Here is a 69,138-nt window from a genome sequence, read left to right as displayed (position 1 = left end):
GGGAAAACCCCAGTTTGGACGAAAGTAAAATGTTTCGATGCAAAATCAAAATCGAAAGCTACGCAGTAATGAACCGTACAATTGACGAAGAAAATGACGAACACGAGATAAATCCAAAAGACGCGGCCAGATCGGAGAGTTTTGGATGAGAAAAAATCCCTCCCCTTCCGCTTTGCCTGTCCTCTAGTGCGATCCTTTCGCAAAAAAAATAATGAAACACCCAAAACGCCAGTTACATTGCTCAGACACCGCTGTGAGTTGTTCTACTTCTGTCAAATTTGAAGCGGACGAGGGTTGCGCAATATGTTACTTTTCTCCCTAACCGTTGCCCCGGGACACGTGGAGCTGAGAGCAAGATGAAAGAAAACGTGTGTTACGCTTGCGACGGTTGCTACGGGGTACCGGCTTAAAGCAGTGATCCCGAAGTGGTATGGTTTTAAGATTATTCGAACGAACAGGTGAACAAATGTGAAAACCCCTTATTTTTGTAGATTTCAAACAGAGCCAATGGAAGTAGGAAGAGTAAAAGAGTAAGAGTTAAAGCAAGGAAGAAAAATTAGACAAAAATTACTCCATCACTTATTTACTGAAGAAGGAAAAAAATAAAAGAAAAACGCGAATAAATTACGCAAGATAGAGGTTTGTCCTTTAAAAAGCACATTAGCACATAATAATTTCACTACCACGTGTCGTTCCTAAACGGCTTACCGGCAAAAAAAAAACACACACACACATAAGCTCACTGTTTACCTCAGATGTCATTCGTTTACCGATGTACCTACCTTTCGCGAACGTTACATCCAACTGACAACTTCGACAGCGCAAAAGCCGACGATTACTCCATCATACAGGACCATCGCTCGGTGTCGGAAGCGCAGAGACACATTAAGGCCAACCCGGGTCTTATGATGCGGGCGTGCGGACCAGACCACACGACAGCACTACTGTAGTGGAGCAAAGCGTCTAGCTCACCGTCCCGCAAATCTCTTGATTGATGGCATCCCCCAAATGCGATCCTTTCTCTTTCGGAGCGCCAGCGAGTTAATGGGCGCTTCTGGAGTGAGGCGGTGTACGAAATTGTAGCAGAATCTGCGGGCCCGTCACCCGGCGTGCTCTCACTTTTCGGAAGTGGAACAGTGGAAGCCGATGTTAGTACCCCCACATCCACCCCTCCGGGAGGTGTAAGTGCATTGTGGCGTTCCAGTGGAGCATGGCGATCGCCATCGCATCTTGCGGAGTAGGAGAAGGAGCACAATAAGAAACTAAAAAAAAAACCAGTGTCACCCATTAAGTAATCCCGGTGCGCAGGGAGGGTTGTGGAGACACGATGACGTAACACGCGCCATTCCCTTTCGGACCAACGTCATCCGCAATTTGAGCAGACCAAATTAGATTAAAGATTTGGTGCGCACACAACAATGAAGTACTTTCCTCGGGAGGCTCCGGAGGGAAGTGCGGCCGGCCGGTTAGCTCGGCTCGGCTGCCTCGTGCTTTGCTCGATCCTCCGGCCATCGCTTCCCCTGGCATCGGGTTTTCCTGAGCTCCGAAGTCCCGGCGAGGGGCAGAGAAAAAATACCTCCGCACTCGAAGAAGTTTAATCGGCGTGCAAACGCTTTCCATCGGCGTCCCAGCACCTAAGCACCTGCAGCAACCGTTGGATAATCGCAATCGGTGGTTGGGGAAATTCGAATTGTTGCCTATTACCCCTGGCGGGAACTGCATCGTGGAGTTGGAGCTGCATGGTGTTACCTGGTGTTTGGGTTGGGTTTTTTCTCCCCCTGCTGGTTTTCCTCCCTTCGCACGATCTCGTTGGAGAAATGGCACGTGTTGGATGGAAGAAATTCGACACCTGTGCGACGAATTCGCATTCGGATCTGGCGCCACGGATCTGGGTAGGGGTAGGTTACCGATGGGGTTTGGGCTTTCCGTTCGGCAGCCTCCATCGTCCAGCGGTGGCGGCTATAAAACGATCCATTTCTTCGGAAGGAAGCATCAGTGATCTTTCGACAGCTCCACGGCAACCACAGGCAACGAAACCACAAACCATGAAGGTGAGTCAGAGCGTGCCTTTAGAAGAGGTGAAGAACTAGAACTCGATGAAGTTCTTGTAGCATCGTGCTGGAAACAGTGGATAATGTTTCTTTTCCCTCCGAAAACGAAGGTATTCATTATTGTCGCAGTGAGCATCGCCAGTATGGCTGGGACCACGTTAGGGTCAGGGCAGCAAGCCACCAACGCCTCCGACAGCAAGAAGACGGTGGACAAGAGAAGCCTCTGGCAGCTGGGAACCTACTACAGCGGATTTGGAGACAGCTTGGCACGATCGGACGATGGACATGGAGCGTTGTTTGCTGCCGAACAGCAACAGCATCAGCCGCATCAGCAGCAGCACTTCGGTGGTGGTTGGCATCAGGAGTACCAGCCTGTGGTGCAACAGCAGCACCACCACCAGTGGGCCCAGGTACAATCGGTGCCGGAACACGAACCCAAGGCCCACCCGGTGCACGAGTGGCAAGCGGACCAGGGTACCGGGCTTCATGGACAGGAGCAGCATCACTTCCTAGCCGATCACGTCCCTGCGCAGCACCACTTCGGAGGATCCTTCGAGCAGCCGAAGGTGGAGCAACCGGCATCCTTCGACTGGCATCATCAGCAGCTTCTTCACCAGGCTGGCGGATCCTCCCAGGAGTGGCAGCATGACGATGGCAAGGAATCTGACGGAGGCCACGGTGGTCATGGGGATTGGGCTCCGATTGCCGGCGCCGGTGGTAGCTCCGATCTGCACAAGGAGCACACGGTGAAGTCCATCTCGAGCGAGACGAAGGAACACCAGCACCAGGAGTGGGCACCGGCCGAAGGCAAGGAGCACCACGAGGAGCATCACCACACCAAGATCATCAAGGTGCCTTACCCGGTGCACATCGAGAAACCGTACCCCGTGTACATCGAGAAACCGTTCATCGTGGAAAAGCCAGTGCCACTGAAGCTGTACATTAAGAAGAAGCACCACTAAGAAGCACCAGAAGTTTCTCTAAGTTAGTGTTAAGGCATACTCTCGAAGACTTTGTATAAAATAAATACACTAGTGTAACACAGTTTAATTTCCAGCTGTATTATTACAAGAATGTCACTCCAGTGATACCGTAACAGTTTCAGATAGTTTCCAAGGGATCTCTATCTATCCAAGGGATCTCTATCTTACGCAGACTGTGCAGTGATTTGAACGATTGAATTTCCCTATCGAATTGATTACATCGATCGTCGATCGATCCCATGTTGCTGAACAAACAGATGTTCACAAGTGTTTGATGATTTTAATCTAAAGATAAGTTTGCTTAGGAATTTCAACTAAATATCTAAATAAACCCGGTTACGATTGACCCTTTGGGAATTTCTTATATGTTTCAAATTGGTAGCATTTGTTCTCTTTTCTGGTCTTCTCCATGAGACCTTCAGTACCCTTTCTATGAAAAGTTTTACATATTTACTACAATTAGTGCACAAAAAACAGCATGTTATTTATTTTTGTAAATAGTTTTATAAAAATGTTCGTCGTTCTGTTCGTCGAGTACAAAACAAGTGTAAAGGAAACCATTTCTAAATTATCCGAATCGACATCCTGGAGTATGCCAGTCCCTGGTAATTGTTTAGGTAATCATACCAATACATTGACGTTGAATCAGTTTTGTTCAAGTATAAGCCGTTCAAGTTAACATGACTACAGTAATTAAACCACCACGCTCCTTTTCGCATGATAGCACAGCTCCCATAGCTATTGTTGTCATTATCACGATCTACAGTTGAAAATTGCATACCCTTATCAATGACCAGCGAGTCTCCCGCAGTACCTTTATACGCTCCTACATTTTTAATAACGTATTGCTCGTATTCATTGCCAATCGAGAAGTTTCCATAATGAGCATACCTAAAAGTACCATTGAAGTCCTTGATTTCAACCAACAACTCATAAGGTTTGCGTGATGTTAGCTGATGGATCCGTTCTAATCCAAGCCAGTGCTCTCGATCTACGCTTCCGAATCCTTTTTGGTACCCCGTCCAGCTTCGATAGAAGTCGAGGGATCCGTCGTAGCGATACTGAATCACCAACCATCCGCCGCCGAAGCTATTCTGCTCACAAAACGCATCGAAAGGAGATTCGTTGTCACTCAGCTGGATCGAATAGACACCTGATACGTTTGCCGGTGCCTCCTTGCACGATTTGAATGGTCCGGTGGTCCGCGAGATTGATGAGCTTTCCTGTACGTACCACAGCGGACTCTGCTTAAACTTAGTTGTATTTGCACTGAGGTGTGTGATTTCAGCTCCGTTAAGTTGTGACCAGCATCCCGATCATGCCGATGGATCTCCCACTGAATGCCGTCGATCGAGTTCTCGAGTTTCGTCAGCTTTTCCTTCACCTCTTCGTCACTCTCCTTCAATCCGAGCTCGATCTCGTACAACTTGTACTGAAGAAAGTCCAGCTTGGCCATCATCACTTCGAATCCATATCCAGCGACCGAGTTATCAGTGGAATTCGCCATCGAAGTAGCTGAACTTGCAGAGTAATGCCAAAACAACACAACACCACAAAGTAAGTTGAAAATGCGAACGTTGATAATCATAGTTGGTAGCCGAAACTATCCCTTGTAAGATTGTAGAAGTCTACACTAAAACTGTTAGTAGTTCCATGATTTTCTGCCGTTTTTATATGAAAGAATGCAGGGATGAAAAACTTGCTAAAATAGCACTTTAAACATTTTGGTGGAAACAATTTTTGTTTGAAATGGTTGATTAATTATTCCTGAATTAGATGAATATTCATTGTAATATAAATCGAAGCAAATCACTGTTTTCTCGCGTCCTTAGATTTTAAATGAAGTAACTAAATTTACGAAACTTTGAATTGGAAGGTTCTTCTCCCCTGACTTAAGCATGAACGAGCATAAAACATCGGACAAAGTAGAGACGATAATGATACCGACATCCGCGCAGCTGCATTTAGTTGTGATAACACTACCAACATTGTTCTGCTGTACTAAATTTAGTGTTGTTGGTGTTTGCTGATGTTCGTGTGTCATTGAATGTGTCGGCTGTGGGTCAGGTTTACAGCTTCTTTAATCGCCCAGGATTTCCCATTTCTTCCCAGTTGGTCAGTGGAATCTAAGAAACAATCCTTTCACGATAAAAGCCAACAGCTTCCACTATTTTTGTTGCGTTTCCGCTGTTATCTACAACGACACTTTACTAACGGCTTATGTATCGTATGTCGTAGGCGCTTCAAACGGAAATATTAGACTGAAATCATAAAAAAAAATGGTCTACCAATGCTTTAAAGGTGAAATTAACAATTATAAAGCAATATTAAAAGTGTACCAAAAAAGTTTACTGGAAAAATTATGTTTGATCTCGCTCGCTGTCCGTTTCCAAAAGTGAAAATGTAAGTGACCAATAATATCGACGGTTTCTTAGGTTTTCTGCCCGTGCCTAAGCTCAGGCCCCCGCAGCCACTTACTTCGCTCTTAGGTAAATTCGGGGGAATAGCAATCAATGTTAACAAACCATACACTGGTTTGAATAAAATTAATTTTAAATTTATTTAATAAATTACTGTACCTACTTTACAGTATTGTGGGCGCAAAACTTTTTTAAAACTAAACAAAACATAGCTTAGGAGAATTCATAATGATTTTTATAAATTTTATAAAGTCACTGTTAAACAAAATTTCCGGTCAAGTATAGCTTGAAAAATAAAACAAATCCACATAAAATACTAATTAGAACAAACATATAACGCCAATGCTTTAATCCAGCATTTTTAAACCTAATTTTTGCAGCAAACAAGGACCACAGAAACCTTTCCCAAAAACACCATAAAGAATGTGCTTTAACCTCGCATACTTCCTTTACATTACATTAACGATTCGGTTGAGCGGAGAGCAAACGCAAACACTGCAGTGCAAATAAATACCGGAAAATAAAGTCCGGAAGCGTTCACACCGAAACCGAAACCGATATCGGACATCCCTATTGTCGCCAACGAGCCGGTTTATGTCCGGCGCGGGGAAGAGTAACGACGGCAACAAAAAAACCTGAAATTGCCGTCCCACAACCCCGCCCGTCTATCCCGCCGAAAGTGTAAAGAAACGAACAACGGCCACATCCGACGCCGGAGAACCAACATCGATCTGGGCAATTCGGGTGCAAGCATCCGGAAGGGCCGAGCCAGTCGTGCGTGCGATTTCACTGCTTGCTCTCGTCAATATCGGCGACGTCCGTTTTTTTTTGTTGCCAAAATCGGCCTTAAGAAAAAAACAGAAAAATAAACGGACAATGCTCATTCTACCCGTAGAATCCGGCCCCAGTTAAGCCCAAGAACCAAACGGAAACGCCAACGGAAGGAAAAGAAATCCAGAAAACAAACGTTGAAAACGTTCTTCCCATAGGAAGGAAGGAAAAACTCGAGGCGTCCGTAGGCTGGTAAAAAGATGAAAACTCATAAACGGAACAGGAAAGACCGGCCGAGCTGTAGGCAGAAATAAAAAAAATAGGGAAAAGCTTCCAACCGCACGCGCCATCGGAGCTCCCTTTTTCCAGCTTGTTTGTTCCTTTGTTACAGATAATTGAATATTCTTGGTCCGACCTTTTGTCCAGCGCTTTCGCTCCGAACGATCCATGCTTCGAGCCGTTCCGATGCTCCATTCCGTCAAACCATTGCTTAAACCGTTTTTCCGGAAAGTTTTTCATTGCGAGCGTTCGCCGATGGCGAGATGTGTTCTGCTAACGGAACATTGGTCTGAAGTGTCCACCTTCACCACCCTGGACACACATTGCAGGGCGAACATCGACGACCACTTCTGGGTTGTGGACAGATTCGGTTGAGCCTTAAGGAATCAATCACCATCATCAAGGTCGAAGGTCGCTCCAGGGAGGGTGTCGCCCTGCGTTGCCACACCGTTCCACCGGAGGCCAATAATTTTCATTTCAACGCACAAATTTAATCACCCATCGAAACGGCAAATGCTCGTTATTTTTCGATGCCAACGACGTTACACACCTCCCACTTGCGCTCCGTTACGATAATGTTCCCCCAAACCCTTGGCATCGATCCTCCGTCGCGGACCGCGTGGCAACCATCGGAAGCTGTCACGTTGCAAGGCGGCTTCGCGCGGCACGCCCTCACAAGAAGTATCCCATCACAGAAGCAAATATCCACTACTATTGCGTGTGGCATTTCAAAGAATGACAAATCAGTGTGGTCTTCGGTCGTGAAGCATAATTATGCTCCGCAACAGGAGCAACACGGCCAGCCCAGCTATACAGTAGCTGTGCCGTGAAGTGTCGTGGAGGCGGAACGGCGCTTTACAGTATAATTAAATTAATAAGAGTGTTCGTGTTTCACCGGTACCAATTGACCCGTGTTTGAAAACGTCGTGCGTCCTTCGATCATATGCAGATTGGTATAACACCCAGGATTCTGAGAAGAAACTCTGTCACAAACGGAGAGCATTTGAAACGAATCCGAATCGCTCGAATGGTTGAAAGATTATTTGTGGGTGTTAATGGAATGGAATTAAATATGATATCTGACCGGTGATGTTTGCTACAAAATGGTAAGTTTCACAGGTGATTTATTAATATTTACAGCTAACGAAATTCATAAAAATTATCTGAAATTCTTCAGACTAATAATTCAAAGGAATAGCAATTTATTTTTCATATTGTGAAAAATATGTTATTATTATCCCGAATTTCTGGAGTGATTGATTATCATTTCTGTTTATTTAAAGATAATAATTTAGATCCGCTGGTCCACGACAGCCGAGCGGTAGCGCCGGTTAGAACAATCAGCCCATGAGTGCCGGGGCTTACCACCTCGACGGCGTGGGTTCAACTCCCAACCGAGACCGGAGAGAGGACTGACCTCCCCTGTACGAGAGGACTGACTATTCACGTTCACATAGGGTAAAAAGTCTCGTTAGCCTTTAACGGGGCAGGCATGACCAACAAGGTCGTTACGCCAAGAAGAAGAAGAATTAATATTTCGTAGATGCACTTCAACATAAATCTTTAAAAAAGTTACAGGCATAACATTCTTGATTGTTAGTCCTTTTACATGTGTTAGAAACACTTTTGCTTGTGTTATCGTATAGTTCTCTTCTCCTTATATCTCTTATAACAATATATCTTATTCAACATCGATTTTCTCCAAGGTTCATTTAAAAACAAATGTTTCAATGAGTTAATGAATTAACAAAAACAATTCTACCATATTGTGTGTTAATGTTGTAATCAGTAAAGCAGCCGAATAATTTCGTGTCTCATTGTTTTACGTTGTGAATTTCAAATGGTTAAAACATTCGAATTTAACAGAATATTTGATGCATCACTATTAAAAGTCATTTTATTCATATTCAGAATCGATTTTCTTCAATTCTCTTGGTTTAAATCAGATAAAACGTTAAATTAAATTGTATTTGCTGCCTCCCAACAATCAATTTACGACGGGATAAATTCATACAAAGTTGAAGCTGAAAAATCTACAAGAAATAGAAAAAGCAACAATATGATTGGGCCTGTGAAAGTTTAATTTGGCTTATTTTCAAACAATTATCCTTATCGAAACAAAGACAATTCGAACGAATTAAATATCATTCAAGGTGCAGAACATGTTTATGAAACTTGTTTTCTGGCTGCTGTTTCATTAGAACTTATCTGAAAAATGTTTCATTGATTGTAGCAAAATGATAATCCGAAAAAAATCACCCATTCGCCGGCTAATGACTTAATTCCGTTAAAACTTGAACAACATGCGTGTAAAGCAACGAGAGAACTGGTGATGGCGATCACGGAATCCCATTGCAGAGCTTTCATCGAATGTTTATTTCATTGCCGAGCATGCGTTTAAACTTAAGTGGACATCCGACTGTAGCCCACGTTTGGTCCGAGACATGGTCGAAACGGCCGAGGCAATAGGCCGTCGAATCGTGCGACCCAATCCGTTGGTACCACTCCGGTCGCCCACCATTAGGCAAAGTAGAACACATGCGACAAACGAAAACGAAGATTAAGACGATATCACGCAAGGCGGGCGTTGCCCGGGCTCATCTTCCTCGCCCGGCGTCCTCATCGGGAGGGAGGCCGAATGGTTAACCAATTAAAAAATGCCAATCCGGCAGCCGCACGCAATCCGTGTACGCCGAGCACCGATGCAATGCACACTGGGAGAGGGAGGCGTAGAATTGCAAATTGCTCAATTTACGGCCAAAGTGACCTTCCCTGTAGCCTGTCTTAATCGTCGGCGAGCATCAAATTAAGTCACGGAAGGCACCGGTCCCGGGTTTCGGTGGACCGTTAAAGCCCACCCCGGCTCGAGCACGGGGTGAGTGATCGAGAAAATTGGATCACAAACATTGTGCGGAGGCGCTGTTTGTCGATCGACCCGCCAGATCGGCCGCATTGGATTGATCGATAAATTTCACCCTGCTTGACCGCAGGGGTTGGCCGTTGGACTTACCGGCGTGGTCACGGGTCCACCAGCAGGGGTCGCCAAGGTGCTTTGTCCTGCTGACCCAGTGCCAGCAGACCACGGTCTGGCATAAATCAAAACCGCTCCCACAGGTGCGACCCGCTCGTCGTCCGAGATCGTCACTTTTCATTTCGACCCGTCCGTGCCGCGATTTCTACCGAGTCATTCCGATTGGTGGCCACGAGGCCATCCTCTCGCACACGTCTCGGCACGTCTTGACCTCGCGCCAGGAGAGGGCCCCGAAATGTAAATCTAATAACAATAAACCCGAGCGCAGTCCCGGGCGTGCTGTCTTTGGAAATTATAATTAACTTTTGAATCATAAATTTCACGATCGCCCGCCCGCTCGGAGGCCGCTTTGCCACGGCGACCGCCATCCCCATCACTCACTCTGACGCGCCGTGTTGACCCATTTCTCAGCCGCAAACGAGGATGAGGAAGTGCCGGGTCGGGAACCGGCAACCATGACAGTCAAATCAAACATGACCGGAGGGGGCGAAGGAGATGCCGCTCGTTATATGGTGCGATTGTTTTATCCGCTTGCAGGCGCAAACTTTTCTCCCGCACTCCAGCGTGAGGTCCGTGAGGAAGCTTCGATTGACGCTTTGGCAGCCGCGTGGTGGGATTGAAATAAAAATTCGATTATCGAACTCACCTGCCCGCGGCGTTAGGATGTGAGGTGGCGCAGGTGAGCAGGCACCCACCGACACAAACTTACCCTGGCAGGCAATTAACCGGATGGCCATTTCCCAGCACAGGTGTCCGAATGTTCCGATGCACAACAGCCACTGCAAATCAATCAAACCCCCTTTGGCTAGAGACAGAGAAAAACCGAAAAACAAAACGAAGAAATGTCTCACGACGGCAAACCGACGTGTGACAAGTACTGTCGCCTTGGTTTCCGGTGCGCCTCGCGCTAATTGAGACTGCCATTTTGGGGACACTGGTGTTTCGAATGGAGCCGTGAACTGATGGCGACCACCATCGGAGGGTAGGTTTGACACGCAGTCCGAAATTGCTGCCTGCTTTTCGTGTCCACCGATAGGGCAATTAGAGAATGCGTTTTTTTCTTCGGAAAGGAAGCGCACCCATGCACGTGTCGGATGCTAAAGAAAAAGAAAGTAAGACAGCAGTCATGCTTCTATAACAAATCAACTGGCTATCTTGTTCGGGCACTTGTCCGTGTATTGAAACAAACAGTTTAAACTTAACAAGGAATGTTTTCATTTCAAGTTAAACATTTTCTTTAGCAAAAAATCACAGTCAGTGATTTAACGGTGCATGGACTGAGCATCCGCGAGGGGTCCCGAGCTCGCAAGGGGCCCGAACCTTCAAGAACTTTATTAAGAGATTTACACTTAAATTTGAGTTTGCGTTTAAGTAAGATTTAAAATTAAACGAAAATTTAATAGAACACATCAATCTTATCAATGGTAATAAATAAATCAGAATGGGGTAAGTCTTACAATAAAGGGAAACTTATCTCAGTCCAGTACAATAATAGGTTCTATAGAAATTAATGCAAAAACTTGCTGTATCGTATAAAAAGTAATGAAAGGATGGTCCTACAGATCAGAGATACAGAAGAACCATGTTTTATAGTTAATCCATAGGAAACTACAATACAACAAGAATTAGGAATCCATAGGAATACAACAAGAATTATTAGACAAAATTGATAAAATCAAACTTCGAAGAGTCCGCCAGAAAACTTGTTGATTGTAGGATAAAAGTAATTGCTAACATTGATTTAGTTGTAAAGCATATAAAAACGAGGGGGGGGGGGGATAATACGTGCCTGAAAATTCTTTGTAAATAATGCAAAATTGTATTTGAAGCTAAAAAGCCAAATCAATTTCTTGGAATGGGAACTGTGTTTTAAAAAACTCAATTATCGAACGGAAAAGTATTAATCTCTATTAAGCGTAAGTTTACCAAATATTGTCCAGGTAAGATCATTCCTGCCGTTTCCCCATATCTTTCCTATAAACCCTCTTTCCAGAATTTCAACAGCTTCAATATACAAATCGATACATATTCCATTTCTTTTTAAGTATTTCATATGGTATATTTTATATCGTTCTCTGCTACAAGCCTATTAGGGCAAAGCAACAAAATGAACGACATTTTATTAAAAAAAAACATTGTATAAAAATACGTGCTGCGAATTTGAGCTTTCATTAAAATTTCCGAGTAAAATGTGATTGTTACCATTGGATCATAAATTATGCGGACGTCTTTATTTGTACAGAATATTTCCTCCAAAGCTAGGTCGCACAATGTTTAATTTATGTATCAAATCTGACCAAATTCCCTGTACCAACATCTCTCCCTTTCCACCGCCCTCTCCGACGAGTCATCTATCCCAATCCATCAAGCAAATCACTCTGAATACAAATTTTTCCCACCAATCGCCACCATCCTGCTGTACATAAGGCTAAATCCTGCAAACAAACACACACACATACACACCCATGTTTCGGTAAGATATGCATCTTCTATCGAGGGCTTTTTGATTGATATGGCTCGAGAAAACCGATTCGACCAACCCCAAACTCGCCCTGCTTTCCGCACCATCAACCAAAAGGAGCTACTCTTTCGGTTCGGTGCAGAATCGAAAAGATGAAATATCTATATCATTATTGCGCAACCTCTTCCGCCCGTCATTTAAGATCCAATGTGCAAGCACAAGAAGATGCCGGAAGAATCTTTATCTCAGCTGGGTGGGGTTGAAAAAAACACTGACCCATGGTTCGGCTGGAAAGAAGCTGCCGGAAATGCTGCCAGCTGCTGCCGATAAGGGCTGGTGAAAAATTGACTTGAACTCATTTTTATCGCAACCTTTAACCAGTCATTGCTCACCTACCGGCTGCTTGGCTGACTTTGTTTCCTCAGGGGTTTTTTTTTTTTTTACTACCACCTACACCTTAAACCTTATGGAGTTTCCCAATGGACGTCCTTTACCGTACTTCATGTGGGTCGAGATCCTACACATAATCGAACCACGTCGTACGATCGAGCCACAGTCTATTGGCAAGTGGGATTTTCTTATTCGACTGCTTTTTTTCTGTAATGGTGTTAGCTCAAGCACCGCAGTACAAAATGCTCTTATTTATCATCCATCGACCAGTGGCCGTAAAAGATCTCGAGATCGAGCACCGGGCTGCCGTAATCGACCCAAGCGGAGCAGGCCAAATTTTTGCCACTGGTGGAAAGTGGGAAAACTTCCGGACACAACCAATTTATCATAACGAGCACGCTGCCCACACTTATGAATATGTGGCCAGCAAAGTGTGTGTGCGAGTGCGGTAAAGTACGACCCGGCATGGCCCGGATCGGGCAGGGGAGGATGGAAACCGTGAAAAGCACAGGAGGATGTGTGAAAATTGAAACGCAAACGCTTCCACCGCCCAGCACGGAACGGGAAAGAACGGAACACGTCCCGGGAATAGAACGGGCCGGGAAGAAAATATAAAGCGCTGCCAATTTGAAACATATGGTAAGCCAGTGTGGATCGTCCTTTACAGAACCGGAAGTGGGCGCCCGAGAGCAGGAGAAAGTGTGTGTGTGTGTGTGTGGCTTCCGGTTCTGACGCGACCGGCCGAACTGCGGGAACGTGCATTCATTTATTTAGCTGCCTAACCGATACGGTGGAACCATTTCTCTTTGGTGAAACTTTTATTTTTGCGTTTTCCCTTTTTTTCTCATACTTTATCTACTATTGCTACGCGCTTCGCTTGCTACTCTTGAACACATTATTTTACCACTTTGTAGTAAATTGTAAAAAGAAGAAGAGTTCCACGAAACATTTATTTTGTAATTCGAGCAAATAAAATTCGATAAATATTGAATGGAGTTGAATGCGAAAATCATTCTTATATCGACAAAACTGTAACATAATTTGTAAAGATATCGTACTTCATTTTGGAGACTCAATAATATGTAATGGATGATATTTACGAAAACGTTTAACTTAATTATATCCAGTACTAACCTTTTTGCCCTACAAAGGGTTGTTAACTGATTAAAAACAGCGATATTTTGTTCCGAATTTAGAGATATTATAGTAAAAATTATGATAAATAGTATACCTGGATATACTTTGGCAACAACCTGTTTTTAGCAAACCAAGTCAAATAAACAGGTGTGTTGTTTAACGACACGTTATACACACGAAAAACATCAAGTATATTTGACATAGGAGTGTGTAACGAAGTGATATTTTTGTAACAGATCATCCAATACGTATTGAAAAAAACAACTAATTAAGCTTCATCTTCATTTGCACATAAAGTGTTGTTCTAGAAGCAACATCAAAGCTTATCCTATTTGAAAAAATATATTAATTAAAAAAATCAATCTAACCTGGCTCTTGTGCTACGTTTTATTTGCCAATGCAATACAAAAGAAAATTTAAAAAATGCTTGTCAATTTAGTCTAGTTCTATCAATTGCTAAATAAAGAAAAAGAGCACAAACATCAGACTCGTTAACATTCCGGACATTTTCCCAGCACCGTCCATTACAAGGGGTCATAAAAATATGTGTATACAAAAATCTCCCTCGATCTATCGATTCAATCGATTATAAAAACCCTCACAACGTACGGTCGTATGTTGACTATTTTTATATTAATCGCTTTTATTCCATTAGCGGTGTGTATGCAACAAAAAGTAATCGCACACAGCAAACTAACAATTGAGGGTATTATGATCCAGTTCCGCGTTATTGCTCGAAAGTTTCCGCATATTTGCTCGAATAGCAACCTGGGTATTTATACAAGTATTTCAAGGTATATAAATATATAGTTTTTAACAAGTTTCGAGCACTTTGATTTTTAATCCATTTTCAAAACGATCGAGTTATTGGTGTGTTTTATACTATGGCTAAATGGCTAAATAAATCAAAGTGACTTGTCTAAACACAACGTTGATATGAAAAGTGCATCCTGAATTATCATGTTCTTGGTAAATACCAAGATCCATAGAACCCACATATGCTTCGGACACATACGGTCTATAGAGATCCATCGACCAGGAGGTGCTTGAAACTGCTCGACGATAACGACGCGCGTCGTTTCGTATCCGCGCATCGTCTCGACACGCAGGTGGCGTCGTTTTGGATCGTCGAGACGCCCAGCCATTTTTTCGCTTTTTTCAAAGTGTTGTTTACCTTTTGTATGGGCCAGCGTCGAGAAGTTTATCGTTTCCGCGCTCCCAATCATAATACCCTCAAATATCCGGCTCGGGAAAACAAATCCGGCCGCACACAAAACAAAAGCGGAAATTTGAGACCCTCTGCTTTCCCGATGGGTGCAGGCTGCACCGTGGGTTTAACAAATAAATCCCTTTACAAAATGGCCAATCAACATCGACCGGAGAGCGAACGGGCGTGCAACTGCACCAATACAACGATGGGTTGAGTTTTTCCGGTCTGTAGTTTTCCATTGGTTTTTTTTTTTAATTCGTCCACCGATAAACTAAAACCCGATGCATCCCGCGTAGACATTCTGCGTTCAATTATTGGCCGGATCGCGAGCGCACTTGACCATCCAGCGACCATTAGATCCAGCGTATGCTGATTCCAAGTCAATCCTGGCCACCCGCCAGCAGTTTCCCTGAATTCAGGATTCCGTGATGGGTTCGTTTTTTTGGGCTCCATTTTCTTTCCGATAGCCTTTTCCAGGCAATCAAATCTCGCAGCCTCAAGGCTCCGTGTGGGAAACAACAATGAACAAAATTTGTGAGCGAACCCTTCGCTCTTATCGGGCAGGAAAGTTGATGCGCATGAGAATGCTGGTGGACGCACGTATCAACGGGCAAAAAAAAAAAACTGGCACCACATCCTCTGAACTGAACCGGGAAATCATTCGTGCAATGCCAGAAGGATGTTAACGTGCGGTGGTAAAAACTCGCGAAAAACTTTCATCCATCGCCATGGAGCTACGCTAGCCTCGGTGCCCGGCCCGGTGTTCACGGCCCGATGGATGCCTTAATCCTTTAGCGGTAATCAAGCAGTTCGCGTGCATCGTCATGGATGAGGATGTCCCACACTAGGCATTTTTATCTCTTCCATTCCTATTCCCATTCCCAGAAACTTCTCGCCAACCGTCAGATTCGAATATGGAGATACGCGCGTGCACTCAAATGGAATATTAGATTAAATTATTAACACAATACCATTCGACATCTGTATGCATGTACAGGGAATGGTGAACCCTTCGGTTTGTGCGATGGCATCGGATCCTTCCTGGATGGGTTTGGTTTTTTTTTTTTTGTTCCGAAGGTTTTTCATCCACTGATCGAAGAAGGGCCAGCGTCATCATTTATATGAAAAATTTCGTTACTAAAAGTTAAATATTCAAGATCACTTCAAGTACGTCGTTAAATATTCAAGATCACTGTTAACTTACACTAAAATCAGTGAAGAAAACGAAAAATCTTTTTAAAATACACTAGACGTGTTGACTTCAATAACGATTTAATGGAAATTTGACAAATATATCAATTTATTATTGTTACAAAATTGAATACTTTCAACGGTTTTCTGTTTCAAAATCGGAAAAAAGAATATTCAAACTTTGTTTGAATTTGGTAATACTGTTATCGCAGCGTAAAGTTTGACCACACACCTACCCACTATTTGGTAGAAGGACTGTTGATTCAATCCACTCGGAAAAGTTACTCGGATACTGTAAACTACGCCGTCGAACAATCATATGAAAAATAAACACATATACCCACACACCCATTCGCATACTCATACACAATTGCAATCCTTACCACCAAACGATGCGATAACTTTGTTGTGACACGCGAAGCGAAAACCACCCCTTTGCAATGAAATAAAAGCTGCCCATTGTTTTAATCAATTTATTGTTTTAGCTTCAGTCCGTTGGTTGGGGCTTGAGAGTTTTTTCAACCTTTTTCCCCTTGGTGCTACAGATCTCGGTGACCTTGGGGTAGAGTGATTGTGGTGGAGTGATGAACATTTTTCCATCCTGCCATGCAATGCGATACGGTCGACGAGTAAATGATGGATGAAAATCGCTCAAACCATCCCAGCCGGTTGCATTTGTAGTATATTTTTTAAACGCAGGCTATCGCCAAGCAGGCGGTTAAAACCGTTTAAATAAAACATCAATCCAATGCCATGATCCAGACACACCCTTTCCACCAGGATACATGATGCATGATAAAATTAAAAAAAACAGATGCAAACCAACTCTGCAGCACAAATGGCTGGCCCGACACATTCGTCACCCAAAAAAGAAGAAATCCACCATGGTCATCATTTCGTTTCGTTTTACGCGACCCACACCGACACATTGTCGAAATTTGTACTTTACTGACATTTATCACCCTCATTTGCCAATCGTTTCATAATGGCACGTATTGATTTCAAAGCGATTTGTAATGTAAAAAATTCCTACTATTAAACGTTTTCTGCCACATTGGTGAAATTGTCGTAAGTTTAATTCAGATTCACAAATCATGTTTCAAGAATCGAATATATATATTATACGATTCTTTGGATTGATAGATAATACTTTTAAAAAAACCATGTGTTTTTTTTTAATATTAATTGATATTACAATTATTTGTGCTCACATGATATGACGGATTTGGATTCGGATTCGGAGATCCGGATCTAAGAACGGATTTGAATCGAAAGGTTCGACGTCTGCAGGGATTTGATTTTCCCAACACTAATAAGATGTGATCAGCTGTTTAACTGCTCGAATGCACTCGTGTACTTTTCGCGCACTACTCGAATGGCTTCCCGGTGAAAATACTATGGCTGTGTAACTGTCATTCGCTTACAAACAACGTGTTTGCATGTTTGTTTTGATTCGCCGGCCAAATAAGTTGCACGATCCATCCGGTGTTTGTATATCGTATCGTAGTGAATGTTAAATTGAGCACAAAACTATGGTTAAACGTCGTTTTCCGTTCAAGAATGGCAAAGGCCAGCCCCGAAGCCAGGCTATGAAGAAAAAAATTAAAAAGGAACAAACCAGTCGTCCCCCACCCTCACGGTTTAAGAAGAACCTCAAGCATTTGGAACGTGGTCAGGAAGCAGTGGAGGCTCAAAAACGCCAGATCGAAGCAGAAAGGAAGTATCGGAGCGTATCTACCAGGGCAGAGGAGATTTTTTCCAGCGATTCCGATGGCGAAGAGGAGTCTGACGCCATCGGTACGCTGGAAGATCTTGCTGAAACTTTCAATCAAGGCGGCAATAAGGTGAACAGCGACTACAGCGAAAGTGACGAGGACGATTCCGAGGTGGAAGAAGAGGATGGTGAAGACGAACAAACGGATGTGGAAAACAGTGACGTCGACGACGCTCAAAGTGACGATGGCGAGTTTTATAGTGATGCTGACGCAGCACCAACAGATACAGAAGAGGAACCGAACAGCGATGTTGAAAACGGTGGAGTAAGTGGTACAGAAGACAACGGAGAAAGCGTCACTGAAGATAGTGGAGAGAGCGACGATGATGATGCCCCACCGGACGAAAACGATAGCGCAATATCTTCCGAGGAAGAAGATCAAAGTCCTGCGAAAACTACCGATCCTTACATGAAGCATACAGCCTTCAACATAAGTCCTTCAATGTTGGAATCATTGGCAGCGGAACCGCCAGTCGTAGAGCGCAAAGTAATGCCATTTGGTACTTTAGGAAATGTACACGTTGAACTGCCGAAGTGTGTTAAAACGGTGGCCGAAACAAAACACATTTTACAGAAAGAAATGTACGCTAAACCAGGTGAATATCCAGTTCTGCCGAAAGAAGAATCCACCAATTGGTCAGCGCTTCATGTAAAAGACAAAATCGCTCGTAACATCCCGGAAGAAATTGATTCGATGCAGCGGGAAATGTTTGCCGCCATCAACAACTATCAGGATTTATTTTATGCGAGACGAAGTTTTGAAAATGCTGATAAATTACGCTTCGTGTACTGCCTTCATAGCCTGAATCATATTGTAAAAGCGGTGACCAAAATTCAGCACCACAACATAAAACTGGCTGCGTCGAGCCAGGTTAGCAAAAAAGCTAAAGGGCGTAAGAAAAATGTACCCGTTGTCGCTCCAGAACCTACCATGGAGTATCGGGACCAAGGATTCGTGCGGCCGAAGGTGCTCATCATTGTGCCGTTTCGAGAGTCGGCGCTACAAATCGTCAACCTACTGAAACAGCTGTTTGCCGGCGATGACCCGAAAGCCGTGATAAACTACAAGAGATTTGCTGAGGAGTATGGAGGTGGAAACACGTTACAGTTTCCTCAGATCAACCGAAAACCAGAGGATTACGAGCAAACGTTTACCGGAAACATTGACGATAATTTCCGTATTGGCATTTCTTTCAACCGATCATCCATGAAACTCTACACGCGGTACTATTCGTCTGATTTAATCTTGGCTTCTCCACTCGGTCTACGAATGACCATTGGCGCGAAGGGAGAGGAACATCGGGATTATGATTTCCTCTCCAGCATCGAACTGCTCATCATCGATCAGGCAGAAATATGTCTTGCTCAAAACTGGGATCATGTGTTGCATGTTATGGAACACCTGCATCATCAACCGCAGAGCGCAGAGCATACAGAATTTTCTAGGGTTCGTGAATGGTTCCTGAACGGCTGGTCTAAGTTTTATCGACAGACAATTCTGCTCTCCTCGGTTGAGCTGCCCGAGTTCCGGTGGCTGTTTAACAAGCACTTTAAAAATTATCGTGGAAAAATCCGTTCCATCAATCACGTGCCTACGGGAAGCATCAAGCATGTGGTCGTTAAAGTTCCTCAAAGTTTCCAGCGCATTGAGACGACAACGTTAGAGTCCCAGAGCAATGCCCGATTTGCACACTTTGTGAACGTCATTCTACCACAGGCCAGAAATGTCACCATGGCACGCTGCCTCATTTACGTGCCAAGCTATTTCGATTTCGTGCGCTTGCGTAACTACTTCAAGAAGGAAGAGATAAGTTTCACCCAGATCTGCGAGTACACGACCGACGCAAAGATCGCTCGTGCCCGGGACATGTTCTACCATGGAAGCAAACATTTCCTGCTCTATTCCGAGCGGTCACATTTTTATCGACGCCATCGAATAAAGGGTATCCGGCATTTGGTTATGTATGGGCCACCGGTGTTCCCCAATTTCTACCCAGAGATGGTAAATCTCATGGCAAATGAGAACCAGAACCGAAAGGACGGTGTCGACCCGAGTACGATGACCGTTACTGTGCTGTACACTATGTTTGATTCGTACTATTTATCAGAAATTTTGGGAACACAGCGAGCGAGCTCCATCATACAAGCTCCAAGATCGGTTTATCGCTTTACGACCGATCACAAATGAATACATCGTCCAATAAAGTGTAAATTGTTAACGATTACATTAATCAATATATAATTGTTATTTCTCGATACTTTAAATTACAATTCTTACTTCCTTTGCGTAATTTTTAAATAAAACACGTTGCGTTTCCGTTTGGACCTGCACTATTTACACGTGTTGCACTCATTCAACCAAATGTTGCTTATTAACACTTTGTTGACGGGCGTTTTTTCCCCAAAACTAGCTGCTGTCACCGGGGCCAGCCGCTCCGGTAACGAACGACCGATCGAAACGGATACGACGAAACGAACCAAAAACCCGTATGCTCGACTATGCAATGGTATGCGTGCAACGTACATGTCCGTCTTTCCGTCCTCAACGTTGAGTCAAAAACAGACGAAGATCTTCGTCTCCCGTCAACAAGGTGTTAAAGAGCTACCTCCAGCTCCACGCGTATGAGTAATCATTTAGAAGAGAGAAGAGATGATCTTCGCTCTCGACCCAACACTACTTTGCTTACATTATTTTGACAGCTGACAACTCACAACATTCAGTCGAAACAGAGGAACGTCAAGTTTCGTGGCGGCACGACTACAGATTTTATAAATTCTTTTCCCATTGCTAAACGCATTTATCATAGTTGGAAGTAAGTTATCAGTGTTCGTAGGAGTGTAGTAAATCAAACGATTAGTTAATTTTCCGGATTATATAACCAGCACCATGGGCGATCAATACAACGATCAGTACTGGATGAACCAGAACAGTCAGCCGCAGGAAGCGTACGATGGCTTCACCGACAAATCGCAGATACTGGACTTCCAAACGTTCGACCAAAACAACAGTTTCTACTCGAGCAACATGTATCCGGCGTCGCAATATCCTGACCCTGGCCAAGGTGCTCCGTTCGGCGCGATGCAACAGCAATCCTCCTTCCATCAGGGTCCATCGATCTTCACTCCGACGATGATGTCCACACACTATGGTGAATCGATGCACGGTGCCGACGGTGTACCCAACAGTGGCATGGATGTCGATCCTACCGAGTTCGACGAACCACCACTGCTGGAGGAGCTGGAAATTGATCCAAAACGAATCATGGAAAAATCACTCGCTGTGTTGAACCCATTCAAGGCGTCCGCAGCACTTGTCGACGTTACAGAAACAGATCTGGCTGGGCCAATAACGTTCTGTCTCACACTTGCCGCTTGCCTGTCTGTATCGGGCAGCCGGGCCCAGTTTGGATATATCTACGGACTGTCGCTCATTTCCGTGATGGTTATGTTCTGCCTAATTTCTCTGATGTGCAATGTGGCCGATTCGAAAGTGACGGTCTCGGCCGTCGCTAGCGTACTAGGCTACAGTATGCTCCCAATCGTTGGCCTATCGATCGTGGGCGTATTTGTGACGTTGAACAATGCATACGGCATGGCGATTGCCGGCGCAGCGATTTTTCTCGCGACGATGAGCTCTAGCAAGATGTTCTGTCTAATGACGGGTGATCCACATCAGCGGTATTTGATAGCATACCCGAGTGCACTACTGTACGCAATATTTTCTTTGTTAGTGCTTTTCTAAAAGCAGTTTTCGACACGCCGGGCTGAATGTAAATTATTAAACATCGATTACAGTTTAGCGTTGAGCGAAAAAACATTACGTGAAATTAGTAGTCGTGAAGGAAATTTTCTAAAAATCCTGTTGCCACAGTCAATGTAAATCCACTGAGCAGTTGGAACCATCCTTGTGGAACTCCTACGACACTACAAATCATACCGAATTATTTGAAGTGAATTTAATAAGGATGAAGGTATTGCGAATCATTTAAAATATTCCTTTATTTGATGTATCGAATACTGCATGCCATCTGCAATGCACGAGTAACATTTTTTAAATTTAAAATATCCTGGAAATGAAACATTGTAACACCTAACTTAATTGAGAATGATCCTTCCTGCAAATAAAAATGTTTATATGTATACATAATTCTCGAACATAACTTGTTCATTATTTTCCATTACTATGGACAATTGCATAATCTTTTTAAATTTCTATTCAAGCTAATATTTTAACTAACACGTTAAAATTGTTTTTACAACTGAAACAAACATGTGATCGTAGTATTTACCAGTAAATACTCGCCATGCCGTCAGCCAATCAGGGCAATAATTTTAAACGGCTTACTTAACACCAATCTAACTAGCTAGGGAAAAAGTCGTTGGTAAAAAAACCCTTCCTCCTTTTTCAAATTGTGTAATAACGTTTTCCTGTAACCATAATTTGTGGCACAATGTTTAACCATAAATGATACCACACTGTTCGCGGGCGACTGATGTGCTCCAAAGTATCTCGAATATTACCCTCAAAACGGGAATAGACTAGAGGCTTTCTCCTCCAGTATTTTCTTGGGCCCTCTTCAACACCTCCACCCACATGAAAACAGCGCCTTGGCAATTATCACAGTTTCCCGTTGACCAATGTGTCACGTTCTAGGTGAGTATAAGAAAACATCTGGGGAAACCATGTTGAAAGTGTAGGGATGAAAAAATGTGTCTATTTAGGTAGGTTCAACTAGATCTATTTGTTAGACCTTTTAATTCAAGATATTTTCGTTACTTTTATTTTTTATAACTTCATTTTTTTAACCCCGCTCAATGAGTTGGTTTTATTCCAATTTTTAAGTTTTAATGCAATTCGAGAACAATTTAGAAGATTCTTCTTCTTCTTGGCGTAACGACCTTGTTGGCCATGCCTGCCCCGTTAAGGGCTTACGAGACTTTTTACCCTATGTGTACGTGGATAGTAAGTCCTCTCGTACAGGGGAGGGTCCAGTCTCGGTTGGGATTCGAACCCCCGCCGTCGAAGTGGTGAGCCCTGGCGTTCATAGGTCGATTTTTCAAACCGACCCTGCCGCACGGCTGTCGCGGACCCTCACGGCTGTCGGAGAAGATTCTTCTTCTTCTTGGCGTAACGACCACTTGGTCATGCCTGCCCCGTTAAGGGCTTACGAGACTTGTTTCCCTGTTGTACGTGGATAGTCAGTCCTCTCGTACAGGGGAGTGTCCGGTCTCGGTTGGGATTCGAACCCACGCCGTCGAGGTGGTGAAGCCCCGGCGCTCATGGGCCGATTTTCTTACCGGCGCTACCGCTCGGCTGTCGCGGACCCCGGAGAAGATTATTCTTCTTTTAATAAGTCCTATAAGTCCATTTGCTTGCTATATGAAACTCTACTAGTAGTCGTAACAACTAAGAGGCCTCTTTACAATTATGCGATGATTAATATGTTGCCAGACCGGAAACCCCGGTCGCAGGAAAGTTGCAACGCCGTGTAGACCTGCGGTTACATCAAACGGATATGGTCGGTTGCAAACAGGCATATTTAAAATATGAAACTCAACCCTATTTAATCTAAGAATTTGTTTGGTGTGAAGTTTAATCCAAAAAGAGGCAAAAAAAATTAAGAAATCTTTCCAGGAGCTATATGAAATTTTAGCTGACATAGTTTTATAACTTTTATGTAATTGATTTCCAAGTTGTTTTTTGTTATTCTGAAGAACATTCGTTTTGTGTACCTTTTAGCTGAAAAATCATAATAAACGTGTACTTGTTGTACTTCTGCATTGTTACATCATTACAAAAAATAATCTAACAGCCTTATTGCATCATGTTTGCGCTACGAATGACGATTTCGCTGTGTGTACTGCCAGAACTTAAAAAAAAACGTTTCAATGTGCCCCAAACTGTGTCATAACCGACACCTACCGCGCTTGGAGTTACAATTAAGTTATAAGCCCGACATGATGAGAGTTGCTCTTTCATACATCGTTTTACCATGACGATAGACAGAATAGTTTATTTCTCTACGAGCCGTGTTGAAATTCTTTGCATCGCACTTTTGGTTTTTCAAATACTTTTGTCAAATGTGAAATCATTCGACCTACCCTCGTTGGACCAGAGGGAAATTTACTCCGTCGAACAATTATCGAATGCTTGGAGGCACAACATTGGAGCATATAATTGTTCTCTGCAACCATTGTCGGAATGGCGCCCTATCGGCGAGGATGTTACCATTTGGTGTTTTAACAGGTGAGGATCATATGTCTTAACCGCCAGGCGTTTGGGAACACTGATTGTTTTATCTTGTTTTTTAAAGAAAATCTGAAAAGTTTCGTTACACCCTCAATGATCTTGGACATTTTGGGGAAATCCTCGAGCATAACCGATCCACGGTCCTGTTCATACATGGTTGGTTGCAAGACAGATCTCAGTTTGCCAAGGAGGTTGCCCAGCTTTCGCTGGCAATGACGAATAACAACTACTGTTTAATCGATTTCGAGCCACTAACAAACATCGAACTGGAACCATTTATGGAAGAGGTTTCACCCAGGATTGCAACCTATGTAGCTGGGTTTGTTCAAAGCCTAAGCGCCATTGGTATTCCGCCGCGAATGGTCTCGCTGGTGGGTGAAGGTGTGACGGCACATCTGGCGGGCCATGTTGGAGCTATCCTGGAAGGACACCTAGGCACAATTATTGGATTGGATCCGATGGGACCATTTTTTACCACCGGACCGAAGCAGCAAACGAAACGTTGCACCCTCGACAGATCCGATGCCCGGTGGGTGCAGGTTTGGTACACGTCGCTTGGTCAGCTAGGGTCAAGCACACCGTTGGGACATCAGAACATTTACATCAACGGAGGACTCCATCCGCAGCCCTACTGTGCCTGTTTTACCAGAACATTTGGTGTCAACAATCTCTGTAAGTCACGGTAGCATTGTGTTGAACAACCCGACCCGATAATTCTATTCGTTTCTCTTTGTAGTAACGGAACTGTGCAGTCACTATTTTGCGGTAAAAGTGTTTAAAGCTACCTTCGACCCATCTACCGCTCTCATGGCCACCAGGTGCCGGAACTACAAGGAATTTTTAGCGGGGCTTTGTGACATAAGGAAGGCACCACGTGTTACCGGTGATGGAACTGACGCTGGTAACTTCTACATCGAAACATCCTGCCAAACACCTTTCCTGTTGAATCCTTCAGCCATGTAAGAACCATAGGACGTTCTAGTCACTATCATGTGTTTGTGCAAATCATCCCGTCACCGTTAGGAGTGCACCTAATATAATGTTATATATGTAGTTTTTTAAGTGCTGCGAAGGTTATGTGGTTTTAATTATTTTCTATGTTCTGTGTTTAAACAAAGGTAAAAAAATCGATTGTTTTGAGTATTTGTACGAGTAAGGAAGCGATTTATTTCTTAGTCTTCTCAAAGTACAATTTACTATAAAATTTTCCTACGTAAAAACATTGAAAAAAACCATAAAGTGATGACCGTCCTGGTTCAACTATTTTCCATTCTGGTTTTATCCCTTAAGAGATGGAGGGTAAAGACAAAAAACCACGTGACGGAACACGTTATGTGTATTTAAGTAGAATATGCGATGATCAGGTTTTTTATGTGGCACGACATCCTCAGAGGGACAAGGGCTCTCTCAAAAGAGAGTTACTGTGACCGAAAGACGGTAATATTATAGATCGGTGGTAAGCCATTATAGATCAGTGGTGCAGTAGTCCCAAATAGACCGAACCCTCCCCTGTACGAGAGGCATGACCGTAAGACGGCTATTACCATCATGACTTCCAAACGTCGTCTACATAAACGGTCAATTTAAAACCATACGCCTAGAATTTTCACCCGGTTGCTCTTATATTTGACAACAGAACATCGTAAACAGAATGTTTATTAACACAACAAAGAAGGAAGGCCGTATTCCATTGAATTAACTAATAATTTGTAAAAATACGTTCGAGAAAGCAAACTAGGACGCTGTCGTACCCAGAGGATTTTCCGTGTGTTGGGAAAGGTATGCCAATATAAGCTCACAGGACTTCACTATACACTTTTCCAACTTTTCTAACGTTTTCCATTTAAGCACGTAATTTCGACTACACAAACCAAGTCATGCTAAACCGATAAAAGAATGGAGTATTACTGCATAGAGAGTGATGAAGAAAAGTTTGACGTTGCTAGTGAGCACGATAGTACGGAGGATCCACTCATAAATGATAACACTCTTGATACTTCTGCAAATGCCGCTATATCGAGACGAACATCGATGAGACAACAAACATCTAGTAAAATGCGAGCCAAAGGTGTAGCCAAAAAGACGATAAAAAGTGCCCAATCTATTTCATCCGTCGCCGGAAACACATCGCAGAACATAATATTACTTCTACGGTGCAATTATTGCTCCCTGTTATACCAGAATGAAACAATCTTGATGAAACATGAGAAGCAGTGTCAGCAGATGTTTGAGAGAAGAAATTCTGTCAACAGGATACTGGCAACAGATTTGGAAGATTGGCGAAGACGGCTACCACAAGTTACCGTCGGTGTTGTTACGAATAAGGAAAAAGTTACAACAAGCTGCTCTGAAGATATTTCTCTGACAACGCAACCCTCTCAGTCGAAGTTCACATGTGCTACACCAGTAGTTTCCAAGGTGACGAGCTTGACTAAACTCGAAGCACCTCGTTCAGCTGCAGTTTCAACATCTGAGCCCGATCCATTGGCTATTGATACTTATCCAGTCCAGCCTACTTCAAATTCCATAATTTCCACCACACCAGTTGCTAAGAAGACAGTGATAAGTTTAGCTGAGCTTGATGCTCCCTCTTCACCTGAAATTTCATCTTGCAACTCGCCCGATCCCTTGGTTTTTGATACGGTTCCCGTTCAAGCCTCATCGTATTCCATTCCCAGTGTTTCAGTTCCTTCTGCATCGGTTCCACTAGTAATTTCCTCCCCTGTGTCATGCCCTGCATCATCCCTTCCGCCAGATGTGGTAGCCAATGTCGCCTATCGTCTCGCACGTATTGAAAATGAAATAACCATGTTAAGTCGGGAGAATTGCAAGCTACGCGAGTCGTTGCAAATGTCCATCGACCGGCCGATAACGACGGAAGAGAATTGGGAAAAGATTAATACGCATAGTCAGCTTGAGGAATTCGAAGCAAAACTTGGCACAGATACTTTGTTTGCCGGTCGCATGTTTGCTAGGCTTAAGAGAGAGACGGCAAACTGCAAGCCACGTGCTACTATTGCGCGTTCATTGGATTTCCTCATAAGTCGTCAACTATTGACAAGATGTAGCTGGACCGGTGCTAAGAAACAGGTACAGAAAATCCCATTTCGCAGTTTAACACGTATCCAAACGTTGTTGCAGCGAGTGGTTGGTCGACAAGTGCCGACCGATGTGGTTAAAGAAATGGTGAGGAAAACATTGAGTCTTGCCAGGCAGAGGTTACAGCAAAATCCGGAGCTGAGAGGATCTTGCCATCAAAAGACGGGAGGTCGAAGTCCGAATAATACCGGTATGTAGTTGACAAACTGGTTAAAATTCATTATTCATTAAACACAATCAGTTATTTTAATGGTTCTACGATGTACAGATATTAATCAGCAAAATTCTGTCAGATTGAGAAAGTTTTGATAATTTAATCGAATGCGTGTAAAACATTTGTAAAATTTCATCGTGATTGTCTCATTGCTTACTATTTCACAGCTTTGAAGAGGATCAGGCAAACTAAATCGGATACCGGCGCATTATTAATGATGGTAAATATTTTAAAATTGTCTCCAAGCAATTTTTTTTTGTGATGATACATTTCATTTATCTTTAAAAATTACAGGCTGAACAAGAGAGCACATTCGTATAATGACTGCTAGGAATGGTAATTAAATGCCTGGAAGGCTGGATACTGGAGGCGCGATAGGAACTAAAATAAATGGAAATTTGGTAATAAGTTTGAAGTCGTCGAAAAGGAATAAACAACTCATTTGTACATAATTACAAGTTTGTAAGATTAATGCAATAGTAGATAGCGGGTCGGCCCACGAACGCCTGGGAATCGGCCCACGAAGGCGGTCGTTACGCCAAGAAAAAGGAGAACGAGTAAGTTATCCGATAACACGTTCCTACGTCACCCGTTTAAAATGGATTGATATAAACGTGTAAAACAATCCAACTTCTGCAAATCATTTTTTACCGATGCGAACCTTCGCAGAAAAGGCTCGAAATGAGAGCTAGAGATTGGTCCATGTTGGCAGTATTTTAGCAAAGCGTACCCAAGGAGAACCTTGCTGCACTTTCCTACGAAAGGTGTACATGCCTACCAAAAAGAACCTTGCCAAGTGTATTTTTGGTAGGCATGGACTCCTCATAACCTACCAATATTTTTTTTTTTGGGAGGCTTCTTCTTCTTCTTCGGTTTTGCGAGCTAGATTGTATCCTCCTGTGACAGGTCACCCTTTCACATTCAGAGGCTTACTTGCTCTTTGAAAGCTTTGACAGTAGAGTCATATCGCTTGGTTGTGTATATTGTGTCTGTCTATGTTTATACAAGCTATTGGAAAGATTCAGCGCTCGCCCGTTTGAATTGTGCTCTGTTTGAGTAGTGTTCCGAAAAAGGTTTCATGCATCCTGCATTAGATTTTTATGTTATTACTATCCATGAAGTTGATTATTCCTTTTATAGTTTCTCCGGACTTATCCTTCCAGTGTCTTGCCAGTCTATCGAATGTGCAGTATTTGTTATTTGCTCTTTCTGATTCATATTTTTTGCAGTAGAAAATCAGATGTTCCGCTGTTTCTGGGGTTTGGCAGATGGCGCAATTCCCTTCAGGTATGATGTTCATTTTTGCTAGCCAGTAATTTGAAGTATCCCCGGTTGACAGAAATTCAAATTTTCTGCTGCTGTCATGTACTTCCAGCAAGAGTCCCAGCAACCTCCCAGCAAGTCAAAATTTGACGGATCGCCCATGTATTGCCGCACACATTTGCATTGGTTTGCTTGGTGGTGTGGGTGAGACTAGCTCGCGTGTAGGTGTGTGTGTGTATGGTATATTCTACGAATGTGATATTTTCTTCTACCCGCAGAATGCTGCGGTGAAATCAAAACATTTGCTTTTTGAGAATTAAGTCATCGGATGTTTATTATTCGGATATTTGCAATCACACTGTTTTCTGACTTACCAGTGTAGAGATCCGGCCTCTGCAGTGGGCTTGTCGTCCCAGAAAGATCCAATTCTTAACTGCATATGCAATCCAGTTCATGCGCCATTCGACGCATTCTTTAGCTTTGCTTTTCATTCCTAAAAGTAAAAAAAAGTTAGAATGTTACTGATTTAAAGTACCTAGATTTCCATCATTTTCATAAGTTTATTAGTTTGTTCTTACCTCAGCAGTATTAATGGCACGATCATAACACTTGATGCTCAATGCACTTGCGCCTGCACTCTGAGATTGCTATGACCAGAATGCGCAAATACATGATGCTGTGGTCGCTCCATCAAGAAACACACTCACATATCTCAAATACTATTCGTACGTAAGGACGTGCGTATACGCGTATAACGACACAGTAAGCATTTGGCGATAGTTTGGTGTTGCATGGTTGCAAAGGATAGAATATACATAGGACGCATTCGCACCTTTTCTCTCCCTAAGAAAACGACCAACGCACACATTCTCATTTCTAATCATAGAGTTAAGGGGGGGAGAAGTACAAATTTTTGGATGCGGGGACCCAAAATCAGGGTGAACTGACATTTGTCGTCAACCGGGTCATGTCCTGCCAAGATACGGTTTGATATTTTGATTTCGTGTGCTGTAAGTGGTAGGCCGTGGTACCATGGCTTGATGTCGAAATCTGGTTGAAATCTTTCGAATTTTTTCCCTTTGTTTGCACAGGTTGTTCTGTACCAGTCTTTGGCTTTTTGTATCATGTGTATTTTGGCGATATGTGTAGCATCCTCGTAGCTGTACTTGTTTGTTATTTTGTTAGGAGCTGTTATTCCTTCTTTGGCTAGTGTGTCTGCCTTTTCATTCCCGGCAATCCCTATATGGCTCGGGATCCATCTTATCTGCGCTTCAATCTGCTCACATTTTTTGAGAATACTGTGGCATCTATCTTGAAGGTATAGTTCCTCTTTGGCATTTAGTAATATTTGGCATGCTGTTTTGCTGTCCGTGTATATGGTTGGTCTCCAGATGTTTTGTGTTATTGCTAGTTCCAGCGATTTTTCTATTGCGATCAATTCGATTGTTGAAATTGGGGCCTCGTTTTCTATGTTGAAAGCGTAGTGTTGGTTTGTTCGATTTGGGCTTTTCATGAAGATTCCAATGCCGCTCCCTTCTGTTGACTTGCTACCATCTGTGTAGATTGTCGTGTGATTTTTTTCTGCGCTGGTTGTTTCTTCCAATATTATTCTTTTCATTAGTTCTTGTTGTAAATGGTCGCCTTTCTTTAATCCTTCTATTTCGTTCCGAATGGGTGTGCTTTTTTCTAAATCATTTGAAACGATCCCGGCTAGGTTGTTAATGATGTTGATGTGCTCTCTGTACACTTTTCCTATGAATAGCGTCTTCCGATTTGTGTTTAGATCAGTGTCCCTTAGTTGTTTTGCGATCAGTTTGGAGTGCATCATGTTTTTAAAAATTTCTTTGGCGGTTATGAAATGTGCTCTAATCTCTGTTGGAGTTTCGCCCGTCAAGGCCATTAGTGTATTTATGGGCGTAGATTTGGTACAGCCAGATACTCTCCTGAGGGACTGGTTTATGACTCGGGTTATAATTTCTTTTTGTTTTTTCGTGCAATTGTTGTAATATGATGCCCCATGGTCTAGGGTCCCTCTGATTATTGCCTTATGTACTGTTATGGTTTTCTTTGGGTTTAAATGGTTTTTGTTATTTGCTATCAGTTTTAGGGCGTGGAGTCTTTTTTGTGCTTTGTTGGTGATTTCTTGTACGTGTTTTTGAAAGTTAAGCTTTCCGTCAATCCAGGCTCCTAGGTATTTTATGGCTGTTACTTTTTCGATTTGCTTGTCTTGTATGTTTATGTTTAGGCTTTGGTTTTTGCTTTTTGGTCCGAATAGCATATATTTAGTTTTTTCAGCGTTAATACTCAGCTCCAGGTGTTCGATTTCCTCGATAAAGGTGTTTGTTATTTGTTGTAGTTTTCCTTGTAGGTCTGATAAGTTGTCTCCCGTTTCGATGATGCAGAAATCGTCGGCATATTGGATTAGGTTTATTTTCCCGTTTTTGTTTATTTTTTTGTGTAGCTGTTTTGTATATATGTTAAAAAGTGCTGGGGAGAGTACGTCTCCCTGAGGAAGTCCGTCGGATATTAGTTTGTTAATCTTTTTCTCGCAGACCGTTATAGTTATGGTTCTATTGTTTAGTAGTGCAGCTACCCATCTGGTGAGTTCCATTGGCATTCCGTTGACTTCCATGATCTCTATGAGTTTGTCAGTACATACATTGTTATATGCGTTAGTTAGATCGATAAACATTATACCCGTTAGTTTGCGGCGTGATTTGTTCTTCGCGATTTCTGTTGTAATGTAGTTCACAGCTTGATTGATTGATTTGTGTTTTTGGAACCCCATTGATGTTTCTGGTATAATGTTGTTTTGTGCACATGTGTTGTTAAGCATTTCTAAAGCTGCTGTGTTAATCACTTTGGTAATTGTCGGGATCAGCGATATTGGTCTGTAGTTAGTCGGGTTACTGGGGTCTTTGCCAGGTTTAGGTATTGCTACAACTTTAATGTTTTTTAGCTTCTTTTTAAGGACACCTCTTTTCCACATGTGGTTTGCCTCTTTTATCAGTATTTCTTGAGCTTTGTTGTTTAGGCTTCGCAACATTCCATATGTAATTTTATCTTCACCTGGTGCTGTGTTTTTCTTCCTGTTTAAAATGGTTAGCCACTTTTTTTTGTTGAGAATATTTTCTGCAATTATTCCTTGATATGGGTGCTTGTTCCCCTTGCGGTTTTTTTTGAAGTGCGTATTTAGAAATGTCTTGGCAGCTTCTGGGTCGTTGTGGATTATGTTATCCTCTGTTTTTTTTAGTGTAACTCCTTCCAGGTTTCGTATCATGTTCCATAGCTTTTTGGTCGTTGTGTCTGCGTCGATTTTGCCAATAGCTTCTTCATATTTGGAAGTTTTATATTTCTTTTTCTCTATTTGGAATTTTGCTGCGGCTCTTTTTGCTGATATTTCGTTTTCTAGTGTTTTATTGTTGCTCAGGATTCTTCTTGCTTTGTTCTTATCGTTCCAGGCCTTTTCTGTGTGCACATTCCACCAGATCTTTGGTTTGTGTTTCGTTTTGTACTTGCATTGTTTAAGAATATTGTTTAGTTTGTTGAAAATTAAACCAGCGGTCGCGTTTTGTTGCGGTGAGAAGTTTCCAATTTCTTTATATAGTTTGCTTTGGTTAATACGTATTTTTTCCTGGGCAATTTGTATTTCGTTAAGCTCCGTAAAAATGGTTTTGTGGCACGATGAGCCCATGTGGTGGTCGCTGACCCTCCTCGTGCTTTGCCATATTAGATCCTCGGTGATGATGGTTAAATCTATTGCTGTGTTTCTCCTAGCTATGTCGGTTGATATATGTGTGGCCTCGTAGTTATGTAGGATATGGAAGTTTGTGTCATTAATTTTTTCCATTAAGGTTTTGCCTTTCCTATCATCCCAAGGGTTTCCCCACGCCGTGTGGTGACAGTTGAGGTCCGCTGTTATTATTGTCTTTCTCTGATTGTCTTGCATTATTATGTCTAGTAATTTCTCGAAGTTGTGTATTGTTGTTGAAGGTGCCGCATAGACTGAGTATATTTTTAATTTCGGTTTGATAGTTTCAATGATTGTATACTGTATTTCGTGGCAAATATCAGTGACCGTTTTTGTGACGAACCTTATCCCCTTTTTAACGCATATACATGTACCTCCGTATCCGTCCTCGCGGTGTGTGTAAACAAGGTTATAATTTGGTATCGATGGTTTTCTTTTCTCTTCACTTGTCCATGTCTCCATGATGCATGCGATTGATATGTCCTGTGCTGATAAAATGCGTTGAAGCTCGTCCTTGTTTTTGGGCAGGCTGGTTATATTACTTTGGAGGATGGTAAACCTTCCCATGTTGCTTCGGTATTTTGCTTACAGAGTTTTTTTGCACAAAAAACGCTGAAGCTAACCGAAAACCGAGGTTCGTCGCTCTTTCCCGTGCCTTCTAGAGTCCTTTAATTGATTAAAGGGTCTGAGGCCCTTTGGTTGTGTTGCTTATGCGTTTTTTTTATTGGTGTTTTGTGGTGTTTGGGGTTCGCGTCTGGGCCTTTTGCTGTTTTGTTCGGTTGTTACCACTGTTGTGTCTTATGTTACATTAAAAAGTATTTTATTATCTATAAATTAACGATTAGACAATTACACTTTAAAACGGGTTGCGCGTGAAGGATGGACAAATACGGTACGGACGAATACGGTACGGACGAGGCAGCTCCCGGGAGACGATACGCGTCCTCTCGCTAGGACGGTCGGGAAGCGAAGCGGCCATCCTGTTGTTCACCTCGTCCGCTATCGGATACCGATAGCGGCGAGTGGAAGGATGGCTGCGTGCGTTGCAGCTTCCAGTGGATGATGAAGCTGCGTCTCCACAACATCTCCCCCTTTTATTTCCGATAATCGTTAAGCCAACGAGGAAGTCTTCTTTGCCTAGAAGACTTTCGTGGCACCGTTAGCGGCTGAGTCGAAACACTCGGAGCTGCTTCCGAAGGTCCGCATGACGGCTGACGTAGTGGCGCTTGCGAGACAGCTGTGGATGGTGCAGGCGGCGGAATCGGATCCGCCGGGTCAGGAGCCGCCGGGCCGATGAAGGAACTGCTCGGTATCTGTTCCGTAGGCGCTCCCCAGTCGCCCATCACTATGTCGTAGGGCAGATGAGGGGACGTTGCTTGCTGACCCAACTGCGACGGGCTACGAAGGTTTCGCTTTCGTAGCTGATTTACGTGCCGCCTAATGGTACGCCCATTTTCCGTTGCTACCTCGTACAGCACACGTCCACATCTTCGAATAATGGTCCCCGGAATCCATGTTGAGTTTCCTGAGAAGTATTTTGCCAGAACCTTATCACCTTCGTGGAAACTTCTACGACTTTCGCTCTGCTGTGACTGATGAGCCGTCGGCGGCCGCAGTAAGTCGAGCGCAACCCTCGGCTGTCGACTGAACATAACTTCGGCGGGCGCCTTCCTTTGGTCCAGGAGCGGGTGAGGAGTCGTTCTGTAGGTCTGCAGAAAATTGTCCAGCGCCTCGTCTGATGAGGATCCATCCATTTGACCCTTCTTCAAAGCCCTTTTGAAGGTGTCGACGAATCGCTCAGCCTGACCATTCGACTGAGGATGGAAAGGTGGCGATGTGACTTGCTGGATGCCGTTTCGGCTGCAGAATTCCTGAAACGATTCACTGGTGAATTGCGGTCCGTTATCACTCACCAACGTTGATGGCATCCCAAAACGAGCGAAAAGACTACGCAGTATTGCTATCGTTGCTGAAGACGTCGTGCTCGAGGTTTTGATGATCTCCGGCCATTTGGACAGCGCGTCCACTACCACCAGATACCAAAAACCTTCTATTGGACCGGCATAGTCCACGTGCACTCTGGACCAGGGACCTGATGGTTGTGGCCATGGAATGGGGTCCACCCGTGGAGGAGCCTTGGATGCCGCTGCGCATGGCTCACAGGATGCAACGTAATCCACGATGTCGTCGTCTATAGATGGCCAGTAAAGGAAGCTCCGTGCGATCGCCTTCATGCGTTGAATGCCGGGATGACCATGATGAAGTTGCTCCAAGCATCGCGTGCGCAGGGTTTCAGGGATGACCAATCTCTCCCCGAACAAAAGGCAACCTTCCACCGTTGATAATGCATCCTTCCTGTCACTGTATCGCCTTATTTCTGCACCAAACGATACTTTTGCAGGCCATCCATCTCGAACGTACGAGTAAACTTGTTGTAGTACTGGATCACTTTTGGTGCTACGCTCAACATCACTGAAAGCAAGTGGAAATGAGCTGACGGGATTTACGGCTACAGACTTTGAATCGTTTTGTAAGTCGATGCTTGCTATAATATTTTCTGCTTCTGGCTTTGCGTGATCCTCCGGTCGTTTTTGCCGGAAAACAGGTAGACTGTTTTCTTTAATCTGCCGCGCAATGCGTGCATTAGTGCACTTTCCTGGCCCGCGAAATACCTCCGGAAACTTGGGCTCTACATTCGCAACGATTTGCGGAATCGTGGCTAGCTGCCCACAAAACGCATCTAAAGGCATCGAACCTAATTCGAATGCGTCTATCAAATCGGCTCCGAAAAGTTCCAGTTCAGCTTCTGAAACGCGAATTGTAGCCTTTTTTGTATTTTCACCGATTCTAACCGTTGCTTCGAATTCGCCTGTTAGTTTTAGGTTCGACCCGGATGCTGTTTTTGCCTTTACGCTGGCGTTTGTTAGAGGCGGGCTGCCAACGCGTTCCCAGAGGCTATGGCCAATTAATGTTATATCTGAACCCGTGTCCAGCTGGAGCTTTAGGTTGGTTCCGTTTATAATAACATTAATGTACTTACGGCATGAGGCCACGGTACATACGCTGACCGTTACGGCTCTCGTCACTGGCCGGTTTTCTCGATATCTTGTTCGCCGGGTGCCGCTGCTTTTGTGGGAACAGAAACCTTCCCGATGCCCGATCTTTCCGCATGATCTGCATTTTTGTGTCTTGTACGGGCAGTCTCTGGTCCAATGTAGTTCGCCGCATAACCAACATGGCCTGCTTGGAGTACTTTGCAGTGAAGAACGGTGATGCTGAAAGCTTTTCGATTTTGTAGTATCATTTGCTTCGTGCAACATTTGTACTTGCCGTTCGTGTCCCTGAATGAGGGCACTGTCTCCTTTTAGGTTGGTTATGCGTCGGCACTCTGCGGTGAGCTGGTCCAAGGTTACTTCAGGGTGATCCTCTATGCGCGCTAGTAACCTTGTCCGGATCTCAGCGTCTTTCTCGTCCTTAAGTCCGCACACGAGGATGAGGCATTTGAATTGCTCTTCATTCATTGCCGGTAACTCGAAATCAACACACGCTCTGTTGACCCGGCAAGCGTAAGCCACTAGGTCCTCTGTTCGCCTTTTTTCCGTCTGGAGGCACCTATATCGCTTGCTGAGGGTCGATTCCGCCTTCCCGAACAGGGCTTTCAGCTTTGCCGTCGTCTGCTCGAAGGTGAGTTCCCGTGGGGCAAGTGGCAGAATAAAACTCACGTAACGAGCATGCTCGGCGGTGCCCAGCTTGCGCACCAGTAACCGCACTTTTGCCGAATCGTCCAACCTGGACGCATCAAGACTGAAGAGATCGTCGTAGCGGGAAAACCACGCTTCGAACGTGATGCCATTTTCGACGTCGAAACGGAACTCGCTGATGTTTCCCGCCAGGGAATCTACGATTAACTCTGGGTTACTCACGGGCTGCTGCTGGGGCGGTGTGTGTTGTTTTAGGGCTTGCATCATAAACTGCTGCTGCTGCTGCATTTGCTGAGACATCGTTTGCAGCATCTGGTAGAGGAATGCGTTTTCCGGGCTCGTGAAAGATGGTGCTGGGACTCCATTTTGCGCGCTTGGAGTCGTCGATGGCGCCGGGTTGAAATTTAACGATGGCGCCGGTGCTTCGCTTCGGGGCGCTTGCCAGGGCGCCTGCGGGTTACTCGAGGTCATCGGATGTTGCAATCCTCCTACGCCGGATTGTCCGAAGGATGACCTCCGCTGCTCCTCGTCGGGCAAAGCGTTCGTTTCCATGCCGCTCAATCTGCGTCGTTTTGCACTCGGTGGCGGAATTTTTGTAGATAGGATTCCACCACTTTTCACACGCACGACACGCGATATAAATTAAAATCCCATCCTCGTCGCCACTGTTGTGTCTTATGTTACATTAAAAAGTATTTTATTATCTATAAATTAACGATTAGACAATTACACTTTAAAACGGGTTGCGCGTGAAGGATGGACAAATACGGTACGGACGAATACGGTACGGACGAGGCAGCTCCCGGGAGACGATACGCGTCCTCTCGCTAGGACGGTCGGGAAGCGAAGCGGCCATCCTGTTGTTCACCTCGTCCGCTATCGGATACCGATAGCGGCGAGTGGAAGGATGGCTGCGTGCGTTGCAGCTTCCAGTGGATGATGAAGCTGCGTCTCCACAACAACCACCTCAATTTCCCTACATTCTGTTGGGAAATATACTATTTTCTGTGGGCTGCTAGCTGTGTTATTTTGCGTAATAGTTTCTTGGTTTGTTGTGGTGTTGAGGTTTTCCGTGTTAGTGTTTTTCTTTACGCTTTTTGTTGAGGTTGTTTTTGGTACTGTAAAAATGGTTGGTTTTTGTACGATAGTGGTGCTGGTTGGTACTGTTTGTTTTGTAGCCTGTTGTGGTTTCAGCCTAGCGGCGTTTGCATAACTTAGGCTTTCCATGTTCTCCATACGGTTCTGCGAACAAGATTTGAACCTGTGTATGGGTAAGCCACAGAACCGACATTCAGTCTGCCCTTTATAAGCCACAAAAGCTTTGGTCCCCATGTACCCCAGTTTCTCGATTGTTGATGGTACCGGTTTTGTCATTATCATCCGAACGAAAATGGTTCCTGTTTCTGCCGTCCGGAATTTATATTTTTGGTTTCCCCAGGCTGGTTTAGTGATTTCGAGAACCCTACCGTATCCTTTTAGGGTTTCCTTAATTTTTTCTTCAGTCACTTCGCTCGAGACGTCTTCTAGTTTTAGTGTTGTGGATCCATCAGCTAAAGAGACTTCTACCGGATAGGTTTTTTCTCCCACCATTATTGTGGCGTCGGTCCCCATTGCAACGGCGCCGATCGCGGTCTCCATTTTGTTAACCGTTATCATGGCCCATGGTTCCTGTCTTAGGAGGTGAAGAGTTAAAACTTCCTCCTCCTTAAGTTTTAGGGTTTTCTCCACGAAGTCGTGTACTTCCTCGGGGGGTGGCCTCGGCATGCCTTTAAAATCACATTTAATTATAAAGGTGGATTTCTCCATCTTCTTCTGTGATCCTCGATATAGAAACGGCCCGTCCGGTTGATTGTGATTTTTCTAGCTTTTTAGGTCTAGAATCAGCCTTATACCGGGCTCACTCGGATGTTGATAGTAGGTGGATGGGTCGTTTTGAGGTGTTTTCACGTATTAAAAAACTGCCACTTTAAACGTTTAGAAAAATCAAGAAAAAAAGGTTCGTGTAGGAAAGGTAAAAAAAACTGCTAAGTCACTGTCACTCGGTTCGTTGCTTGGCGCCGAACTGTTTTTGGGAGGCACCGCAGTGGAAAGAGGTACTGGCTGTCAAACCTTTATTTGTTTACAGTTTACTGTTGACTGTGCAAGTCTGGCCAACTAACAGCGAGTTAAGAATAACGCTTTCTACATTTCTAATAGATGGTCGTATAGGTGAGGGTTAGGTATTCAGAAAGGCTTGCAACTAATTTTCACCGGGTAGTACATCTATCTGACAGCTTGAACGTCCCCAGGACATTTGTAAACACAACAAAGAGTGAAGTTCGTGTTCAATTAAAAGTTCTTGGATAAAATTCACTGAAAAATTATATCGCAAAGTGAACGTACTCGCAGTTGGAAAAGGTAAGGTAGAACGATCTTACAGAAGCCCACAAGCATTCTTACGATTTGCCCTTGTGTTATTAAGCGAAACGATTTCGATACTGGTTGCGATTTTGTTTGGCCCTTTTACCCAAAATCTAAATCTATGAAAAGATAAAGTACCTGTTTTTGGCAATTGATTGAAGTTGTGGCGTTTAGACCTGACCCTGATCCTTTTTATAGAAAAGATATCTTATTCGCGGTAAAACGGAAGCAAGTAAATAATCGGAATTATCATTAGCTGAAAAGCAAGCCTAAGATCTGCGAAAGCGTCTGCTCCAGTCCCATCAATAGGAGTAAGAATAGTGGATGGTGGGAACGAATAGATGATGCTACTCTGTCTACCCAACAGCGCCCAAGTATATTTAAACTCGAGGCTCTCCAGACACTCGAACTTATTTTTATACGGTTGCAGACTAATCAAATTCCATTCCCAGTAGTGTTGGGTTGTTCCGACTTAGATTCATAAATCGGCAAAGGTTCCTGAAGATTCCCCAAAGATTCGGCAATGATAATTCACATTCTAAAAAAGCTTTTACTTTCTATTGTATAATAGAGAAAACATTTATTTTTATTCAATGAACCTGATGTATTCGTTTATTTTTCTTCATAAGATTTGCAACACATCGAGCATAGCATTTCAAACTGAGGACATTATTTAGCTGACGCTAAAGCAAAATCGGTTCTAAACAAGTAATCGTTACTACGCCAATATAAAACAAATGGACTCGGACGATGATGCGGGAGCAAAGCGATCAGGACGCGGCCGTGGCCGCACTCGGGGTACTCGAGGACGAGGACGTGGTCGTGGTCGTGGACGAGGTAAAAAAGCCGCACGCGTGATATCATCCGATCAGGAGGAAGATATGCCCTCGCCCAAATCGTCACCAGCAAACGCCAGCGACGATGAAATTACGGAGAAATTACCGTCACAAACGAACAGTAAACAGCAAGATGCACTAAATGAATCACTTAACGAGCTATCATCACAGCATTTAAAGCCCCCGGTTTCTTCCGAACTGGACCTACAACCGCTCTCTATTAGCAGTCACACAGCACCAATCAGTGCACCGCTAATAATCGACATGGAGGCGGACATCTCCCAACTTGAAGCACCGACCTTCACAACCATCTCGCGTGGCCCACCGGAACCAATGCTACGACTGAACTGGAACCATAAAGTTAATCTGATTGGAGAAAAGGTGTTAAATCCTATGATCTACTGTTGTGACCAGTGTGACAAGCCTATCTTAATTTATGGTCGTATGATCCCATGTAAACACGTATTTTGCCTCAGTTGCGCACGATCTGATACCTTGAAGGTTTGCCCGCGCTGTAAGGAAAAAGTGGTCCGCGTCGAACAGACTGGCCTTGGGACGGTATTCATGTGCACGCACGGTGGTACTCGCTACGGTAGCACTGGATGCCGACGAACGTATCTATCACAACGCGACCTGCAAGCTCATATCAACCATCGGCATGTTACCAACACGCCAGTTCCTATGCAACCCCCGGCCTCAATCCTTCAGCAACCTCAGACAGCCTCGCTTCCGGGGCAACCAATTGAGTTATCGCCTATAACCAAACCAATTGTGGATAAAAGTGCCAGCTGGTGGTAACATATTTCATTTGGTTTATTCTGGTTACCTTAAGCATTTGGGATTAGTCGTAGTAGATCACAACCATAAGAAAGCCAAAAGGAATGGTTATCGAAAATTTAAAAGGTTTGATATTGTGGACCCGTTGGAAGCTTTTTTAAAAAAATTCGAATAGGGTTAATAAGAATAATTTCTCAAAGTGGGTACAGCATGCTGATAAAGACCTATACAAGAATTAATGTATTCATCCCAGAGCCTTAAACAAAATTGGTACAAGAGTATAAATGAATTATCGAGCATGCAATTCCCTTAAACAATTCCCGAATTCGATGCTATTTTTGCCAACACTTTGACGACCATAGAAAAGCTTCTTAAAAATGATCAATAATGCATATTTCTTCTAAATTCAATCAATTCATTAACAGCTAAATTAGTTATTTTTGTTTTACTTTTTCGGAACATGAAAAAACGCTATCAGCAAATAGCATAGTGGAGTATGATGATTGATAGATCTATGATGCAAATAAATTGGTAAAATTTACCTCCAGGTCAAAAAAATAAAAAGGATTTTTAATTTATTTAGTTGCTTTCTCATTGAATATTTGTCCAATTTATCTTTTTATTTATTTAGATGTGAAAGATTTCCTCCAGATATGCCACTGAATTTACTGATGAACCTGAACATTTCATCTCAATATTATCGAAAATGGTAAAAAGCCATTTGCAATACAGGCTGGCCCCGGTTTTCGTCACCAAACGGGACTTTGACAGCGACGAAATCCGGGGCTAGCGGACTAAATTTCTTACGTTTATAATACCTACTCAAGACTTGACTGACACAAAACGAACGTTGGTTGTGTACATTCTTCTCGTCTCAATTTTCAGTGGTTGATATGAAGGTCTTCTTGAAACTATAACAAAGTTTGTGTATTTAATCATCAAACCAATGGCCATCAACCGTTTTATATTCCGTTTTACTTCTTTGGTTTCCATGCCGTGTAGGTTTACAATAATACATTCAGTGCTTCAGTAGGAAGATATTTTTAATTGAGAAAAGTAGTCTGAAGTAGGGGGGGTCCGCGACAGCCGAGCGGTAGCGCCGGTTAGAAAATCGGCCCATGAGCGCCGGGGCTCACCACCTCGACGGCGTGGGTTCGAATCCCAACTGAGACCGGACCCTCCCCTGTACGAGAGGACTGACTATCCACGTACAACAGGGAAACAAGTTTCGTAAGCCCTTAACGGGCAGGCATGACCAAGAGGTCGTTACGCCAAGAAGAAGAAGAAGTCTGAAGTAAAAAACCTGCACTACTCGTTTATGAGTCCATGTTCAGATCTTCTGTCATACAAAATTCATTGAATCATATGAGTAAAGAACAAAGCACGCTACTATAAACCAACTTCGAACGATTTGTCAAACGACGAAAACCGAGGCTGACGGAAACCGGGTCTTCTTCAAAGAAATAGGTTCAAATTATCTGTATTAATATATTCACTGCGTTGCGTTAAACTTCCGAACAATGATCCGAACATTTCCTCTACCTCAGCTGTGTCGTCTGCTGTTGCCAAACCTTCTTACAAGTTGTTGTTTTCTTCACTGTGATGAATTTTTTCACCCTTTTCGTTCATTGTATCGATTGAGTGTTTTAAAAAAACTCTGATCTATGATGCTACGATAGTCGGCTGCACGGAATAAACAACCAAATATTTACGATTCGTATCGTGCCTGTTTTGCTGTGACAGAAATACAATGCAAGGAAGAAAAACAAGAACCGTCAAAACCAAAAATCGCACGAAATGCACTTAAATCCCGCTTGACAGTATGTAACTACACGGACACAAGCAGAAACCAAGTGCAGTAAAACCATTCAAACTCCTCAACCCTGCATCGTAAATTGAAGGATTCGGTCTTTTAAGCCAAACCTTGCAGATTGGGGATCGTTTCATGGTGTGCTGCGACCTCTTTTTGATTGATCTTGGGCGGAAGATGACATAGCTTTTACCCGACCTACCTTTGCATCGATCTTGGTTTTAAAATATCAAGCTTATTATTTCCACCGGGTAGCATCCTATTAAACAACAATCTTCTTGGAACGTAAATAAATCCTATATGTATCAACAAAACATAAAGCAGCGATCTTTTAAAATTACTATTTGTGTCGAAAAACGTGGCGAAGAATGTAAAATACGACCGTTGAACCTAGCGAACCTATTTTAGCTTGAAAAAGGTAAGGTACCATATGTGCTGAGAATCCTGCAAGCAAGGTGAAACTTATATTTCACCAAGAAATTTCGTTTGTAGATTGTCTTGCGGTCAAACAATGGAAAAGTCGCGCGTCAAGATTGAGCTTGCGGAAGAAAACTATGGCAATCAGGATCCACTCGCAAAAGAAAACACCATTGGAACTACTCCAAATACCGATATTTTGATGAGTACACCGTCGATAAGGCAGGTTTGCTCATGGATAAGTGATGGTACTAGTGGAAATATGTGCGTTGATGAAATTTTTATAGAAGAAATCAAAATAGAACCTTCTGACGAATTAGATAAAAGTTGGGAACCATCCAGTAAGAAGATATCCATAACTGATCCCGATAAGGTGGTAGAAAGTGGCCAGACGGTATCATTAATCGGTACAGCACCGCACAACCAACATGAAAAAAGAAGCGCACAGGATTCGCGTTGCAAGTTTTGCTCTATTCTATTCTTCAGCGAGAAAATACTGGCGAAACATCAAAAGAAGTGCCAGCAGTTATTCGAGCAAACGTATTCAGTAGCTAATTTGGAAGATCTGCAAAAAGGAATGCGACACTCCACGTTGCCTGTCGCTGCGAGTGACCAAATTAGCACCAGCATCCGTTCAGATGATGTCGAATCTTCTAAACTGCAATCGCATCATGCAACGCCCGAATATACCGCTTCAGTGATTAAGGTTAAGAGCTTAGTCAAGCACGAAGCACATTCTTCATCTTCAATTGCAATCCCTGATTCTGATCCCTTGGCTGGTGATATAGCTCCGATCCCACCTCCTTTGGTCCCGTTTCCCATAGCGGCTCCTGTTTTGTGCATTTCGGTTCCAATGTCGATTTCTGACACTTTGAAAACAAGTCTTCCTGCGGTTGTTGATACCGCTCCGGTTCCACCTTCATTAATTTCCAATCCCATTGCTCGTGACCCCCCTCCATTGGCACCGATTTGCCCAGCAGTTTTTTCTCCCGTTTCCATTAAACTTCGACCAATGGTATCCTCTACGCCACGAGCGGATTATGAATCGAGACAACAGAAAAACGTTCCTGTCCTTCAACACACTATCCCATCGGATGTAACCGTTCAGATGAAGCTGACTGAGAACAATGTGATCAAGACGAATTATAGACTGCAGGAATCTTTGGGAGTATCTACGGATCGATCAATTCTACTGGACAGTAGTGTTTTGAATGACTTCAATTTCGAACCGCTCGATACGCATCATCAGCTGGAAGAATTCGACGAAAAACTTGGCAGAGATGCTGCGTTCGCCGATAAAATGGTGAGCTGGCTAAGTAGAAAGAATGAGGATTGCGATCCAAAGACTAGCGTCGTTTTTTCGCTAGATTTCCTCTTTAGTCGCCAACTGTTCGCTAGCTGCAGCTGGTCTGGAGAAGGTCGACGGGGACCAAAAATCCCGTTTTATAAATTTAAAAATATTTACAAATTGTTGCGTCGATTGGCTATTGTAAAAGGATGCAGCGAGTCAAGTGGTTTGACGAGAGATGTGTTGGTGACAAAGCTGCGGGTCGCCAAATCGAGAGTGGCTTGCAAAAATGACAGCAAAGGGTTTTACACGAAAGATACTCGCAACGGAAGACCAAACAATGACGGTATGTAGGGCCATGCTGCTACATGTTTACTCTTTAATAACGATTTGTGTATTTTCTTTGTTTTTCTACTACAGCTCCAAAAGGTAAGATAGCGATTGATACGAGTTGAGTAAGCTACGGTATTTGCACAGTTTGTTGAACCGTATGTAGAGCTACAGTATTACATTTTAGAACGTGTACACATACGTTTGCTAACAAACAGGTAACTTTTGCTAGCAATATTGTCAAATAGTGAACCTCCGATTTGCACGAAAGGAAGCGAATAGATCTTACGACTGATCGTAACTTAAACATTAGCGAAAAGCATAGACAATACAAGATAGTGGTAATTGTATCGTAATGTAATCATAAATGCAGTGCTTTTATGAACAGTATTGCAACTCGAGCAAGAACGCTATCGGTCATCAATCGAAACATTCTCATGAATCAACTGTGAAACAACCACATAAATTTACAACAATTCTTGTCAATTCGTTGCATGAAAATTGCGACATAAGAATGATTTAAATAATCCGAAAATCTTTATATCCTTGTAATTTTAAACTTTTTCGTTTAAACAAATTTTCCTAATTGTATGTGACATTTTTCGATAAATCTTCATCGTTTATGTCGTCACCGTGATAAATTATCAAATGTTTGTTCAACTATAATATAGTGAGTAGGAAAAAAACACGCCCCCGGGTAATGCGGAAGATTAATCGTACGCATTTAGTTCATTTCTAACCTAACATAGTAAACTACTTAGAATATTCCATTGTACCAATTGTGCTTCCATTCTTTTCTGAAGGTTACACCGGTGTGTTCCTATGGTTATGCATTGTTGCTAAGAATGAGAGAAAAATTTCTGAGGTATGAAATGTGATTAGTGTGTGGAGAAAAACTATGGTACAACGCCTCGGTAACTGAGTAACATTAACATTGAACTAATCGTAAGACTTTAAGATTATTCTGTTAATATTGTATTACATTATTTTGGCGTGACAGTTTTCACAGTGCAACTCGGATATTAGTCAATCTGATTGAGAGCAAATCAATAGTGTATACAAGAAGAAGGTAGAATCTGGTGAATAGACAATAGAATGTCCATTTCAAATGTCAGTTAACATGAGACTATTTTGATATGCAAAGCAATGAGGTTGTAATTTCTCTTGTAATTTACAGAATAGACTATTTAGGATAAAGAGATTTGATTCGTTTTTCATTTTAGCTGCAAATTTTGGGGTTGCGAGTGTCAACGATGGCTCGAAGGATTCACTCGCAAAAGAAACCAACACTGGTACTTCCGCAAGTGCTGATATGACGATGGTTAAACCATCTGTGGAGCAGGTTTGCTTATTGATTAATGACAAAACAACTGGCGATATGTGTGTTGATAAAACGGAAATGGACGAAATCAAAAGAGAATACGTAATCAACGATGAACCTAGGTGGCAGCCTTCTATTGAAGATATAACAACAGATACAACCGATAAGGTGAAAGAAAGCTCACTGGGTTCCGTTTTCCGATTGGCATGTACTGCAGATTATCAACCGCTACAACAGAAAAACCATACTGTCGTGCATCATACCGTCCCATTAGAAATCGCCGTCCAGTTGGAGCAGATTCAAAATGAAGTGACCATGATGAGAAGCGAAAATTGTCGGTTGCAAGAATCATTGGTAGTGTCCACGGACCGATCAATTTTGCTTGATCGCAGTGCTTTGAATGATTTCGATTTCGAACCGCTTGATACGCGTAATCAGCTGGAGGAATTCGACGATAACCTTGGCAGAGATACTTCGTTCGCCAATAAAATGTGTTGTTGGCTTAGCAGTGAAACTGGGGTTTGCTGTCCTAAAACAAGCGTTGCTCGTTCACTAGACCTCCTCTTTAGTCGCCATCTGTTCGCTAGCTGTAGCTGGTCTGGCGGTGGTCGGCAGGCCCCTAAAATCCCGTTTTATAAATTTAAAAATATCTACAAATTGTTGCGGCGATTGGCTAGTGTAAAGGGATGCAAAGAAGCAGCGGATATGACAGGCGCTATATTGCAGAACAGGCTGAAGTATGCCAAGGCGAGATTGAAAAGCAATCCTGGGCGCAAAACGTTTTGCAAAAAAAAATCTCGCATCGGAAGTCTAAACAATGACGGTATGTAGTGCACTTTTTCCTTAACTGTAGTTTTTGATAAGTTTAATTGTGTATTAATTGTTTAATTGTGTGTATACGAGATAGCTAGTGTTACTACAACCGTCAGTATGTTAAGCATAAATCAAATTATCATAAGCCTAATACAATCATACTAGTTGATTTTTATCGGATACGGCATAGAAATGATACTAGATTCTTTTTTCTGTTTTAGTTTCTCATTCTTCGGCAAGTGCTGATGTTTCCATGGTTACATCGTCGATGGAGCAGGTTTGCTTATTGACTAACAATTATGCAGCTAGCAACATGTGCATTGATGAAATTGAAATGGAAGAAATCAAAAGAGAACCTTCCGCCGACTCTGATCCTATATGGCAAGCGTCTAGTGAGAAGATAACAACGGATACAATCGATAAGGTGGAAGAAAGTAGCCAGTCGGAACCATCATTTTCTGCAATAGCATCGCACAACGAAAACCGGTATCGACGTCAACGGTGCAACTATTGCTCCCTACTATTCTACAGCGATAAAACACTGACGAATCATCAAAAGAAGTGTCAGCAGGTGTATGAGAAATTAAATGCAGCACCAAAGATGCCTATCGCTAAGAATGAGGAAGTAGGTAGCTGCAGCCGTCCAGAAAATGTTGCTGCGGAACTGCAACCGCAAGATTTTAAGGGCGCATGTACCTCGCCGGTGGCGAAAGTTATAGCCAACCTCCAAGCTGAGACTGTACCATTAGTGTCAAATGGCGATTCGGATCCCTTGGCATGTGATTTACCTCCATTAGTTCCAATTACTATTTCCTCTCCAGTTCTGAGAGATTCACTGAAAAACGAAACTGTCATGCAATACCCTACCTCATTAGAAATCACCGTACAATTGGAGCAGCTTAAGAATGCAGTGACGAAGTTGAGAAGCGAGAATAGCCAGTTACACGAATCGTTGGGAGTGCCCACGGACCGGCCAATTCTTATGGATCGCAGTGTTTTGAATGACTTCGATTTCGAACCGCTTGATACGCGCAATCAGCTGGAGGAATTCGACGAAAACCTTGGCAGAGATGCTGCGTTCGCCGATAAAATGGGCTGTTGGCTTAGCAGTGAAACTGGGGATTGCAGTCCTAAAACAAGCATTGCTCGTTCAATAGATCTCCTCTTTAGTCGCCAACTGTTCGCTAACTGTAGCTGGGCTGGCATGGGCCAAAAAATCCCATTTTCTAAATTTAAAAATATCCACAAATTATTGCGGCGGTTGTCTAGTGTAAAGGGATGCAAAGAGCCAACGGATATCACTAGATCTATGTTGCAGAAAAGACTGAAGCAGGCCAAAGCGAGACTGCAAATCAATCCTGGGCGTAAAACATTCTGCAAAAACAAATCTCGCATCAGAAGCCCAAGCAATGACGGTATGTATGCACTGCTTCAAAATTTCCACCCTTTTTATTTTTGTTTTTAACCACAACTCCAACAGGTGAGATACCGAGTTTAAAGAGTGGGGTAGGCTATCTTTTGCTAATGTTGTCAAACAGTGATCCCACTGGTTGCAGGAAAGGAAGCTAAAGATTGTAAAATAGATATCAGATATTGCATATATGCCATGCACGGAAACCAGTTGCTAGCGGAAACATAGAGCCTAACGCAGTACACTCCTTAGAATATTGCATTGTACCAATTGTGACTCCATTCCTTTCCAAAAGTAACACCGGATTGTTCTTATGTTTATCTATTGTTGCTAAGAATGAGAGAAAAATGTATAAGCTATGGAACGTAATAAGCGTGTTGGGGTGGTCGGTGCGCTCACCGCCTTGGTAGCTAAGAAACAAACATTGAACTAAAAGTAAGCTTTGGCATTATTCGGCTTATATTACATTGAATTAATTCCGCATAGGGATTTTCATAGTGTAACTCGGATATTTGTCGATTTAATCGAGAACAGTTCATTTGTGTACACGAAACGTGGGTAGAGTCTGGTGAATTTCCATTTTTAAAGTTTGATCTATAATTTAAAATGAGACTCAAAACGCAGGTAAAGCAAAGACGTTTTCGCAGTTGTTCAAATTATAGACTACTCTTGTAATTTAACGGATACGAAATAGCAGTGATATATGACTCGTTTTTCATTTTAGCTTCACATTTTGAAGTTGCGACTATCATCGATGGCACAAAGGATTCACCCGCAAATCAAAGCAACACTGATACTTCTAATACTGATGTGTTCACGGAACGACCAATTCTGCTAGATCGCAGTGTTTTGATTGACTTCGACTTCGAACCGCTTGATACGCGTAACCAGCTGGAGGAATTCGACGAAAACCTTGGCAAAGATACTTCGTTCGCCGATAAAATGTGTTGTTGGCTTAGCAGTGAAACTGGGGTTTGCTGTCCTAAAACAAGCGTTGCGCTTTCCCTGGACCTCCTCTTTAGTCGCCAACTGTTCGCTAGCTGTAGCTGGTCTGGCGATAGTCGGAAGGGGCCAAAAATCCCATTTTGTAAATTTGAAAATATTCACAAATTATTGCACCGATTGGCTAGTGCAAAGGGATGCAAAGAAGCAGCGGATATGACTGAAGCTATGTTGCGAAAAAGGCTGAACAATGCCAAAGCGAGACTGCAATTCAATCCTGGGCGCAAAACGTTTTGCAAAAACAAATCCCGCATCAAAAGCCCAAGCAATGACGGTATGTATGCGTTGCTTCAAAATTTCCACCCTTTTTATTTTTGTTTTTAACCACAGCTTGATAGATAGATAGCGATTTTTATGAGTGGGGTAGGCTATCTTTTGCTAGCAATGTTATCATAATATCAGTGATCCCACTAGTTGCAGGAAAGGAAGCGAAAAATTGTAAAACAGTTATCAGATAGTGTAACGGTACCAATAGTGGCGCAGTTAGTAATGTAACTAACAATATGGTGTAATTTATAACTGCTAAGAACACCATATTTTGCAAATTTATACCAATTATGATCGAAACATGGCTTTTCTTCCGAAAAACATCTATTCCTATAGTGATGGTAGTACTTGGAAATGACTGAATATATTTTGACTGTGACTTATTTTTGAAGGATATTTCTAACAGCAATTCAATTACTCATAGCCCAATGCATGGTCTTGGTCATAGACCAATGAATTGGCCCCATAGACCTCTCTTAAACCAATGCATTTTGCAGTGATTTATAGCCTTAAGGAAACCATGGCATGCCTGATAAATTCTTAAGATATCCAGCATATTAGTATTTAGCGTACCCGACCGGGGTCGGTGCTATTTTTTATTTCGGAGGTCACAGGATTAGAGTAGTGTTAGTCGGTGCGGCGCTGTCTAGCGTGTACTTAGACGTCCGATCACTGGGGATGCTGAAGATGGAAGAAGTGCGCTCCTTGCGACATGAGGTCTGACCGGTGTCCTCGGGAGCGCTCGGGTGGACTCGCTCTAACGCGCTAGAGCGAGTTCGCTAGTTGTTTTGTTTTGGCTACTAACTGTAGCTCAGTTGCCCGAGGCTACTAACTTTACTAAGGTGCCATTCTTTTCTCAAGGTTACACCGGATTGTTCCTACGGTTATCCATTGTTGCTAAGAATGAGAGAAAAATGTGTGAGCTATGGAATGTAATCAACGTGTTGAAGGGGTAGATGCGCACACTGGTAGCTAAGAAACATTACCATCGAACTAAAAGTAAGCTTTTGACATTATTCGGTTAATTATACATTGAATTGATTCCGCATAGGCATTTTCGCAGTGTAACTCGGATATTTGTCAATTTGATTGAGAACAAGTCATTTGTGTATACGAAAAGAAGGTAGAATCTGGTGAATTGCACTCACAATTTCCATGACAAAAATTGAATCCAGGATTTAAAATGAGATTATCTCAAAATGTAGGCAAAGTAAAGACGCATAAGCATAAAACAAATTGTAGGCTATCATAATAATACTACTTGTCATTTAATGGGTACAGCATAGAAATGATCCTTGATTTGTTTTTCTTTTTAGCTTCGAACGACTTCCACTTTGAACCGCTTGTTTCGTTTGGTCAGCTGGAAAAATTAGACGAAAACCTTGCCAAAGATGCTGCGTTTGCCGATAAAATGTGTTGTTGGCTTAGCAGTAAAACTGGTGTTTGCAGTCCGAAAAAAAGCGTTGCGCGTTCGCTGGACCTCCTCTTTAGTCGCCAACTGTTCGCTAGCTGTAGCTGGTCTGGCGATAGTCGGCAGGGACCAAAAATCCCATTTTGTAAATTTGAAAATATTCACAAATTATTGCGGCGGTTGGGTAGTGTAAAGGGATGCAAAGAAGCAGCGGATATGACTGGAGCTATGTTGCGAAAAAGATTGAGCCAAGCCAATGCGAGACTGAAAATTAATCCTGGGCGCAAAACATATAGCAGAAAAAAATCTCCCATCAGAAGCCCACACAATGACGGTATGTAGTGCACTGCTTCAAAATTTCCACCCTTTTTATTTTTGTTTTTAACCACAGCTCCAATAGGTGAGATACCGAGTTTAAAGAGTGGGGTAGGTCATCTGTATTTTGCTAATGTTGTCAAACAGTGATCCCACTTGTTGCAGGAAAGGAAGCTAAAAAATAGTTATCAGATATTGCATACATTACACATTGATTGAGAGCAGATCATTTGTGTATACGAAAATAAGTTAGAATCGGGTGAATTGCAATTACATTTACACTATTTCTATAAGAAAATCCGCACGCTGAGCATAAGGACCCAAGCTGGCTTGATCTTGAAGTTCAGTACACATGAAGATAGCGTAAGCTTGGCCTCACGATCCTTTTGGTTTAACGAATTTTTAGCAAATTTAAAATGAGTCTATCTCAAAATGTAGGCAAAGTAAAGATGCATAAGCACAACTGAAATTAAAGACTATCATACACCTTTTACCACTAATTAGCGCGATGGCCAATGCTTTTAGTGACACCGACCAAAATATTAAGGTAAAGCAAGCGTCGTTCAGCGACTTCGTCCAAAGCATTGGCCGCACCTATTAGACCGTTCGCCGCACCTTTTACCGGCAGTCATTTTTGCGAGCCTTTTGTGAGTTCGTTTGTTCAAAGAGTTGATTATGGAAGTGGATGCTTCATTTCGAGGTTTGAATTTTCCATTACGTATCAATATTTTCGTACATTTTTTGTTTAGTTGGGTTGTTTTTTCAAATGTCTCTCAGATGTTAGACTTTAGATTAACTCGCCTTACAAGGGAGAACGTTAGAGTACACTAAAGTGTAACGCGCTAAGCGTGTTCCCATTATTTAAGAAGGGTCTGCCATCTTCTTAATGCTTTGGACGGAGTCGCTGAACGACGCTTGCGTTATCGTAATAGCTCCGGCGATCGTATTCATATTTTGGACGGTGTCACTAAAAGTCTTGGCCATCGCGCTAATTAGTGGTAAAAGGTGTAAGCATACTATCTGTTATTTATCGGATACGGCATAGAAATGATATTTGATTCGTTTTTCATTTTAGCTACATATGTTGGGAATGCGGGCACTGAGGATTCACCCACAAATCATAACAACACTGGTACTTCCACAAGTGCTGATGTGTCGATCGTTACACCATCAATGGGGCAGGTTTTCTCATTGATTAACAATGATGCAGCTGGCGATATGATCAAGAGAGAACAGTCCGCCGACTCTGATCTTATTTGGCAACCGTCTAGTGAGAAGATAACAACGGATACAATCGATAAGATAGAAGAAAGTAGCCAGTCGGAACCATCATTCTCTGCAATAGCATCGCACAACGAAAACCGGTATCGACGTCCACGGTGCAACTATTGCTCCCTACTATTTTTCAGCGATAAAACATTGACGAATCATCAAAAGAAGTGTCAGCAGGTGTATGAGAAATTAAATGCAGCACCAAAGATGCCTATCGCAAAGAATGAGGAAGTAGGTAGCTGCAGCCGTCCAGAAAATTTTAAGGGCGTATGTACCTATCCGAGAGGGAAAGCTATAGCCAACTTCGAAGCAGAGGGATCGGATCCCGATTCCGATCCTTTGGAGTGTGATTTAACCTCAATCCTCCCACCTCAATTAGTTCCGCTTCCTATTTCCTCTACAGGCCTGAGTAATTCACTGCCAACTTCAATTCAGGATCCCTTGAAATCACACCATCCTACGTTTGTTGATACTGCCCCGTTACAACCTTTACCATCTACGCCCATAGATCTTATTCCTCCTCCGTTAGTACTGTTTTCGAGCGACTCTCCCGTTTCCATTCCCTTGCAACCTACGGTATCCTCCTCGTCACGTGTGGATAACCATTGGCAACAAAAGATCACTATTGTTCCTCAACAGACCATCCCGTCCGACATCGCCGTTCAGCTGGAGCGCATAAAAAATGAAGTGGCCATGTTGAAGAAGCAAAATTGTAGGTTGCGTAACTCGTTGGGAGTATCCACGGGCGATAAATCGAAATGCTCCGACTTCGAACCGCTTGATACGCGTAATCAGCTGGAGGAATTCGAAGCAAACCTTGGCAGAGATGCTGCATTCGCCGATGAGTTGGTCGCTTGGCTTAAGAATGAAACGGCGCAATGTGACGCAAAAACCAGCATTGTGCGTGCGATTGATTGCCTCTTCACACGTCAACTCTTTGCAAACTGTAGCTGGTCTGGCCATGGCCAGCTGGGCCCGAAAATCCCATTTTTTCAATTGAAAAATATTCATACATTGTTGCAACGAGTGGCTAGTACATTACGCTATGAAGCGAGTGCTGCTATGGTTGAACATGCGTTGCGTAGCAGATTGAAGCATAGTTCAGGTAGAGTGAATAGCAATCCAATGAGAAAAGCGCATTGTCTTCGAGGTGAAAGAAAATCCGGTGTGAAAAAAAGAAATAACTAAATGGGGCAGTCGCTAGATGTTTGATTTAACTAGTGTACGTTGGTTAAAGTCATCCTGTGGTGGTTAATTATCACATTTGTTTCATTGATTGTTTCTTAACCGTTACCCGTTAAACCGCCTACCCGGGTAGACATTTAACATTTCTAAAACATTTTTGGAAAAAAATTGAATAAATTCTGACATTTTCAAGCAATTCAGTTTCAATGATCAAAGATCTTCTTCTTCAATGGCCTCGTCGTGCTGACATGGCCTGGTCCCCAATCGTTTTCCAGGTAGCTCAGTCCATGGCTGCAGCCCTCCAACCCCGGTCGCATCCGATGTCTCGCAGGTTCTGCTCCACTTGGTCCATCCACCGAGCTCGCTGAGCTCCTCGTCGTCTCGTGCCGGGCGGGTCGCTGGTGATCACCTTTTTGGTGCGGCATGAGTCCGGCATCCTCATGACATGCCCCAACCAACGAATCCTGCCGGCCTTCGCCACCGTCAGGATGTCCGGCTCGCCATACAGCTCAGCTAACTCGTGGTTCATTCTTCTCCTCCACACGCCCTGCTCACACACACCGCCAAAGATAGACCGGAGCACGCGCCTCTCGAAGACTGCGAGGGCGTTGGCGTCCTCCGTGAGCAGAGTCCAGGATTCATGCTCATAGAGAAAAACCTGTCTAATCAGCGTGCGGTATATGACATATTTCGTGCATGAGAGAAGCCATATGGACCGCAGGAGTTTGTGGAGTCCATAGTAGGCACGATTCCCCTGAACAAGGCACGATTCCCCTGAAGACAGTGCCGAGGTAGCAAAACTCCTCTACTACCTCAAGTTCGTCGCCGTCCACTGATACACTGCTCCCCAGCCTGGCTCTGTCACTGTCAGAGCCTCCGACGAGCAGGTACTTTGTTTTCGTCGCACACCGTCCTTGTGTTCCGCCCGATGATGTCGATGTCATCCGCGAAGCCGAGGAATTGGAGAGAGCGGGTGAAAATCGTGCCACGGATGTCGAAGCCCGCGCTTCTCATGACACCTTCCAGAGCGATGTTGAATAGAAGGCAGGAGAGTCCATCACCTTGCCTCAGACCCCGGTGAGATTCGAACGGATCCGACAGCATGTTCGAAATCCTCACCTTACACAGCACCCCCTCCATTGTGGCCTCTAGCGGGCTCGCAGTCAATGTGGGGTCATTCCGGTCAAACGGTGTGACGGCTTGAACGCCTGGAATACTGGCCTCCTCGTGGCGCCACTGGACCCCCTGGCAACAGGGGTGACGAACAGAGATCTGGGTGGGAGGTTTATCCGACCTCCCGCACATTACCAAGTCTGGTGCCCTGTTGGGCCAGGGATATGGTAGTGTGCCGCAGACGGAACGGGCCTTGTAAGGTATCTTTAATCCTGGTTTTAGATATCTAGCCCTTTGGTCTGTTTAGCCTCTCCGGAGGTTAGGATGGACCCTATGTCAGCGGACAGGACCGCGAAGACGTAGGGAGTGTTTCGGAAGGGATTCACTCTCCTGGAAGATTCACGAGAAGTCGCAAAGGTCGAAGTCAAGATGTGCTCTGTTGCCTCCCGGGGCGCAGGACCTAGACCGATGCGCGAGCCACGAGTGGACGTCCGGCTACGAAGGAGTTGGTGGTGCTTCTCCTGGGGTTGTTGGTGCTTCCGCTTGGTAGCTTCCGACGAAATATGTAGCAAGGGGCGCGAGTCTGCAGAAGAGTATCTGGGATAGCATTTTGTAGGCGGCATTGAGGACTGTGGTGGCTCGAAAGTTGGCACAGTCCCTTCTGTCACCCTTCTTGTACACTGGGTGGATGACACCCAGCTTCCAGTCCTCCGGTGTCCTTTCCTGCTCCCAGATTTTCACAATTAGCTGGTACATACTGACGGCAAGCTCTACCGAACCCATCTTGAATAGTTCTGCCACCAGCCCATCGCTGCCAGCTGCTTTGTTCTGTTTCAGCTGCTTGATGGTACTAGTGACTTCGTCCAAGGATGGTGGGAGCACATCGTCATCTACCTCCTGGCTAATGTGCTGCTCAATTCTGCCTGTGCCGCTGCTGGACTCCCCTAATTCCGCTCCGTTCAGGTGTCCATTGAAGCATTAACTACTACGTAGCACTTCCACCTTTCGATCACCTCTCGCTCGTCCGTAAGAATGTTGCCCTCCTCGTCACGATACATTGCGACGTTAGGCGTGAAGCCGCCTTGTGTCTTCTTCAACATCCTGTAGAACTGGTGATCTCCAGGTGTAGCTAAAACGAGGTTTGTGCTGGAAGAAGGTGCTACGGATGTTCATGTGCCTCGAGGATGCGAAATTTATGAGCCGGAGGCCGTTGTCGTTGGTTAGCTTGTGGACACTAAGGCTACCAATCGTGGGTTTATAGGCCTCCTCTCGCCCGACCTGAGCATTTAGGTCACCGATGACGATCTTCACATCATGTTGTGAGCAGCGGTCGTACTCCCTCTCGAGCTGCGTATAGAAGGCGTCCTTGTCGTCACCACTGCTCCCAAGGTGCGGGCTGTGCACATTAATAATGCTCAGGTTGAAGAAACGTCCACGTATCCTCAACCTACACATCCTGTCGTTGATCGGCCACCATCCGATCACACGCTTCCTCATAGCACCCATAACAAGGAACGCCGTACCGAGCTCGTGCTTGTCTCCACCACTCTGGTAGATCATGCAATCGCTACGGTAGGGGCGACCCGAGACTCCTTTCCAGCGAACCTCTTGAAGTGCTACTATTTCGAAGCCGCGGGCTCTCACTTCCTCTGCGAGTATTCTGGTACTCCCGGGTGAGGTAAGAGACCCGCAGTTCCATGTACCGAGTTTCCAATCGTAGTCCTTTTTCCGTCGCGTAGGTCTGGCATGATTGGTCCAAATCGGGTTTTCTTTTTGATGACTGTTCGTTGCGATTTTTACAGGGGGTGGCTTGCAAAGCCTCTCCCCCCGCCTCCTATCTCGTCGATGGAACAACGCATCCTAGCTGTTTTACGTCCCGTAGGATGCCAGGACAGGGTGTACAGCCGCCCCTAACATGGGGAACAGACGCTGGTTCGAGCCGCTCCTAACATGGAGAACAGACGCTCGGGGATGAACTACTAGCAAGTAGCAGTCCATTCCCCCTCTCAATTCAGCCTTGCCGCCCATCCGCCCAAGGGGGTGGGTTTCCCCGTGTACCCAAGCTGGGAGAAATTATTTAGGCGACAAGTTACCGTTCTGTACGTCGCGGACGTATTGAGTAGGAGTTGGGGAGGAGAGCCTATAGTAGCCTTCAAGAGGCGTCGGATCCAACCCTTTACAGAACAAATGATCAAAGATATGTATACTAAAATACAGAAAATACAAACTCTTATCTAAAATGTTGGAGCTTGGGTTTGGGTCATAGATGTGAAGGGAGAAATTTTTTTTTTTGAACCTCAAATTAACATACTTAATAAATTTTTAAAATTATAAAAATTATACAATCTTTGGGAAACATCCTCAAGTATCTTCACGGAAAGTTTCAAATCGATCCGACGTCTAGATAAAATGTTATTTAGTCATAAGTACAGGTAAACGGAGTCTCCCACACAAAATGTATGGACTACCCGGGTAGTCCGGTTGAACCTCTACGTAGGTTTTTGGTTGAACGGGTGACGGTTATACCTTAGAGCCACGCTACACGAGCCGCAAACTCAAAAACTTTGCGGCGCAAAGAGGGGAACAACCGAAAAGTTTACGTCAAAAACTTTTCAGCTCCGTGAGCTGAAAACTGCACCCCCAAAATTTTTGGCAGCTACCGCAAACTCAAATGCGCGAGAAGAAGAAAGTGAAGAATGAATAAATGTAAACATAACAAATCTCAAAAACACAATAAACGGATATTCGGTGATAAATTTACGTGCTGCGGTAATATTTTGTCATTGGCTGGCGGGGGTCATGACTGGCGACAGCATTGGTACCGCAGAACGCGGCTACACGAACCGCAAAGATTTTGACGTAAACTTATACGGTTTTTGAGTTTGCGGCTCGTGTAGCGGGCCGGTTAGACAAGGAATATTTCTGTCCGTCGATTTTGGAAGATAGTGTCAAACGGCCATTGACAGCAATATTGTTGTCAGAAAATCTGTTTTTCTGTCCGTCGATTTTGGAAGATAATCTCAAACGGCCATTGACAGCAATATTGCTGTCAGAAAATCGGAACCGGGCCCGACCGAATTTTTATTAAAATTCGAATTTTTATGTCAATGTGCCGATTTGTTTACTTTTTGCTCTGTTGTTTGCAACAGATTTTGTTCGTTACTCTAGGTTGAACAATACGCTAAATTCAAACATGCAAATGATCAATTAACTGCAAAACCCATTTTTTGGAACTTTGCGTTATTACACGAGCATGCACCATATTTAAGTCAAAATCCTATTTTGGCAGTAAAATTCTGGGCAAAGATGACAGAAAAAGCACTCGTCTAATAAGGGTATTAACTGTTGACATATGTATGTTGGCATGAATGTACTGTTCATAGAAGCGTCAAATGACAGGAGAAATGTCAAACCGCGATGGTGACAAGGGTGCACCTCTATATGTATGAACTTTGACCATCTGAATAAAAGCACGGCGAACGCTCGGCTCAGTGTCAGTCGTTTGTGTATCAGCCATAAAGGATAACACGCTGGTGTATTTCGTTCAAAGTTCAACAGGTTATGGGCCCAGGTGAAATGGCGGATACGCAACGGTTTATGGTGCCTAAGTTGACCAATCAAAACTACCAAACGTGGAAGTTTAAAATGCAAATGCTCCTCGAGCGTGATGAGCTTTGGTGCACAATTGGCGAAGCAAAGCCGGAACCAGAGACACCGGTATGGAAGCAGAAAGATTCGAGAGCACGTGCAACGATTGGGCTGTGTGTCGACGATAGCCAAGTTGGGCTAGTGCGTGACGCAACGTCTGCAAAAGACGCGTGGGATGCCATAAAAGGGTACCATGAAGCGGGATCAGAAGTGTACCTGCTAAAGCGGCTGACGCGCTTAGAATTAGCAGAAGGCGGGGACATAGAGAATCATTTACAAACGTTCTCTAACTTGGTCCAACAAATCGCTGATTTAGGAGAGCCAATACCCAGAAAATGGCAAATAGCGATGTTGCTATGTTCGTTACCGGAATCATACGATCCGTTAACTACCGCATTGGAACAGATTTCCACCAATAATTTATCCCTAGAGTTGGTGAAGAGCAAACTTCTAGCCGAAGGAGAAAAACGACGTGAACGTTCGGGAACAAGTTCGGCAGAAGGCAAAGTGTTTCAAGTGACGACGAAGAACAAAGTGAACAGGAACAAACCAAGTGTAGTGTGCTTTCATTGTGGCAAAGCCGGCCACATGAAAAGAAACTGTCGTTTGCTTAACAGAACAATGCAGGAAGCAAAACACAATTCCGCGAAAGTGACGGTGAGTGACGAAGGACCGGTGGCTTGGACTGCAAGCAAAGGCCTACCAGGAAACTGGTATATAGACAGTGGTGCGTCGCGGCATATGACGAATGATCCAACGTTCTTTGAAATTAAAGTGAATTGTGCGGAAAGTAGTGTCACACTGGCCGATGGAAGCAAGGCGAAAATTGAAGGTGTTGGATCAGGAACCCTAGTATGCGTGACAAAAGATGGCGAACAATTGGCCATAAAAGTTAGCGATGTACTTTATGTGCCCACACTGGAAGGTGGCTTAATATCGGTGAGCTGCCTAGTGAAGAAGGGCATGCGAGTAATTTTCGAAGAAAATCGTTGTCTTATCGAACAAGGAAGGCGAGTTATAGCTGTGGCAACAAAACTCGGAAGTCTTTATCACCTGTGTATCATCGGCGAAAATGCGTTGGTGAGTAGAACATCACCAAATCATTGTCTACATTTATGGCATAGACGGCTTGGTCATCGAGACCCACAAGTAATAAAGACATTATTCGGCGATAAGGCGAAGTTGGAAGAACTGAACATGACAAATGTCTGCACGAGTTGTATAGAAGGGAAGATGGCCCGATCCCCATTCAGAAGAACAAACAAAAGAAGTGAAAACAAGTTGGACATTGTTCACACGGACGTGTGTGGTCCGTTTCCTCACACACCGAGTGGTCACCGTTACTTCATCACATTTATAGATGATTATTCGAGAATGGCGTTCGTTTACCTTATGCGACAGAAGTCAGATGCTAGTGAAATTATTCAGAATTTCGTGGCCTTCTGCAAGACACAATTCGGGAAAACACCCAAGGCCATACGATCAGACAATGGTGGTGAGTACACCGGAAAGGTGCTGCAAAAGTTCTTCAAAGAGCAAGGTATTATGAGTCAACTAACAGTGCCATACTCGCCTCAGCAAAATGGCGTCGCCGAGAGGAAAAACAGATCACTTCAAGAAATGGCATTGTGTATGTTACAAGATGCACGTTTAGAAAGCAAATATTGGGGAGAAGCAGTACTTACTGCAGCATATACCCAGAATCGACTACCATCGAAAATAATCGGAATGTCACCTTTTGAAAAATGGTTCGGTAGAAAGCCATCCTACAACCATTTCAAAGTGTTTGGATGCGAAGCATGGGTTCAAATACCTAAAGAAAAGCGTGGAAAAATGGAACCCAAGGCAAAGCAACTAAGATTCGTCGGATATTCCATCCAAGAAAAGGCATACAGGCTTGTAGATACTAGCACGGACCGCATTGTGATTAGTCGTGACGTCGTATTCAACGAAGCATCGTGCGAGCAAGGTGATAGTGTTCCTGTTGATGAAATTATACTCGACGTTGATCCTGATCGATACAAACATGATGATGTCGATGAAGAAAGCAACCCGATCAACGTGCAGGAGGAGAATTTTGATACAGCGGAAGAAAACGAGCATTACTCATCGGGCTCAGAAGACCTAGACCAGCCGGTTCCCGATCCATTAACACAGCGATCGACAAGAGGTAAACCACCAGCTAAATTTACCGACTATTTTTTAGGTTTGGTAAGAACGAGTGTGGATGAGCCAGCGTCGTACAACGAAGCCATAACATCCGTGGAAAAGGACAGGTGGATGGAGGCTATCGAAGATGAGTTACGATCCCTAGAAGCCAACAACACGTGGGAGCTAACGTATCCACCCGAGAACAGCAACATTATCGGATGTAAATGGGTTTTTTAAGAAAAAATTGGACGCGAATGGAAATGTTGATCGATATAAGGCAAGACTTGTAGCGCAAGGCTTCGGGCAAAGGAAAGGATTTGATTACGAAGAAGTTACTGCACCTGTAGCAAATCAGTGCACATTAAGACTCTTGTAGACAATAGCAGGACAGCAAGCGGTTTGGTTGCGTAGGCTATTGGAGGAAATGGATGTAAAACAAAGAGAAGCAACCATTATTAACGAAGATAATCGTGCGTGCATTGAATTTACTTTGTCAGGTCATGAAAAGAGAAAGTCAAAGCACATAGATATGAAATATCATTATACTAGAGATCTTTGTAACACGAAAGTTATCGAATTAAAGTATTGTGCTTCTGAAGCAATGCTAGCCGACATATTAACCAAACCACTAGGGGCACAAAAGATTAAAGAACTCTCGATAGGACTCGGTATTAGCAAGTTAGTAACGGAATGAACATTAGATTCATGAGGAGGAGTGTTGACATATGTATGTTGGCATGAATGTACTGTTCATAGAAGCGTCAAATGACAGGAGAAATGTCAAACCGCGATGGTGACAAGGGTGCACCTCTATATGTATGAACTTTGACCATCTGAATAAAAGCACGGCGAACGCTCGGCTCAGTGTCAGTCGTTTGTGTATCAGCCATAAAGGATAACACGCTGGTGTATTTCGTTCAAAGTTCAACATTAACACTAGAATCCAAAATGGGGTCATTATATATATATCTAAAACAAAAATTTCAGATTTTTCTGTTCGACCAGTTCCGAGAACCAAGTTGACTATACCTAGAATGCTTTTTAGGGGTCATTTTGACCCCTACTTGTAAAACGCTATAACTTCACTATTTTTGAAATTTTTCAAATCCGTAAACTGTTACGTTTTAGTATATTTGTTCACTATTATTTGACGTTTTTGGTTTTTCCATGCATTTCTTCATAATTCCGCTAGCTCAGTGTATAGCAAAAATTGTTAAAATTGCGTTTTTTTCACCTTTTATTTATTCAACATCTTTGACGTAAATCTAGAATAAAAGTGTGCGCTAGAAAGTTAGTATGTTGAGCATCATTTCAAAAATAAAGACATATTTTTGCCATTACAAATGACTCCATAAATTGGCCTCAAAGATTAAAAATAACGCCAATTCCCATAGTAACGCATCGCGCATAACGCTTTGAAACGCTCGCGTACGGAATAACGGAACAAAGTGCAGAACGGAAACTACCTATGGAAAATGTTAAAATCCACATCTTCAAGATCAATTTTGTGGCGTTATTAAAATATGAAATTATTTTTCAAAGGTGGCCTAATATATTAACATCATAGCGCACTCTTTTTTCCGAAGTTACATGATACATTTTGAAAAAATAAAAGTTGAAAAGGATTAAATTTCGACTCATATCGATCTTTTTTGCTATACACCAAGCTAGCGGAATGGTGAAGTGGTACATCAAAAAATTGAAAACGCCAAAAGATAGTCAATAAATATACTAAACCGTAATAGTTTACGGATTTGAAAAATCTTCAAAAATAGTGAAGTTAATGCGTTTTCAAAAAAGGGGTCAAAATGACCCCTAAAAAGCATTCGGGCAAGTTTCCAAAGCAATGTATTCTAGTGTTAAGAGCGTGCACATGGTGTGTGCGCAACCCTTACCAGTTGTTGTCGTGTTCTAGTACCAATAGAAATCGTTAAAATGTTGTTTATTTTCACCAGGAAAGAATAATATGTGACAACCACGACGTAAACAGAATATTTGTATAAACATAATAATGTGTAGAGCGTTTTATATAGAAATTCTATTGGAAAACAGCGTCCATTCGATAAATACGCCCAAGAATTTATATTACTATCTTTGAAACTCAATTTTCTCTTAGTTGGCCAAGGTAAGAAATAATATACGCTCAGACGATTGCAAGTTTGAATACTGTTTTGCATTGAATTGTGATGCGATTTCGTTCTCCGTTTTAGCAAGCAAATATACCATCTGCAAGTATTTTAAAATAAATCAAATACACAATGGAGTATCCGTGTATTGAGAGTGAAACAGCAATGATTGAAGTTGCGGATGTGAACAACGAAACGGAGGATCCATCTGCGAAGGTTGCTACGTGTATGGTGGCACCGTCGATGAAGCAGGTGTACTCGTGGATTAATGATGGTGCAGCTGGAAATATGTGTGTTGAGGAAATTGAAATGGAAGAAATCAAGAGAGAACCATCCTACGACTCCGATCCAAGTCGGGAATCATTAAGTAAGCCGCTATTTCAAATTGCAACCGAAAAGGCGGAAGAAAATGGCCAAACAGGATCATCATTGCTTGGAACAGCAGCGCACAACGAAAACCGGTATCGACGTCTACGGTGCAAATTTTGCCCTCTACTATTTTACAGTGAGAAAACATTGACGAACCATCAAAGGAAGTGTCAGCTAGTATGCGAACGAATGAATGTAGCTAAAGCTGCCCCTGATTGTGAGACGAAGGGTATCTTGGAAGATCTACAAAAGCGATTGCCACAGTTTACAATCGCTATCACTGGAAAAGAAGATGTTGGTGCTAGTAGCTGTACTGATGATGGTACCCCGGTTCCACACCATCGTAAGTCGGCTTCGGTGCCGATAGAAATAACGGTTAAGACCATATCTGAAATCGAAGCACTTACTACGCCACCCATTCAATACAGTTCTAGCTCTTTGTCAACCACTTCAAGTATAGATAATCAAAACCAGGCTGTCCTTTGGCGGACCCTCCCTCCAGAAATCGCGCTTCAGCTGGAGAGGATTGAGAACAAATTAGCCCAGTTAAAAGAGGAGAATTGTTTGTTACGTCAAGCGTTGGCGGTATCCTTGGGCCTTCCGATCGAGGAACATAATGATTCAGACGCCTCCAACTTTGAACGGTTGGATACCGAAAACCAGATGGAAGAATTCAACGAAAAGCTTGGTGAAGACGCTACATTCGCCGATACCATGGTTACTCTGCTGAAGTTAAAAGCTGCTCACTGCAACCCAAAAAACCGCATTGTGCTGTCGCTGGATTTTCTCTTCAGTCGCCAACTGTTTGCGAAATGCAGCTGGACTGGGATTGGCAGATCTGCTCCAAAACTTCCCTTTGGAAAATTTAAAAATATTCTCACATTGTTGCAGCGCGTGTCTGGCGCGTCGTTTGTTTTTGTAGAAAGCTGCGTGCGAAACCGATTGTGCCATAGCAATGAAAGATTGCATGGAAATTCAGGACGGAAAGCTTATTGCAAGTTAGGTGGAAGCTCCGACAAAACGAGATGTATATCACCACTTGCAGAACATAATGAATTGAATGTTTTCAATTTTGAACAGCTGGATAACGAAAAAAAGATGAAGGAATTCGAAGAAAAGCTTGGTAAAGACGCTGCATTCGCCGATAACATTGTTACCCTGCTAAAGATGAAAGCCGCACACTGGAATCCAAAACATCGTATTGTGTTGTCGCTGGATTTCCTCTTTAGTCGCCAACTGTTCGCTAGCTGTACCTGGACTGGGGCGGGCAGATCTGCTCCAAAAATCCCATTGGGTGAATTTAAAAATATTCACTCTTTGTTGAAGCGGGTGTCCGGTCTATCGGGGATATCGGTAGAAAAATGCCTGCGAAGCAGACTGCGACAAAGCAATGGTAGATTACGTGGGCTTCCCGGACGTAAACCATACTGTAAGCTAGGATGAAGCTCCAACAAAACGAGATGCATTTGTGTTAACTTGGTAATACGAAAATCTTTACACTTTTTGCACAATGTTTTCTCATTTCTACAGCAGAATTGATAAGAACAAAAAGTGAGGGAACCCGATCGGTTGGCAACTGGAGGTATGATTATTGGTAAAATATAATATGGATATGAAGCTACTTAGCTAAATTGAGATAAATGGTTTATCAGGATCCGAAGAGTATTTTTGTATAACAATAAAAATAAAACATTTGGAAAAATGGTATACGTTTGCTGACCGGATTTTCTCAAATTTCAATCATGTTGTCACGCTTCTCACAATAGCTCCAGACTACAGCGCGACGTCCCGTCGCGTAACGCGATGTCACCTGACAGGCGACTGAACTCCATACAAAAAAACTGTCGTCAAAATCACGCTAGACGATGCCAGGTGTAGAAACAGCGAAACTGTTGCCAAACACGACGTCACTTTAACTCGGGGTCCACACTGCAGCGCGACGTCCCGTTTCAAAAGTAGCCCAGTTTCGGCAGAACAATCTCGCAAGCCAAGCGCGACAGAGGTAGGAGAATATGTGGAAATATGTATCACATTGGGGCGCAAACTCGGCTAAAATTTTTTATTGAATTTTGAGGTAGTAATGCATGATATTTGTTTAGCTACGTATTTTATGCAACCTGAGTGAGTTTGGCACTTCCATATTTGAAATTCACTGAGAAAACAAACTTAAACAAACAACGACGATATTTTGGCCCGCCGTAGGAAGTATATATTTCCACATCATCTCCTATTTGTTGAAGAGCAGTTTGTTTACGTTTCGGCGCCCGAAAAAACTTTGGTAAAAATATCAATTAAAACGGAGTTTGATAACTGAATTACATTTGTGAAGCCTAAAAATAAGTAGTACAACGAAAAATCCGATGTTGCGCTCGTTTTGTTCGCGTTTGTGATTTCTTCTTCTTCTTTCGCTATGCGAGTCGGGGTATATTCTCCTACGCTAAGTCGAACAATTTGATCCTTTACTCGTAATCAGAGGCGTACCGACTCTGTCCGAACTCCTATGAAGGGGCTCGTCCTTTAGGACCGGCTATAAAAGCCATATGTCCACCCGCCGCCACGGGAGGGATAATTCCTTCCGTTGTCAGGACACAAAAACTCGTGGTCCGCTTGATTGACTCAAACAGCACGAGATGTGCGGCAGCTAGGATTTGTCTGACCTGAGCTCCAGCTCGGCGTGACCACGCGGTCGTGCCCTAAGCTAACCCTACTTTTCAGCTAACCACTTCAGGAAAACTTGTGCACTGCTAACATCCGCTCAGATGCTCCACCGAACTGGAACTTGGCGTTTGTGATTCGGTTTGTTTACGTTTTGTCCAGCTGTCGGTTTGTTTACGTTTCGAATTGACATTTGACAAGAGCTAGCGCGATGTCGCGTTTTTCGCTGTTTCTACACTAGCGCGATTTGTGCGACATTTTTTTGTATGGAGTTCGGCCGCCTGTCAGGCGACGTCGCGTTTCGTGACGGGACGTCGCGCTGTAGTGTGGACCCCGAGTTAGGTATCTTTGGTTGAACAGGTAAAGGTTAACCTACAATCAAAAAGTTGCTGCCGTGTTATAGCACCAATAGAAATCGTAAAGATGTTTATTTTCACCAGGCACGAATTGACAACTACTTCGTAAACAATCTTTTTGTATAAACATAATCAAGTGTAGAGCGTGTTACATAGAAATTTCGTTGAAAAACAGCTTCCATTCGGAAAATACACTCAAAAACATACAATACTATCTTTAAAAAGTTTCTCTTAGTTGAGCAAGGTAAGAAATAGTAAGCGCATGAAAGTCTTGTGAGCTTCAATACGATTTCTTTTTGCATGTAAACGAAACCGAGCTTTGTTTTTGTTTTTCTTTTTAGTCAACAAATTCATCTTCTTAAAGTATATTATTGTAAATCGAAGACACAATGGAGAATTTGTGTATTGAGTCTGATGAAATAGAGATTCAGCTTGCTGGCGAGAGCGATGAAACGGAGGATCCACTCGCAAAAGAAAATATCACGGATACTGCTGCAAATGCCGATCCATCGATGAGACAGGTTTGCTCATGGATAAGTGATGGTACAGCTGGAAATATGAGCGTTGAGGAAATTGAAATAGAAGAAATCAAGATTGAATCTATCGACGACTATGATCCTAGTTTGCAATCACCTAGTGAGTCGCAGATTGAATCTGAAAAAAAGGAAGGAAATAGTCAACCGATATCAATTTCTGAAACAGCATCGCATAATCGACACCAATATCGACGTTTACGGTGCAACTTTTGCTCCTTACTATTCTACAGTGAGAAAACATTGTCGAACCATGAAAAGAAGTGTCAGCTAGTAAGTGAAGAAATAAATGAAGCTAGAGCTAGCGCTGTACAAGTTCGCGAGGCGAAAGGTATCTTGGAAGATCTACAAAAGCGATTGCCACAGTTTACAGTCGCTATCACTGGAAATGAAGATGTTGGTACTAGTAGCCGTGCAGGTGATGGTACCGCGGTTCCACAATCACACCATCGTAAGTCGGGTTTTACCGTGCCGATAGATATCTCGGTCACAATCGTACCTAAGCTTGAAGCTCCTCCTACGCCACACATATCAATGCAAATTACCGATCCATTGAAATTGGGCACAACGTTGGTTCAGGAGACATCAAATTCCATTCATACTGCATCAATACCGCCTTCAAATTCTTCTACCGCACCGTGCAGTTCGTCCTCTGTGTTTACCACATCTGGCGTGGAAAGTCAGGATCAGGAAATAGATGCTGCTGTGCCTCTGCAGACTGCCCCAATCGATATTGCTGTTAAGTTGGAACGGATTGAAAATACATTAGCTTTGTTAAGGAAGGAGAATTGTCTGTTGCGGGAGACGTTGGCAATGTCCCAGGACCTACCGATGGTGCAGACACAAAACGATTCGAATATCTTCGATTTTGAGCGGCTTACTACCCAAAACCAGCTGAAGGAATTTGAAGTAAAGCTTGGTGAAGACATCGATTTCGCCGATACCATGGTTTCTCACCTTAAGTGGAAAACTGCGCACTGCAATCCAGGAAATCGCATTGTGCAGTCGCTGGACTTCCTCTTTAGTCGCCAACTGTTCGCTAGCTGTACCTGGACTGGGGTAAGCAAATCTGATCCAAAAATCCCATTTTATAAATATGAAAATATTCGCACACTGTTGCGGCGGGTTTCTGGTTCGTCGGTTGTTTTTGTAGAACAAATCTTGCGGAGTCGGTTACGTAATGCTGCGAAAAGATTACGTGGAATTCCGGGGCGAAGACCGTTTACCAAACAAACTAAAAATTGTTAAAAAAATTAAATACTACAAACACGATAGAAATAAAAATGGAAGCGGAATTCATTCTCTCATAATGAAAATAGCTGTTTTATAACTACTGGCACATAACAAACTTCATAATCATTTGAATTGAAGAATATCAACGGTATGTATATATTTATTTTACAGCCTTTTACGATGGATAGCGTAAGCTGAAACGCGTTGATCGCCTTTGGGAACTCCGTTATCGCACCTTGAAACCGGAATATGACATCTGGCAATCCTTCATCGCGTTTGTGACCTTCATTAATGATTCTATACACTCGAATATGATATCCTTAAACTTAATTTTTTTTCTGCTCACTGTCACTATGACCTGAAAATAAATCACATTCCAAATCCACTGATTATTTGACACTTCACTTTGCCCCGCCAAAAGCGATGCAAAATAGATGGGCCACATTGTAATCCCTCCAAACAGTCGATTAACAACGAACAAGTATTATTTTCGTAGTTAATATTTGTTAAAATCCAAAACCTCACACGGCCAAATTTGCAACAAAGTATTTGCATCTGAATTAAATCTTGGGTCACACATTGCCAGCGCGCAGCCAAAGAACCAATAAATACTTTACCTTTAAATCCTCTACCTGCGATAAAATTTTGTCAAGAAAGAAAGTCCCACCAGTGGAGGCATAACCTTGGCGAATGCTGAGTGTGTGGAATAAAGGTGGCCGCCTCATCTAACATCACCAAACCACTGATGATGATCGGGTTCGCTGAGAACTGTTTGTACAAAGTTTCAAAAGAAACTGTAGCTTTAAAAAGTGCACTGCTTCTAAGCACCGATCGATGGACAACTTCAAGTAGCAAGCATTCAGCTGCGCACATTGCGGTCAATCGCGCAAAATGCTCCTAATGGTTTGCCTTCAGAACGTTTTTAAATTGCCGTACTAGCTAGGAGCATGCCACAAGGTATGATTTGGATCAGAATCATTTTTACGTTTGCGAAAAGTGCAACAACACAATCACAAGATCATCAAGAAAAACACGAATGTGCTTCATGTTCGATGTGTTGGATAATAGTATTGTCGCACGAATATGACCATTTCCTTTGTGACTCTTGTGTAAAAAGTTATCCAATTGGCGACCGCATCACAGTTAATGGCGGATTTATCGGTGACTCGGCTGCCGACGTTGGGGCACGAGCTAGGGCCCGGAACCTTACACAAATATTCTATATAATACATCGATCTTCTTTAATGATCGACAAGTGATAAATTATATCTCGCCCAGTCTTGCTATATTTATTTTTTTTTTATATGGGAAATTTTGCTATATTTTATGAAAGTTAGTGCTAAGAACCATAACGGAAGAAAATTGTTTTACAGTGTCAATTGGCAACAAGCATGTATTAACATCAAAACAACAAGATTTTGGAATATATCAAGCCGACTGACGACAATACATTAAAAATGTTAAACAGTTTCATCTAACTGATATCGAGCAATGCGTTTTTGGCATTTCCTATATATGCTGCCATACTTTTGAAAAATCTGCTTACCATTCTAATTAAAATCATTATTTCGTCTAAAACGAGGTAAAAATTCAACGAATACTTTATGCGGATCCTATCTACTCTATTTATTAAATTAGAATTGTTGAATTGACAACATTGATAAAATTAAACTGCAGGGAGACGTCAGAAAACTTATTGATTGCAGGATAAAAGTAATAGCTAGCATTAATTTTGTTGAAAAGGATTTAAGCAGGACAAAAATTTATCAATTTTTACGGTATTGCATAATGGCCCCGTTCTTTTTACCACTTAGGGCCCTGTGTAAATTTGCCACAGTCCAACTTTTCTGGTAGGCGTATCTTTTGTATAAACGAGTCATTCCCATACTCCGAAATCCCACATTTGAAGTAGGATATGCTGTATAATACGTCATACAACAATTGGTAAGGAAAGTTTGAAGTTGATTTAAACAAGAATGTCAAAATTCTTTTATTAGCATTTTAAATTCGAACCAAAGCTGTTGCATAAGAGCAACGAAAAAAGACGATAGGGATTTGATGATTTTTAAATACAACTGTATGCAATCTTTATCCTCCTCGTGATCGGCAAACGATCGTTCGAT

General features: G+C 43.1%; 10 protein-coding genes across 11 annotated transcripts; all 10 read left to right on the top strand.

Annotated features, from left to right (window-relative positions):
* Window positions 1-1,817: 1,817 nt before the first annotated feature.
* LOC131268470 (uncharacterized) lies at window positions 1,818-3,013 on the top strand. The gene is made up of 2 exons (XM_058270818.1): window positions 1,818-2,051; window positions 2,162-3,013. The coding sequence occupies exons 1-2, from the start codon at window positions 1,818-1,820 to the stop codon at window positions 3,011-3,013; spliced, it is 1,086 nt and encodes a 361-aa protein (XP_058126801.1).
* A 14,413-nt stretch (window positions 3,014-17,426) lies between these two features.
* On the top strand, window positions 17,427-19,923 carry LOC131259879 (U3 small nucleolar RNA-associated protein 25 homolog). Its single transcript, XM_058261486.1, has one exon. The coding sequence runs from the start codon at window positions 17,457-17,459 to the stop codon at window positions 19,884-19,886; it is 2,430 nt and encodes an 809-aa protein (XP_058117469.1). The 5' UTR covers window positions 17,427-17,456; the 3' UTR covers window positions 19,887-19,923.
* Window positions 19,924-20,428: 505 nt separating this feature from the next.
* Window positions 20,429-21,845, top strand: LOC131259883 (protein YIPF5 homolog). Of its 2 annotated transcripts, none has more exons than XM_058261489.1 (2): window positions 20,429-20,511; window positions 20,582-21,845. In XM_058261489.1, the coding sequence occupies exon 2, from the start codon at window positions 20,586-20,588 to the stop codon at window positions 21,438-21,440; it is 855 nt and encodes a 284-aa protein (XP_058117472.1). In that variant the 5' UTR covers window positions 20,429-20,511; window positions 20,582-20,585; the 3' UTR covers window positions 21,441-21,845. The 2 variants fall into 2 exon arrangements, with proteins under 2 accessions (XP_058117472.1, XP_058117474.1); XM_058261491.1 differs by having other exon boundaries at window positions 20,453-20,511; window positions 20,557-21,845.
* A 1,846-nt stretch (window positions 21,846-23,691) lies between these two features.
* On the top strand, window positions 23,692-24,911 carry LOC131268454 (phospholipase A1 member A-like). The gene is made up of 3 exons (XM_058270817.1): window positions 23,692-23,945; window positions 24,013-24,620; window positions 24,685-24,911. Exons 1-3 carry the CDS (start codon window positions 23,692-23,694, stop codon window positions 24,909-24,911), a joined length of 1,089 nt encoding a protein of 362 aa, XP_058126800.1.
* A 716-nt stretch (window positions 24,912-25,627) lies between these two features.
* On the top strand, window positions 25,628-27,694 carry LOC131259881 (uncharacterized). The gene is made up of 4 exons (XM_058261487.1): window positions 25,628-25,727; window positions 25,797-27,237; window positions 27,429-27,481; window positions 27,556-27,694. The coding sequence occupies exons 2-4, from the start codon at window positions 25,845-25,847 to the stop codon at window positions 27,580-27,582; spliced, it is 1,473 nt and encodes a 490-aa protein (XP_058117470.1). The 5' UTR covers window positions 25,628-25,727; window positions 25,797-25,844; the 3' UTR covers window positions 27,583-27,694.
* A 10,587-nt stretch (window positions 27,695-38,281) lies between these two features.
* Window positions 38,282-40,547, top strand: LOC131259882 (E3 ubiquitin-protein ligase Hakai-like). Its single transcript, XM_058261488.1, has 2 exons — window positions 38,282-38,373; window positions 39,006-40,547. The coding sequence occupies exon 2, from the start codon at window positions 39,114-39,116 to the stop codon at window positions 40,008-40,010; it is 897 nt and encodes a 298-aa protein (XP_058117471.1). The 5' UTR covers window positions 38,282-38,373; window positions 39,006-39,113; the 3' UTR covers window positions 40,011-40,547.
* A 1,763-nt stretch (window positions 40,548-42,310) lies between these two features.
* Window positions 42,311-44,256, top strand: LOC131268438 (uncharacterized). Its single transcript, XM_058270815.1, has 3 exons — window positions 42,311-42,442; window positions 43,325-43,850; window positions 43,925-44,256. Exons 1-3 carry the CDS (start codon window positions 42,311-42,313, stop codon window positions 43,957-43,959), a joined length of 693 nt encoding a protein of 230 aa, XP_058126798.1. The 3' UTR covers window positions 43,960-44,256.
* A 2,025-nt stretch (window positions 44,257-46,281) lies between these two features.
* On the top strand, window positions 46,282-52,055 carry LOC131268395 (uncharacterized). The gene is made up of 5 exons (XM_058270813.1): window positions 46,282-47,383; window positions 48,104-48,655; window positions 49,965-50,393; window positions 51,450-51,877; window positions 52,050-52,055. The coding sequence occupies exons 1-5, from the start codon at window positions 46,282-46,284 to the stop codon at window positions 52,053-52,055; spliced, it is 2,517 nt and encodes an 838-aa protein (XP_058126796.1).
* A 9,676-nt stretch (window positions 52,056-61,731) lies between these two features.
* Window positions 61,732-63,916, top strand: LOC131272438 (uncharacterized). The gene is made up of 2 exons (XM_058274164.1): window positions 61,732-61,868; window positions 61,954-63,916. The coding sequence occupies exon 2, from the start codon at window positions 62,002-62,004 to the stop codon at window positions 63,679-63,681; it is 1,680 nt and encodes a 559-aa protein (XP_058130147.1). The 5' UTR covers window positions 61,732-61,868; window positions 61,954-62,001; the 3' UTR covers window positions 63,682-63,916.
* A 1,460-nt stretch (window positions 63,917-65,376) lies between these two features.
* Window positions 65,377-67,037, top strand: LOC131272844 (uncharacterized). The gene is made up of 2 exons (XM_058274710.1): window positions 65,377-65,493; window positions 65,591-67,037. Exon 2 carries the CDS (start codon window positions 65,639-65,641, stop codon window positions 67,028-67,030), a length of 1,392 nt encoding a protein of 463 aa, XP_058130693.1. The 5' UTR covers window positions 65,377-65,493; window positions 65,591-65,638; the 3' UTR covers window positions 67,031-67,037.
* The last annotated feature ends 2,101 nt before the right edge of the window (window positions 67,038-69,138 follow it).

The sequence above is a fragment of the Anopheles coustani genome, chromosome 3 (genome assembly GCF_943734705.1).
Source record: "Anopheles coustani chromosome 3, idAnoCousDA_361_x.2, whole genome shotgun sequence".
NCBI classification, from domain to species: domain Eukaryota; kingdom Metazoa; phylum Arthropoda; class Insecta; order Diptera; family Culicidae; genus Anopheles; species Anopheles coustani.
Note: the sequence above shows the minus strand (reverse complement) of the source record. Positions and strands in the feature narration are given on the sequence as shown.

What these genes read in the sequence shown, in the direction of transcription:
- LOC131268470 (XM_058270818.1), top strand. Translation starts at nt 1,818, where the DNA reads ATGGCACGTGTTGGATGGAAGAAATTCGACACCTGTGCGACGAATTCG. An exon ending in CGAAACCACAAACCATGAAG is followed by an intron (nt 2,052 to 2,161) that starts GTGAGTCAGAGC and finishes CCGAAAACGAAG; the next exon opens with GTATTCATTATTGTCGCAGT.
- LOC131259879 (XM_058261486.1), top strand. Translation starts at nt 17,457, where the DNA reads ATGGTTAAACGTCGTTTTCCGTTCAAGAATGGCAAAGGCCAGCCCCGA.
- LOC131259883 (XM_058261489.1), top strand. Translation starts at nt 20,586, where the DNA reads ATGGGCGATCAATACAACGATCAGTACTGGATGAACCAGAACAGTCAG.
- LOC131268454 (XM_058270817.1), top strand. Translation starts at nt 23,692, where the DNA reads ATGACGATAGACAGAATAGTTTATTTCTCTACGAGCCGTGTTGAAATT. An exon ending in ACCATTTGGTGTTTTAACAG is followed by an intron (nt 23,946 to 24,012) that starts GTGAGGATCATA and finishes TGTTTTTTAAAG; the next exon opens with AAAATCTGAAAAGTTTCGTT. An exon ending in ATTTGGTGTCAACAATCTCT is followed by an intron (nt 24,621 to 24,684) that starts GTAAGTCACGGT and finishes TTCTCTTTGTAG; the next exon opens with TAACGGAACTGTGCAGTCAC.
- LOC131259881 (XM_058261487.1), top strand. Translation starts at nt 25,845, where the DNA reads ATGGAGTATTACTGCATAGAGAGTGATGAAGAAAAGTTTGACGTTGCT. An exon ending in TCGAAGTCCGAATAATACCG is followed by an intron (nt 27,238 to 27,428) that starts GTATGTAGTTGA and finishes ACTATTTCACAG; the next exon opens with CTTTGAAGAGGATCAGGCAA. An exon ending in CCGGCGCATTATTAATGATG is followed by an intron (nt 27,482 to 27,555) that starts GTAAATATTTTA and finishes TAAAAATTACAG; the next exon opens with GCTGAACAAGAGAGCACATT.
- LOC131259882 (XM_058261488.1), top strand. Translation starts at nt 39,114, where the DNA reads ATGGACTCGGACGATGATGCGGGAGCAAAGCGATCAGGACGCGGCCGT.
- LOC131268438 (XM_058270815.1), top strand. Translation starts at nt 42,311, where the DNA reads ATGGAAAAGTCGCGCGTCAAGATTGAGCTTGCGGAAGAAAACTATGGC. An exon ending in GTACACCGTCGATAAGGCAG is followed by an intron (nt 42,443 to 43,324) that starts GTTTGCTCATGG and finishes GTAACCGTTCAG; the next exon opens with ATGAAGCTGACTGAGAACAA. An exon ending in CGGAAGACCAAACAATGACG is followed by an intron (nt 43,851 to 43,924) that starts GTATGTAGGGCC and finishes TTTCTACTACAG; the next exon opens with CTCCAAAAGGTAAGATAGCG.
- LOC131268395 (XM_058270813.1), top strand. Translation starts at nt 46,282, where the DNA reads ATGTGCATTGATGAAATTGAAATGGAAGAAATCAAAAGAGAACCTTCC. An exon ending in CAAAAGCCCAAGCAATGACG is followed by an intron (nt 48,656 to 49,964) that starts GTATGTATGCGT and finishes TTTTCTTTTTAG; the next exon opens with CTTCGAACGACTTCCACTTT. An exon ending in CAGAAGCCCACACAATGACG is followed by an intron (nt 50,394 to 51,449) that starts GTATGTAGTGCA and finishes TTTTCATTTTAG; the next exon opens with CTACATATGTTGGGAATGCG.
- LOC131272438 (XM_058274164.1), top strand. Translation starts at nt 62,002, where the DNA reads ATGGAGTATCCGTGTATTGAGAGTGAAACAGCAATGATTGAAGTTGCG.
- LOC131272844 (XM_058274710.1), top strand. Translation starts at nt 65,639, where the DNA reads ATGGAGAATTTGTGTATTGAGTCTGATGAAATAGAGATTCAGCTTGCT.